General features: G+C 28.2%; 5 protein-coding genes and 1 long non-coding RNA gene across 8 annotated transcripts; 4 read left to right on the top strand and 2 right to left on the bottom strand.

Moving 5' to 3' along the window:
* Window positions 1–9,799: 9,799 nt before the first annotated feature.
* Window positions 9,800–13,581, top strand: LOC119681522. The gene is made up of 2 exons (XM_038094743.1): window positions 9,800–13,005; window positions 13,494–13,581. The coding sequence occupies exon 1, from the start codon at window positions 9,884–9,886 to the stop codon at window positions 12,860–12,862; it is 2,979 nt and encodes a 992-aa protein (XP_037950671.1). The 5' UTR covers window positions 9,800–9,883; the 3' UTR covers window positions 12,863–13,005; window positions 13,494–13,581.
* Window positions 13,582–29,318: 15,737 nt separating this feature from the next.
* Window positions 29,319–29,827, top strand: LOC119686291. Its single transcript, XR_005252908.1, has 3 exons — window positions 29,319–29,436; window positions 29,550–29,621; window positions 29,775–29,827. It is a non-coding gene; the product is annotated as an uncharacterized LOC119686291 (long non-coding RNA).
* Window positions 29,828–30,074: 247 nt separating this feature from the next.
* On the top strand, window positions 30,075–32,449 carry LOC119686290. 2 transcript variants are annotated; one of them, XM_038100843.1, is made up of 6 exons: window positions 30,075–30,115; window positions 31,125–31,317; window positions 31,389–31,516; window positions 31,594–31,869; window positions 32,014–32,203; window positions 32,270–32,449. In XM_038100843.1, exons 1-4 carry the CDS (start codon window positions 30,101–30,103, stop codon window positions 31,861–31,863), a joined length of 606 nt encoding a protein of 201 aa, XP_037956771.1. In that variant the 5' UTR covers window positions 30,075–30,100; the 3' UTR covers window positions 31,864–31,869; window positions 32,014–32,203; window positions 32,270–32,449. The 2 variants fall into 2 exon arrangements, with proteins under 2 accessions (XP_037956771.1, XP_037956770.1); XM_038100842.1 differs by having other exon boundaries at window positions 31,594–32,203.
* Window positions 32,450–43,579: 11,130 nt separating this feature from the next.
* On the top strand, window positions 43,580–49,993 carry LOC119683015 (homeobox protein DLX-2). The gene is made up of 3 exons (XM_038096608.1): window positions 43,580–43,906; window positions 48,511–48,659; window positions 48,721–49,993. The coding sequence occupies exons 1-3, from the start codon at window positions 43,654–43,656 to the stop codon at window positions 49,540–49,542; spliced, it is 1,224 nt and encodes a 407-aa protein (XP_037952536.1). The 5' UTR covers window positions 43,580–43,653; the 3' UTR covers window positions 49,543–49,993.
* Window positions 49,994–50,489: 496 nt separating this feature from the next.
* Window positions 50,490–54,483, bottom strand: LOC119682162 (alpha-1,3-mannosyl-glycoprotein 2-beta-N-acetylglucosaminyltransferase-like). Of its 2 annotated transcripts, none has more exons than XM_038095525.1 (9): window positions 54,091–54,483; window positions 53,604–53,877; window positions 52,715–53,501; window positions 52,358–52,638; window positions 52,148–52,297; window positions 51,141–51,245; window positions 50,991–51,081; window positions 50,736–50,906; window positions 50,490–50,676 (listed from the first exon to the last, which is right to left on the bottom strand). In XM_038095525.1, exons 3-9 carry the CDS (start codon window positions 53,255–53,257, stop codon window positions 50,563–50,565), a joined length of 1,455 nt encoding a protein of 484 aa, XP_037951453.1. In that variant the 5' UTR covers window positions 53,258–53,501; window positions 53,604–53,877; window positions 54,091–54,483; the 3' UTR covers window positions 50,490–50,562. The 2 variants fall into 2 exon arrangements, with proteins under 2 accessions (XP_037951453.1, XP_037951454.1); XM_038095526.1 differs by lacking the exon at window positions 54,091–54,483 and adding an exon at window positions 53,998–54,016.
* Window positions 54,484–56,124: 1,641 nt separating this feature from the next.
* Window positions 56,125–59,727, bottom strand: LOC119674074. Its single transcript, XM_038085198.1, has 6 exons — window positions 59,710–59,727; window positions 59,408–59,659; window positions 59,116–59,324; window positions 58,285–58,515; window positions 56,614–56,915; window positions 56,125–56,557 (listed from the first exon to the last, which is right to left on the bottom strand). The coding sequence occupies exons 1-6, from the start codon at window positions 59,725–59,727 to the stop codon at window positions 56,310–56,312; spliced, it is 1,260 nt and encodes a 419-aa protein (XP_037941126.1). The 3' UTR covers window positions 56,125–56,309.
* Between the last annotated feature and the right edge of the window lie 1,721 nt (window positions 59,728–61,448).

Raw genomic sequence — 61,448 nt, 5'->3', positions numbered from 1 at the left:
TATGTATCGTCTGTGATATCGTCAGTAATTTCCTTACTGCAGTTAGATCTCAACACATTCAGTAAAATACAATCTACATAAGTTGAATATTGGAGACAGAATTGAAACGGGACGTGGCGCTAAGCGACAAAGATGCTCTAAAAATCTACGCTTTTTTAAAGATATTGTCAAAATAAAAATATCTATCATGTTAGCCAATTTTTGGCAAAGCCAAGTCTATAAGAGGAATATAATACTTCATTTATAAAGTATATAAGAATAAGAAATTGTTTATTCTTCTTCTTCTACTTCTTCTTGTTACTTCTGATTTTATTCTTATAAATATAGTAATAGATATTTTAGTCATACTAAATCTAAATTGTAAGAGTCCAGAATACACAGTAGAAAAAATAAAGAGCAGGATTCAACCATATATATTTTATACTTTATTTGAATATATCATTTTTAATAAAATATGATATATCCGATTTTTTTTGCACGTTTAATATTACTAGAAAATTATTCTATTTGAGAGTTGGTATTTTACTATGTCTTTGTTTTTCAAATCATTTTATTAGTAGTACCATAATATCAGTAATACTAATAAAGAATGCAATTGGGTCTATGAATTCGATGATTTACTGATTGCAGTAGGTATGAATCTTTTGTGGAACCCTTTTAAACTTACCCTTAAAATATTGCTTTTAAAAAAAGATTTCTCATTCCATTTGATTCCTTTTGAGTTACACAAATAACGCCTCTACAAAGTCGTTTTGGTTGGAGTAAAATTACACCTTGTTTCTTTATATAAATTTTATTTATATTTTTTTTTTGTGAAGTTGTTAAAGCATACTGTTTATTATTTGCCTAAGGGGTCCATAAATTCAAGGTTTACATCAAATCAGATACATAATAAACATATCTTTAAAGTAATGTAAATTGTAGCACGAGACTGCTATTATCCGTTCTAGTGCACAGAAGAGCAAAGGAAATAATACGCTTTTCGACAACTAGCAGCAAACAGCCAGTCAGGTTTTACAGGTGACTGCGACAGAAGCATAAGAAGAATATAGTATGAATAAATTTAAAGTGGAACGACAACAGATGTCCTTCACGAGGCCAAAATACTAAAACTGATTCTATGCGAACACTACTAAACACTAAATTCTGAATTTTGTTGCTTTACCTGTTGATGGTCTGTTCTCATGACCCAGTTTCGTTTGCATGAAATGCCACAGACTTAAAACTGCTCTTTCTACATACATCGAACTACAAAAAATAAGGAAGACATTTATATATTATATTTATTTTCGTGGAATTGTTCAACTTTCAATGTCAGCAATCAATGCAAGGACATCTACGAGAACATAAAAGCGGCGAGTTTAGTAAAAGTTTTGCGTACATTGATTATGAAGTCTTCTTAATAAAGAAAATAAGTTCTTAATCAAGGTTCCAAAAAAGAGCTGTTGGTAACGCAAAATTAAAAATTGATTATAAAAACGATTAATCAAAAGGGTAATATATAAAAATTGAAATATATTTTGAGTATATTTTATACTATTTGAGAAGTAACCTTGTTTGTTGGCTCATGTTTTGTATGTATAAACACTTTTTCAGCTAATAAGTAAAATTCTAAAAAAATGTCTGTAATCATGCGTAGATACGCAAACTAAAACTGTCGGGTCTAACGAATGTTGATCGTGATTTCATTGAGTTTATAAAAAAAACCACTTAAGTTTAATTGCTCATACACTTTACAAGTACTAATATGGTTATAAATTTATAAACATTTTTTGCTCATTATTTTACACAACATTATATTGATATATATCGGATAGGCGGTGCTTTTTAAGTAAAATCCATCTCTTTAACTTTCTTTGTTGAAATTTTTTGTATTCCAAAACTTTATTTAGTACAGTGTATATTGCATGGAAAAGTACAAAAATTGACATTACTTAAAAAAAATTATTTAAGTAATATAGACGCATATTTAAAAGCTTCTTCATCTCCAAGCTTTTAAAATTATTTCACTTAAATTCGATCTCACCAATCTGATATTATTTTGAAAAAGTTCTACTCTACACCACACTTCAGAGGAATATGAGATAAACAAAGACTGGCAGAATAGGGTCGATCTACACCGGGTTCTGATATTCTGCAGCTTTAAATATGCGAAACGTTGTATTAGATGAGGTTACTTTCGAATTGGCTAACATCAAAATGACACTTTCAGGACTTCAACGATGCTAATTGGAAACGATATTGACATAGTTTTAGTCCCATGGAATACTGTACATCACATCTTTACACGACTTGCTTAGGACCTTTTTTCACCGAATCTTATTTCTCCATCTGATCGCTAAGATTCCTAAGAACAATTTTTTTCTAATGTAATGGAAAAGTTACTTAAAACAGCTTACTTTCGTCGTGAAATCGGCATGACCGAGGCTTTATACTAATTAATTATTATTGCTAAATAATTTTAACAAGAAAATAGTAAAAATTATTATATTAATACGTATGTAATATTCAACTTTCTTGAACAATACACTTATTATTTTATATACTATGAATATTTTTTTTATGCAAAATATACTGTATTTTTTAACGACAATGACAAAAAATAATTTAAGCTTTAAATATAGTAACAAGTACATTATACAGTTAATACCGGAAATATTATAATTTTAAGCCTTAATAAGGTCGACACAATTTTTAACAAAATAATACTTTTAATTTCGCGTGCGAAATTCTTGATCTAACCTTATCTATAGTTTTTTTTTATTGATCTAATCATTGGTCTTAAGCTTGAAGCAAGATCTCATATAACTGATCACAATGCCATTCCGCTTAAGGTTACCCAATATGTCAAAATCTCGTAGAGGCTCTCTTGTAAATTGGGAAAAAAATATTTTGAAAAAAACCACCATTTGAAGTAATTACTGTGCAAAAAAGTTGTATGAAATTTTAGACAATATTAAATGTTTTTTGAAGTGCGTTAACAAAATGGGCTTCACACACAAAACTAAATAATATAATAATAATAATATTTTATATTGTATTTTTGAGTTTTTGAATTTTTGAATTTTATTCAAAATTAAGGCGAACGACGCGTGCAAAATGTCGCCTTAATTGTCGACAGATTATAAAGCAGATCAGCTGCTTTGCGTGTGTGCGACCTTGCATTGAATTAAACAAAAAAAAAAAAATAAATTATTAAAAAGTTTAAATAATTTAAAAAAAGTTTGCTTAGCACTAAAACGAAAATTGCTTTCAAATGCCGAAAACAAACATTAACGTTTTGTGCTTAAGTACAATTAAAACGACAGTGGCGGATTTTTGCAAGAAAGTAAACCACATGATATGTTAATTATTCTTCTTCTTCTTTTTCTTCTTCTTTTTCTTCTTCTTTTTCTTCTTCTTTTTGTTTTAACTATTACTATTTTAATATTTATATTAAATATATATATAATTGATATATATTATCTTGCAAACCTTTTTTTCTACTATACATATATTTATAACGCAACGTCTTCATACGTTTGACTTTTATATTTATTATTATTAAATAATAGGCTATGAGTGCACTCTGACCTAAAACAATTCTAGACTATTCACAAAACTAGTAAGTTCCATAGAACATGATCTGATATTTCCTCTTCTTCATGACAGAGTCGACAGGTATCACTTTCTACCGCACCTATAATCTAATCTATATAATGGTTATTAAGTTTACAGTGTCCTGTAAGAAATGCAGTGTTGATTTTAATATCGTTTCTGCTAAGGCCAAGAATAGCATCAACTTCGATGTGTTCAGGATCAATGAATCTTCTTAACTGCCGCATGCCTGTTTGAGCTCTCCAGTGTTCAAGTAAATATTGTTACTCCCATTCACATAATAAGTTATTTGTGAAGCTATTTGTTACTTCGCAGAAGGGCTCTGGGCCAATAAAAGGAGTACATGCTTTTATATAATTGACATATATTATCTTAAGAACGTTTTTTTTCACTATATATATTACGAACCATTTTCATACGTTCGGCCTGGTCTTTACTTATCGTATACAAATATTTTAATTATAATATAATGTCTCAAATATGTACTAAATCATGATTTTGTTTTGCGAGCCATACGAGCATGTTATCGTGACTTTATTGGCATTGATATCATTAGGAATTGGCTCTGTCAGTAATCACTGATGGTCTCGTGTCTCACGATAACTCACATAAAATTACAAAATAATTTATACACAACCGTTAGAAATGATTTTACCAATTCATTTACATATGTGAAATTACATATAACATAATAAAAATTAGATTCATGTTTCAATATAAAGTCTTTATTTGATCGCAGAATACTAATTTCAATAGCTTGCTTGTATATTCTATAATTTATTTCGTATCTAATAATTTCGTTACTTTTAGATACTGTAAATTATAAATAGGTTTTTAATTAATAAATGAGCAAGAAGTGCTTTTGAGTTTCACTAAAAATTTGCAGTATGGGATTTTCAGAGGTAATGTAACCTAATATGAATCGTAATATTTTAAGCAATAACATATATGTATTTACTCATGTCTTGTATGCATTAGTCTATAATTCGTCTCTTACAATTTTTTTTTAACCTCTAGAAAATGAGAAAGACCTTACAGAGCTAACCACACCCATAATCACTATTTTTCTAGCACCGTCACTTTTAATTGCACTTATAAAGTGAGCTATCTGCGGAAAAATGCCTATTCATAGCATAAAACATATAATTTTGGCATGTAATTGGCACTTTTAGCTCAACAATCCGCTACTGCTCTACTACAAATAGATTTTGTTGAGATAAAAGATACAATTAATATAACTGAATTTTGTGCGTTGGTTACGTTAGATTTGCAATTTTAATTGTGTGTTTGTTGAGTTTTTTCCCTCCAAGCAGTTGTGGTTAAAATAATGTTTTAAATAAATATATATATGTAGATATCCTATTATATTTATATTGTGCAGAGAAGTGCGCACCGCAGTGTTATTAATTGTCTATTTATTTTTATTGTTTTTCGTATATTTTTGATTAACCGCGAACCTGCCTCAAGATTTTATTTGTTAAATTCTACTTCCTTCTCGGTTTGCATCTTGAAATCTTAAAATTTTATTTGTAATTTAACTTGAATGAATTGTGATTGACACGCCTTTTATAGCAGCAGCAGCAGCTCATGCTATACAATATATATAGTATATGTATTTTTTTTTTCGTATCGTATCAATGAGATACAATATAATTTAAATGCTTTTTTCTGTAATTTCTTGTCAGTATGTTACTGTGTCTTTAGTTGCAAGGTTAATGCTATTTAAATATCAATTTTATTTTCAATAGGTTTTTGTACAATTGTTTTTTCTTTTTTTTTTTAAATATATTTTTGGCAAATTCAATTATTTTATTTCAATTGTTCGACAATTGCTGGCGAATTGAAACTCAAACAAATGCAAAATTTTGATTAAATGAGAAGACCTTATATTTTGTCTAATATGTTATAATGTGGTTTGGAAACTATACATATTATAAAATGCAGAAGATTGATTTTTAAGAAACATACATTCTATTCATAATTTCCTCAAATAAGCCAAACGATTATTCTTTTACGTAAAAAGAATATGTAATGCGGTTACGTCAAGGTTGTAATTGGATTCAAAACGCCTTGTTAGAAAATAATTAGAAAACTGCAAGAACTTACGTTAGTCATGCTAAGAATAAACAAGCCTAACTACAAAAATGTACATTTAACAAAATTTAAATGCAATAATAAATCAATATTGCAAGAATATATTTTAAAATTTCAAAAATGTTAGCCGAGTGTCCATTGGCTTTAATCGTAAAAAGCAGCAAATTTATATAAATGTGAACTATTCACTAACTCTGTAACAGTTTTATAAGATTTCCTTTTAAAATGAAATTCTGTTATATTCGTAACATCAATAACCTTAGATTAGTCTATTTCAGCTAACAATGCAAAGCAAAATGTCTTACCCTCTTAATTGAAAGTTCAGTAAATTAATTTTAATATAAAACCAAATTTGTTTTTAAAACAGTCTGGCTTAATTGAGGTATAACGACAGCATTCAGTATTCCAGTATTCCGATGTTAAGTGTTATTGGTATCAGGGGACGATAAACAGTTCATTCTGTTACAGCTCCATTTTCAACTATTTTCTCTATAAGAAGAAGAGTTAAAGATGGGTGTAGTAACCAAAATCTTATATTATTTATTCGTGGTAAAGCTATATCTGGTGGGTTCTTATGTGTACTGCTTTAAGATTTCAAATGTCTATCAAAATTGTCATATAATATTTTTAATAATATGCTATATATTACATTTATAATATACTGTATATATGTATTATTATGTACCTAATCCATGTATGATATTTATTATAATATTAATACTATAACATTTTTATAATAATAATCAAACATTTTATTATTAAAATAACATTAATATTAATATTATAACATTATTATAATAATAATTTAATAATTTATTATTAAATTAATGTTAATATTAATATTTTACTATTATTACAATAACAATTTAATAATCTATTATTAAAATTTATTAATAATTTTATTAATTTTAATATATTAATATTAATTTTATTAATATTACGAGTACATAACTTGCTCGTAATAATAATTGAAGAGAGTAGAGAAGTTTTAAATTTAATTTAATTTTAAATTAAGTCAAAAAAAATGGTAAAATTATTATTATAATAATGATTTAATAATTTATTATTAAATTAATGTTAATATTAATATTTTGCTATTATTACAATAACAATTTAATAATTTATTATTAAAATTAATTCAATATTAATATTAATATTATTAATATTATTATTAATATTACGAATATATTACCTGCTCGAAATAATAATTGAAGATAGTAGAGGAGTTTTAAATTTATGTTAATTTTAAATTAACTCCAAAAAAAATTATAATATTAATATATTTCATATACATATATAATATTTATAATATATTTTACTTTTATTATTACTACAACAATTTTACTATAATTTAATATTAAAATTAATTTAATATTATTATTAATTTAATTAATATTATGATATAATAATAATGTTAATTGTATATACATATGTACAATATTTATTATAATATTAATACATATTATAATATTACTATAATAATAATTTGAAATTTTATTATTAAATTAATGTTAATATTAATATTTTACTTTTATTATTACTATAACTATTTCACTATAATTTATTATTAAAATTAATTTAATATTAATATTAATATTAATTTTATGATATTATTATAATATTAATTTTATAATTTGTTTTTTTTTTAATTAATTTAAAATTAACATAAATTTAAAACTTCTCTACTCTCTTCAATTATTATTTCGAGCAAGTAATGTACTCGTAATATTAATAATACCGGAACCGGATAAATTTTGATTAGTATGTGAAATGCATAGGTCAAACTTCAAGTGCAACTGAAATGACAGTAAGTGAGTATAAACAAAAATTCTAGTTGAAAATGATTTGTTTAATATTAATAATGTTAATATAATGTGTGAAACAAATTGCAAATAAAAAACAGACAAGTAATCAGTGCGTTAGATTGGCTGCCAAGGTTTTTAGTGTGTAAATTACATAAAAACGTCTACAATTTTCATTTATTTTCCTATAAAATTAAATAAAATAAAAATCAAACTTTTTTATTTAATAAAAACACCGATCACCGAAACGCAACGAGAGCAAAAGAGAGCAGCCAACAACAAATACAATGCACGTGCAAAAAAGCTCAAATGAAAAAAAAAAACTGAATTACTCACGCATTGCAGGCAAAAGCTTTTTCATTGCATGCAGAACAACAACATTACACGAAATAAATCTCCACAAAAACAAAAACAACGAAAACAACAAAAGCAAATTTTTATTGCCAATATCGGAAACAGTTAACAACCCTCAGTGTATAGTTGTTGTTGTTGTGCTTGCAGTAGTGGTTTTTTACTTTTTACTACTCAGAACATTAGAGTAATTTGTGTGCGTTTACTTCAATTAAAACAACAACAAGTTTTGTGCAAAAACAAAAACACGTCCGAATCAAATACAAAAATGTAACAAATGTTTGCGCTTACAAAGCAAGCAAGCGTTTGCATATCTCCTTAGGCGGCAACCAAAAACAAAAACAGTGCAGAGCAAACACAAAATTCGAATCAACCGAAAGCAGAGGGTATTTAACCAACCTCAAATCACTTTGCAATTTCAGTCTATCTCCGTGTTGCAGCGTTGCAAGAGCTATAAAAAAGAATCTAAAATATTTTAATAATTAATCAAATTTATTTTTTAAAAAAATATTTTTTAAAAATATTAAAAAAAGTTAAAAATAAATATTAAAATTAATTAAAAATTTGAACTTGAATTTATATTTTTTTTTTGGTGCCTAACTATAAAAGTTGCTTGGTTTCAATATAAATAAACGGAATTACGGAATTAGTTTGATTTAATAAACTTTAATTGAAATGAAATGTGAATCCAAATTACGTGTTCAACATTAAAAGTAAAATATTATCTATCTATTTCCTTATATTGTAATTCCTTTTGCCCAAAAATAAATATTTTATACATTCTTCAACAATTCAACAACAAAAACAAATTGTTACTAGTCACTGGTATTATCTAATAGTGTCAAGCGGGTGCGTGTGAGCGGCCTAGAAAAAACCGTTTAACTATTAAAATGACTGTATGAAAACAAAAAGAAAAAAGAAAAATTAAAATAAAAATATTTATAAAAAAAACAAAAGTTAAAGTTAAAATAAAAATAAAATTATGTGAAAAATTAAAAACAAATTCATATTGCAATTCAAAACACGTTCACTTAGCCAAGTTATTAACAATAATAAAAAACAACAATAAATACAAAAATACAAAACAAAACGCAACTTAAATAAGCAACTTCAATAAAAAAAATATAAAAATCGGAAAACATTACAAAATCACTCGAAAACAGCTGAAAAATTGCTTACCTCATCAAACACTTCCACTTCCAATTCCAAATGTGTGGAGTGATCGGAATCGTAAAACAGCAAAAACGGTACAAGCCACACTGCGCCAGTTAATAGCAACAGCAGGCGGAATCATTAAAATTGCTGGCTTCAAATTGTCTTTAAAGTGTTTCAGTGAACTCCAGATTACCAGAGCGCTCAAAGAACATCCACACTATCAGCGATTTTGCTGGCTGATTTCTTACCTCAACTTTGCCTGACTGTCTGCCAATGTCTGCGGTTGCTTCATCATCCACACGAACCAGTAAGATCAACTCAATGTGATTGGTGAGTGGAGCTGCTAAGGCGCGCACTTGAAATTGAAAGTGAAAGTGAAGTTAACGTACTGCAAACGTTAACAAATCAGCATAAATTACAACATCACAATAAAATCTCAAAAGTATTAAAATAAATTTAAAAAAACATAAAAAAGAGTTCAAAAATATAATATAATAACAACGCTTTGGTGGAGTGCGAGGCTTTTATAAATTCCTATTTCGTTATAATTAAATATAAAAAAGAGTGCAAATAGTGCAAGAAAACCATTTGCCAGCCATCATTAAGCGTCAATTATAAAAATCTTTTAAGTTGAAGTGTACAATATATAATAGTATAAAAATATTCCAGAACAACTGAGTCAATACATTTAAAGTCAAAGATAACAAACACCTAGCACTTCAATAAACTTTAATAATATTAAACAAAAAAGGATTCTTTAATTATATTAAACAGAGTTAATAATTATAAAGTCAGAGACAATAAACAATAAACTCCTATCACTTCAATAGAGTATTATTATATTAAATAATTTAAAAAATTTCTTTCAACTTCCAAGCGTTATAATGAGTGACAATACTGAAACTACTTCAACAACTAATCCAACTCCAACCCCTAACGACATTATGGCACTACCACAATGTAAGGAGGTTCGAGCACAACATGTTAACGGTGGTCATACATTTCTTGTAACAACTGTGGTCACTGAAACGATCACCAAAACTGACATCAGTGCAACTCAGCAATTAACTCCAGTACCAATTAATCCACGTTTGCCAGAATATACAACAATAGCTCAGCAAGCCAGCGCATTACCAGAAACCGAATTACCTGAAACAAATCCGATAAATGCTATTGTGCCACTATCATCGTCCTTGCCATCAAAGCTTTTGCGATTTCATGCCAAACGTTCCGCTCAGGCATTATTACATCAAATTGAACAATCGCAATCGCAATCGCTGGATTCTCAATTTTGTGGTAGTGAAGAAGGTGCTACAATTAGTAGTTTAGAAGGTAATGAACAGCTAGATGAACGCATTACACCTTCTCCGACTCTGTCAATGTCACCTACAGCACCGGCAATGTCACCACCACCACCAAACTCATCACCAGTAGAATTTATAGATGTTGGTATGGGTTCATCTATAGAAGGCTCCGAAGAATCTGAAGAAGATGACGAACTTAAACCTTTGGCTGTTGATAATCATATGCTATATGACGTTGATCTTAGTTCTCCACCACGTGAAGTACGTACATCACCAACTCATGAACTTGCACCAGCTGTTTTGAGCGAAGCTAATTTGGAGAAATTCCATAAACATCAACATCAACAACATCCAAGTAACTATTTCCAAATGGACAACATTTATTTGCATCCCAATTTTAAACATGAACTTGAAAACAACAATAAAGATAACACCAATCCTCTCAATGATGAGACAACAATCACAACCACTAGTGTTGGCACTAACACTACTCCTACAATCGAGCCAAAGCGTGTGCATCGTTCATTCCTTACAATGAAAAAGCCAACAGCTTTACAAATTGATGTGGAGAAAGCTAATTCCATAGTTTCGCAAAGCACTGCTTCCAGTAACACTGAACCAACTGGTGAACATACACCAGTCAACGAAATCGATACATTGGATCCAACATTGATACCAAGCGATGAATTGGCTGCTGAAATCACTGATGCTGTTGAGTTTTACTTCTCCAATGATAGCATATTGAAAGATGCCTTCCTGCTCAAGCATGTTCGTCGCAATAAGGAAGGATTTGTTAGTTTAAAATTAGTGTCGAGTTTCAAACGCGTGCGTCAGTTGACCAAAGAGTGGAAGGTTGTTGGCAATGCTGTGCGTCGCAAATCAAATAAAATAGAACTCAATGATTTGGGCACCAAAGTGCGTCGCCTTGAACCGTTGCCAAATTTCGATGAAACGATGCCATCGCGTACTATTGTTGCTTGCGATTTGCCGCTCGATAAATTGACCATAGAAAAAGTTTCAGATATTTTCTCAAAATGTGGCGAAATTGCACTCATACGTATTTTAAAACCAGGTATGGCCATACCGGTCGATGTAAGGCAGTTTATGAATAAATATCCAGAAATGCAACAAAAAGAATGTGCACTTGTTGAATATTTGGAATCATCATCAGCACGTGATGCTAAACATTTGGAAGGGCCATTCCAGGTTTATGAAATGGTAGCACCGAAGAAGAAAACTGGTAAGAAGGCAGTTATACAGATTGCAGCACCTGTGGCTCGCATGGTTGAAAATTATCGCTATTATAATGATATGAATTACGAGAGAACACGTGGTGGCAGTTTTAGTGGAATATTAGCTCACGACGGTGCCGATATGCGTTTCAAGCTCAAACGTAATAACTCGGATTTCAATCCAAAAACAGCCAGTGATGCCTATCACAACCATAATCAACACTACTATAAAAATCCACAACAACGCCAACAAAGTCCCACGCATCGTGGAAGTTTTAGCAATGATCATGCACATCACTACCAACATTATCAACCACGCGGCAGTATACATCATGAGTCAGCTCATCAGCAGACACATCATGCTGCTTCCTCACCTAGTGGCAACATGAATTTTTTTTCTTATGCGCCACGGCGCTACAGCAATACTTCAACTATATCTGCCAATACAGCTGCTTTAGGTGAAAATAATGCTTCAACAGCGCCTACTAATAGTAACCACAACAACAACAACAACATTATCAATGCTAATAATGGCAGCACAATTGCCCGACGCCTATCAAATGGTTCTGAACACTTTCAACATACTAGTGACAGTTCACGTCGCCCATCAAATTGTTCGGAAAATCAACCGCAAAGACGGGATTCTGATTGCTCTGAAAGCTGTCCTTGTGGACGTCGCGTATCTGATTTTGCACCATCTGAGCTACAACGAAAAACATCACAAAGTTCTATTGGTAGCCTTGAACGTCGTTTCTCTAATAGCTCCATACAATTTGAGCGCTCGTATTCGAACGCAAGTGAGCACGCCAATAATGGAAATAATAATATGTATCCACGTCGAATGTCTAACGATTATAATTATGAGCGTAAGCAATCTTTGGAAACACATACTGGATTGCCATATGAAAATGATGGAAATGTTGGAGGTGGTGGTGGTGGCTATATGATCTTTCCACGTCGTTATTCTAACAACTTTAATATTAACAACAAATTAGCTGCCTATGATAATGCACAATACATAAACGGCAGACGTATATCTACCGATTCTGGTTACGATCGACGTTACTCTTTTGGTTCGGAGTACGAAGGCTCTCCACGTTCGCGTACTGGTAGTTTTTTGAATAATTATAAGCATAGCAATGATTTCGATGGACAACCACGTTCACGTACTGGTAGTTTTTTGGATGGTTCACCACGTTCTCGTTCCGGTTCATTTGCACAACGTAATGCAGAAAACTTAGTACGCACACCTATTGGCCCGGACGGCAGCAAGGGTTTCGGTTCACGAACAAGAAAATTTGGACAAACTGTGTCGCCTGTAAATTAGAATAATAATGAAATTGTGGTTTAGCATGAAGAGGTGCATAAAAAACACTGCCATCGAAATTCAGGAAGATATATTGTGTTATAGTTGTACGCGTAACTTGTTAACTATTTTTAGGACTAAAACTATAAAATGTTTTATTTTTGGTAAGAACGAAATTTGGCTGTACGTAAATTTAATGTAAGACAATTTATGCAAAAATATTAATATATTTATAATTTTTATTTTTTTCTTTGTTTGTTAATATATTTAAAAATTAAACACATTTTTAATAAAATCATTTTAAACATATTTTTTGTCATAAAGTGTATTCTTTTGAATTTCTATTATTTTATTAATTCTTATTAATTAAATTTCTTTGATATATTTCTTTGATTTTTATTTGATTTTCAACAAATTTTTTTAATTATTTTTTATTAATTTTAATTTTTATTTTTATATTTGTGTATTTTTATTTTCTTATTTTTTATTTAATTTAAAATAAACTTCTGTTTTTTTAATTTTCTTTTTTTTTTATTATTTTTTATCTTTATATATCTATTTTAAATTTTAATATTTTAATTTTTTTTTGAAGAATTTTTATTTTTAATTATAAATATTTATTAATTTTTTTTCTTTGTTTTGTTTTAAACAGAATATTAATTTCTTCCGAGAAGCTGTAATGTTTTTATGGTTATCTTAATATTTCATTAAAGATTTAAAAGAAAATATTGCAAAATGGTGTACTATTCTTAAGTAAGTTTGTAGTTATTAAAGATTTTAATATAAATATATAACTTAAATAATTTTTTTGTAAGTATTATTAATAAATTTAAACATTAAAATTTTTTTCTTAAATATTTAAAAAAAAATTAATTTTAATAATAAATGCGCACATAATTATATATGAAATTATATATGAAAAATTTTAAGCTATAAAATATAGGTTGACCTAGGTGGATCCCAATTTTATAGATTTACCATTACTAACCTAGAAGCCCGCTTAAAGAAATAACTTAAGCTGATAAAAAAAAACTATTAGCAACCAATAAATTTTATAATTGTTGGGTTGAGTCTATTAAGTTTGTTTTTATTATAATTGTAATTTGTTATTTTATAATTAAGAATGTTTATTAGTTATTTTTAAACAGTCGTTTTTTATTTTGAATCCATGATAAATGCTACTGAAATATCTAAAAAGTAAGTAGATACAAAATAGTTTCTTCTGCATAAAAATATATCATAGCAACACTTTAGTTATAATTAATATTTATAACAAATAGAAAAGATTAAAATTAATTGTATAATTATATAAATTAAATAAGAGCATAATATACAAAATACAACAATTTCATGAATATATACATTTTTTTAGTTAAGTTAAAAAATTTTTTTTTTTTTTTAATTCAAAATGTACGTAAAAGTGATTATCACAGTTTTAAGTGAACAGCAGTTTTAGATAAATTAAATTATTGCATAAATGAATTTTGCAAATGGAATTAGGTTGACTTCTACGTATAACATTGATAAGAAATTGTGTTAAGGAAACAGAAAAGTGAATGGTTAATGAGTATTATCTGGTTTATTTATATTTCGGCAGTCCCACTGCTCGAATTTAAAAAACCTTAAATAAAATTTATTACACTTATTAAATTTTAAAGTACATAAATAAAAAGAAACTATTTGTGGTGCCTTATACATAAGCATTTCGCGAGAGTTTAATTGTTGATAAATTTTTTATTTATAATAACAACATAAAAACATAAAAAATTTCATTTATTTTATAATATTTTGTGATTTATTACACAAATATTTAAAAAGAAATTATTTTAATATACTGTGTTTTATGTTTAGAATATATTAAAGAAAATTAATTTCAAGACCTTTTAATAATCTATTTATCTAGTAAAATATTGAGAAGTTATATTTTAAATAAATCCATATAAGAAATTGAACTTTAATATATAAACGATTAAGGTCGATATCAAGATTTACAAAAATATCAAATAAACTTTTTTAAACAAAATAAGAAAAATAAAAACCTTATAAAACCTTAATTGCATATAACAATTACTGCAGAATTTTTCATTCTTTAAATATATTAAAATAATTTATTAATAAATAAATAGAATTTTGAATAATAAAATATTTTTATCCAAAAGATAAAATTTGATTTTGAATGAAATTTTTTCATAAAAAGGGTACTGTTTGGTGACCTATAATTTATTTACAAACTTGGTTACAAATATATTTAAGAATATATATATTATTAAAAATATACTTGCAAAAATAATTTATTATAAACTTAATAAAAATTATAGTAAAAAAAATTAAATTTTTTGATAGAAATGTAATATACACAAATCACAGAAATTCACAGAGTATATTTTTAATCTTTGAACATAGTTTAAGAATATTATTAAAATAAATAATAGTAACGATATAATTAAATTATTAAAATAAAAAAACGTCGTTTAAAAATTATATGATTGTTATTACTATATTAACTTTTAAACTTCCAAAGTTATAAGAAGTAACGAAAAATATATTTAATAGCATATATATTTTCTTAATAAAAAATTATTTTATAGTCGAAGGAATTTTACACAAAAAATCCAATATACGAAGAAAAACACATAATATATATATTATATATATGCCACAAAACATAACTACTGCATTCATTACCTTTTCTATATATAGTATATAGTATGGCATATAATTATTTTGTCTGAAAAAACAGAATGCCATCTCTGATTAAAAGCAGATAATACCCTTAGACATATTCTTTGTGGTTATCCGGCTTATATCTGGATCAGGAGAAGATGGCTAGTTGGAGAGCTAATATCCACATTCGAAGTAATAATGTCTCCTCAACAGCTAACATTTCAACTTTCTGACAAAGGACAGATTGTCTTCTCTTTAGTTAGCGGCGATAAACAACAGAAAAGATCAATCATGGTTGTAGTGCTCTACTTCCCGAGAGCCAGTACTTCGTTGATTTTCTATTTTATTATAAACAAATAAATCCATAAAGCTCTATAACTCATAACTCATGCTTATAATAATGGCAAACATTTACGGAAATATATAAATTCAACATAATGCTAAATAATAAATATAAATTTCTAGTTTTAAAATATATTTTAATGCAAATTATATATAGTAAATATCATAAAAGTATAAATATTAAATTTACAAAAAAAAACTTTAAAATAAAGTTTACTAGAATTAATTAACAAAAACTCTTAAAATAAAATTTAGAATGATTAATTCTTTAAAATATGTGACATTCTTAAATAACATAAAGCATTATTAAGAGAATATATTTAACATAAAATATTTTATTAATTATTTAAAAATAAACAATTATTATTTACTTTAAGATATTTCAAACTTAAATTTAACAATTAAGTATTTTGCAATATTTTCTTTTTGTAACAAGTTTAAAACAAAGCTAAGTAATTAATATTAAAATTAAAAAAATTTGGAAAGTATATATTATTTATTAAATTTAGTGTTTTTTAAAATTTTAATTTTTTTTTAAGTTCTGTATTTATGTTAAAAATAAATTGTTATATTTTTTTATTTAAGGTTTTTTATGTATAAAATGTTATCTTGTGAAATAATTATTTTTATTAAGCAATAAAAATTAATGTGTGAATTGCTTGTTTATCCCATATATGGAATTCTATATAAATATCCATATTTGGGAAAAATGTTGGATTAAAACAGGAGAGAATAAAAATATTTTAATTTTTAGCTTTTATCACATACAGATAATATTGTTATAGTAATTTTTATTAAAAATATTTTTATTAAAAACTCAGTTATAAATAAATATTTTTTCTGAAAATAGTTTAAAAAAAATTTTGAACTTTTTAAAAAAATTTTTGATTTTTTGAAAATAAAGTGGGTCAATATTTCATTATTTTTGTATATTTACATAATTTTTTCATAAAGTATGTAGGAAGCTCTACAGTGCTTTAAAAATAATTTAACCACAATAATGTTAAAATGAAAATTTTTTTATTAACCCTCATAATAATTTTTATTATCTACTATATTTTTCTTTATTAAAAAATATAATCAATAAGAAGTTCTGTGAGGTGCCAATTTAAACATTTATTTTTAAAGTTATATATTAGACATAAGTTTAGTTAGTTATAAATATATTTAATATTATTTTAGTTATTAAATAAATAATAATATAATGCGCGCATATTATGTACTTTAGTATATTAAGAAAATAAATTTATTATATATTAATAGTATATACAAATAAAGATTATTTTTTAAATAAATACTGATAGTTTTAATTAAATAATTTAAAGATGAGTAAATAATTTTACATATTTAATATATTATTTGTATATATAGTTTAAAATGAATTAAAAGTTTACTGTATAGAAATCTTAAAAAAACTGGTAAGACAAATATATATATGTATATAAATAAACAAGATTCCGTCTCCTATGGAAACAGTTAAAATTACTTCATCTTTTTTAAAAGTCTATACAATTTGCCTGATCTTCTTTTAATCAATTTAGCGGTTTTTAAATGTGCTGTCAAAGCGAAAGAGCTGTCTTGAAGAATAGAAACTGTATCGGAATACTCAAGCATTCTTAATAAAACCCAATATATCTCACAAGAGACTTACTAAGCCATAAATTTATTGTCCCAAAGTATCACAAAATAGAGCTCTCTCCATATATACAGCACATGTTGTTGTTGTTGTAACCCGCCGGGGCCTGCTTGTGGAGTCCCTTTGGGAGGTGTTGACGAGTGGTGACGAGTGACTCCTGGACGTAGACCCGACCGTGCTTGGAAACCATTTATACAGCACATCATAAATTTAGATAACAAGGTTGGATTTACAATTTAGTCCGAACCTAATACATATAGGATATCACACAGAATGCTAGACTTTACAAATGGAATTTTAATGGTATTTTAAATGGAAGTAGTACCACTAAAAATTGTTCTGACATAATTATATTAGAAAAAAATATTTAAAACAGATAAAGACTCTTTTTAGAATCTACATATTCTAACAAAAGTTATTTTTTTCTGTTTCATGTGTTTGAATGAGAATAAAAGACATAACAACGTATTACTTGTGTCCGGATTGAAGAAATCTGGGCAGCTGTCCCATCTTAAAGTTTGTGCTACTTAACTCCTAGTAAGTACTCCTAGAAGTAGATCAAATAAAAGTGAAGTCGGAATTGTTACCAATCTGGTTATAGTGCATAACCTAATTTACTAATATACACAGAAATCATTAGTTTTTATTGACATTCTTTGCAATTAATGCTTAGAGGAGAAAGAAAAATAACAAGACTCTAACTTATTGTATAAAATCTCCGTATTAACAAGGATTTAAGCTATAACTTAACATCTTACTTAACAAATTAGTATGCACAGAAAGTAGAATATTTCACTAGCAGTAGGAGAAAGTAGGATATTGTAACTAATATATCAAGAGAAGAAAGAAGAATTATCAAACTCCTATATATTATTCATTATCCTTGGCCTTAAAAAAAGAGACGAACTACAACTTATAAAATTTTTTTTCAAAAGAAACCCGAAAAGCTATTACTGAACGGATATTGGGAGTCTTACGAATTTCCCAAAAAAAGAAAAACAAATTTTGTTAAACTGGTGCAGATAAAGTGGTGTTCACACCGACACATTCATTTTGTTGTAACGAGGTTTTAGTGCCTTAACAAAAAAAAATTGTTTGAAAGTGCAAAAAGGATTGCTGCTGGAATGAAAGTAGCTTCGTATAAGAAACAAAAACAAAAAATGCAGAGTTGTATTTAAAATTGTGGGAGTTTAGTAGAAACTAGTAGTCACTATATCTATCTTTTTTACATATAATGGATGCAAATACTGCATTATTGTTACCATTTTTGCATAATATATATATAAACTAATTTTATTCATTTTTAAACGGAGGATTTGTTCGGTGTTACCAGTTTTTTTTTCAAAATCAGTTTCATTTATCGGTCTGAAGAATACTTATTTTTTTGAATCCATCTATCATATCAACTTTCATTACGTAGAGAGTTTTAGGTTTAACTCCCTAGAATAATAAGAGGAACTCTAAGAAAACGCTGAAGACCCTTTAGCAGCCTGTATGAAATTTATCACAGATTAACCCTTATAACTAATCTAATCTAAAAGATCTATTTTTTAATATTTACAAAACTAATATTAATCTAATAAATTACTAAACAGAACATTAATAAAAAGAAATATTAATGAAATATATTTATAATATGTATGTATTAATCATAAGACTGAGATAAATTTTTATGGCTGACATATTAACAATCATTTGATATGAAATCGGCCGACTCAAACAAAAACTATTAAAAACCTAATTAAATATTTGCAAATTCATTCAAAAATCGTTGTAATTATGAAATTAAAATAGTGTTACATAATGTTTTCCCAATTTCAGGTTGTAATTCGCTACACTGCAAAACCAACAAAGAACCCAACATTGGCTATTTCGAACGGGTTAAGTGCAAAAATTCGTTTTTTTTCTGTGTGTCTGCAAGTCTGCAACGTGAAAGTAATTTTTTATTTGCAAAATTTTGAATTTAATCGAAATCGTTTTGCAACTGTCATAAACACCTAGTGCCTCTGAGCCACGTACGTACTTCGCCCCCGATAACGTGACGCATGCCCCCCAGTCAAAATTGTGAATGTGATTTTTTTCAAACCGATATATCGAATCGATATTTCGTACACTCAACGTTTTTAATATTTTTTTAATTTATATTTTATTCAAGGTGTTTTGTTTAAACAATTATGTTCGCATAGCAAAAATGATCACAAACAAAAAAAAAAATAAATTCCCATTTTCTGCACACTTTGCCAATACAAACGCACTTCACCTACCAAAACAACAATTATGGACGCCTACTGTACGGCTAGGCAAACCAATGTGCGTCTCTTAACTCGGCGGCTGCAATTAGATTTGCTTTTGTTTACCGGTTTACTTCGAGCCTAAATGATTTGAATTTTTTTCTATGTTCGAAAATTACACAGTAGACCGACCTGGTAGACACTTAATCAACATAGCAACAACAATTTATACATTCGAGCGGAATTACGGACTTCTTCAAATGCTACACCAGATCGGTGTAGGAACAGAAGAGTTCCTACACTAATAAAAGGCTTAAGTTGAACTAGAAAAGAAAGAAGATGAAAATTGAAAAATTTAAAATATAAATTATAATTTCGGATAGTTTTACAATACTATATATAGTTATTTAACGTGACTTATATATATTTAAGTTTAAGCCTAATCCATGTCAACAGGTTGAATAACTAGAAGTTTTAAAAGAATTATAACTTTTTGGAAAAAGAGTTATTGCTTAACCCTGTCTCCTAGATTTAATACATTACCCAAAATATTTATTAGATTTTTTGATTCTTTACTATTGAAAGAATTAATATGTAAAAAAAGTAGACCATTGATTTTTCATTAGACAACTTTTTCAGATTTAAAGACACGAAATAATTGTTTAAAATAGTATTTAGAAATTTCTTCCTTATCTTTCATACACCGGATTCATAAAACTTTGTCATAACAAACATACGTAAGTCATAGGCGTATCGTCTCATGGAATACATGATCACTCCGATCAAAAGCTGTTTCCATCTTATAATCAACATAAAAAACAAGTACACACTACATCATTCTATCTTTTAACGTAATTTTAAATATTGTTAATAACACGACAAGATCAACTTTTAACATAACTAACCCCAGCTTCCTTGACGAAGTTAAGGAAGAATCATGGTTTTTCTAAGGACATCCTTCAAAATATTTTAAACAATATAATAAACAAACTTAAGTTTGAACTTTATGAGTATCTTATGATATCAAATATAAAATAATATATCAAATATCAGCAAATAATATATTATATAATAGTTTGCGTATAAATTCATTTATAAAAATGCCGATATTTTACTGTATATATCAGAAACGTTATTAATCGAGAGTTTTTGGTTTGAAATCTTTTTTTATGACTAAATCTCCAACAAAATAAAAATAGTTGGTACAACAGTCAAATCTAATGTTGTGTATCAAAAGAAGTGTAACATTGACGAGGTCAACGTATAAAAATCTAAATTTGAAGGGATCAACGTATTTGCACTATAAAAATCAAATTAAAGATATTTATAGGTACCAACACAGAGTGAAGAACATAGATACCCAACTGAAAACAGATCGATCCATCATTGAAGATGTCTTAAAGAAATGCAGACATATATTAAAAGCGACTAATCCAAATTGATCATCATCTGTAAAAATACTTTGGAAGAAATCACTGAAATCCCTTCGATGATTTTTTGCGTACGGTTTGAAAGACTGGTAGCGTCCATGATCGATTAAAAATGTGAGCTCTAAGTGTAAACGCTTTTATTATTTTATATTCTGTTTCTTGGTTTAGCGCTTATTTAAAATATTAATTTGCAATTTAATCGTTAAAAAAATATTATTTTAAATACTGTAGAAAAAAATCATCATTTACTTAATTAATGAAATTAAATATTGGAAATAGTTTGAGGTGCAGAAAAAATACCATTAATCAAATTTTTTGAGATTTGATCTTAATTTGATATAAATAATTAAGTCTCTTATTTTAAATTGCTTGTTTTTTAAGTTCGTTATAGTAAAACTAAAAATAATCTATTTTCCATCAAAGTTACTATTAACTGACAACCATACTTGTATGTACACGCATACATATCTTACAACAAAAAAAATAACCATAACTGGTGCGCTGAAATTGTGGAAATATAGAAAACCTATGACTTATGTCGAATACTAGACATATTTTTTTAAGTTTCATATATATATATATATTTTATAAATGTTTATATATTTTATTTTATGGTTTGTATATTTACTTTTAGGATCTTAAGAATTCTGTAATCGATTCCCAGTTCGATCTATTGGATAGTATTCACAGTTCATTAAACAATTTTCCAGTTTCAGTAAATGGTATCCTGCTCCATATTGTTTAAGGTCTATATGGAAATAATAAAGCAATGATAACTATTAACTTACACGCTAAATAATTTTAAAAATGTTCTTCTAAGTATCCTAGTAGACTCGCTTTGAGCTGTAGTGTAAACTACTTAGGTCTGTCTGTGATCGATATCAAAGTAATGAATAATAGTGGCATATATGTATGTACGTACTGCATTTGCGAGTTTATGGCATGTGTGACGACGTTCGTTCAGTAACGCAATATGAATTAAGTTAATCAAATGAAAAAGAATAACTGAATAGTTGAACTATACTGAATGAAATAAACCTTACATTTTAGTTTTTTGCTTTTATTTCTCTGATACTGCAAAAAAGATTGTAAGTGAACAGAAGAAGTAGAACTTCATCAAAGGTCAGATTAGTTTTCTGTGGAGAAGTTCTTATAAACTACGATGCCAGGAATTTTTACTTTAGTATCCCATTACTAGAAAAATAGCAATTAGAATTAATGCAACTAGAAGTTAGATAGTCATCCATGTCAGCCACATGTTGTTTAAATGATACAGAAAGGGAAGGTGACATGTCAGGCAACCTGTCAGCAAAGTTTCCTGTTGTTGTCGTGTTCTGTTTGTCCTGTTGTCGATAGGAGTTTTAGTACATCTAATATTGAAATAACAAAGAAAATGAATTAATCTCAATTACAGAACCTAAAGTTATATTATTTTGAAATTGTAAAAAGCTATAATTTGTTTGATATGATTTTGACCTAAGAAAAAGTCAACATTTGATCTGCAGTATAAGTACCTACTCTACTCTTATAAACACCTCAATTTACCAAATTATTGATGGTGTAGCGCACAATTTTGAAAAAATGTGTTAATTGCAAAAAGAAAAAAGTCTTAAGCAGCTTAGAAATATTTCAGAAAGGCGTAATGGACATGAACGGCTAAAGGAAAATTGTGCGTATGATGCAAGAAAAAAAATATCTCAAACATTTTTAGCCAAAACAGTGGGTTGGATTGCGAATGCGCATTGTTGCCGCTTTTGCGATAAATGCAGATTTACTTGAAAATCGACTTTTTTTTTTAGACTAAACTAAGTTTACTGAAATATAGGAAATCTATAAAAAAAACGCTATTATAAGTTTATTTAACAGTTATATATATATTTTATGTAAAAAAATATGTGTGACTTTAAGTGGTAATATTAAATACTTAATTTATATTTATAAAGTTTTAGAATTAAATGTGTTAATTAATAAAATGCAATAATTTGCAGATTTATTGCATTTATTAAAATTTTATAGATTTCTTTAATATTATCTAAAATTAAAAGCTTTTAAACATACGAATTAAGCATGTTTAAGGCTACCCTACCTCGAAGTAATACTAACGTAGTCCCGGGGTAGAACAAGGTCTCTAGGAATGAGGGGGAGTGGTTTAGCCCGTGCGAGTCGGGTACTCACCTTCCGGGGCGCCGGATTGTGGTCAGTGCGTAGGCATTCCACTCCTCCTTGCTGTAAAAAAAAAATGTTTAAGGCTTTGTTTTGGTGTTCAACTAGTAAAACATGTTAAAGGGCAATTAAACTTGTTTGGAATTACAATTGTTGATATAAGGGAGGGTGCACTTAAGATTCTGAATATGTTTAAAGTATAATGTGACTTTTAGTTGCAACTAATAGTCATTGTAACTAATAGTCACTCTTTGATTTTGAAAGAATTCTCTTACTTACTTACTTAAAGGGATCGCAAAAATTATCCTTTTCATATTATGATGAAACATGATTTGGAAAGCCTACCTATATTATATTATATTATTTTTGAAATCAACCAATTTAGTTCGTTGAATATTTAAACGAATGAAATGTGTCTAAAATCAATAAGTCTGTTTCATGCGTAAGTCTAAACAGTACTTAAGTAACAAAAAGCGTGTTCGACCGAAAGTAATATGTCGGTGTAAACACCATTTAAGAAAGTGTAGTTAAAGCAAAGTGTTTTCACTGTACATATGTTTACAGTGCGTCTATATAGGCTAGACTTTGGCAAAATTTTTAAGTTCGAATACAATTATGTATTATTTTTTAATTTTGATCTGCGAAAACTCTGTGTATGGTTAATATGAGACTGTTTTAAATTTTTGTAATTAATTATATAAAAAAAATTTTTTAATTTATTATAGATTTCTTATATTATATAAATCTCTATTTTTCAGTTAATTATTTAAAAGGTTATATATAATATTGACTAACCCCACAAAGTATGAATCAAACGTTTTAATTTCAATTGTTCATTTACCTAAATTATTTCTTTCAAATTACTTCCTCGAAATTCGTGTATTAGTATAATTAATATATATATAAAGATATCGGTATGAAAAACAAAATCCATTAAAACAAAAAGATACAATCATACTCTAAATGAGCAAACACAACAGTTCAATAAACAAATTTTATTATTTCATTAAACATTTTTTTTTCTTTAAATTTGTAAGAATTCAAATTCTTATTTTTATATTAAATTACACTTTACTGCGGTTTAATATAATTTTTTTCAAAACAGATTCCAAATATGATAAAATACAACTTAAAAAAAAATAAATAAAATTTTTTTAAAGAAATTTCCGAAAACTTGTTCAGTGCAATTTAAAGGTCATTGTAAGTTGATTTATGAAACAGCAAATTTATAAAATTTATATTCATGCATTAAATAAAATATATATATTTTTTAATATTTATGCATTTAATAAAAAACGTTTACGATATCAACTTACACTTGGTAATTAACATGCAATTTTCTTAAATAAATAAGTTCGTGTGATTGTGAATTGTGATTTCCAATATTCATGCCTGTGATCACAAAGTCATTTCCAAAGATGACATAACAATCAAAAACATGGACGATGTCTCCATTGTTCAATGAACCGCACATGCGCGTCTATATTATAATAATATATATATATTTTTTCCATTTATTTTCTTCACTGTTTGACGTGCATTTCAATTAGAAATGGGCGAGTTGTCACGTTTACCTGAAGTCCAAATTCAATCAAATCTAAAATCAATAGATTTTTAGAGTTACTCCTCCCGTTCATCAAAGACAATTGTCGTCATTCGACAAGAGTTTAATATATTTAAATATCTTTTTAATTGATACATATTGAAAGATTTATAACACCGCATTAAATTACAGGGTATCCAGCTGGATGTGGGCAATATTATTATGAAAAAATTAAGAGAATGTAGAAAGGGCAAAAATCAAGTCATGTTAATTAACCTTAATTATTTCAAAATATAATAGTACGTCTAACAGTTCAATAAAATGGTTTCAGAATTTTTTTTAAAAAAAAATACTTCAGTTATTTTTAATAATTTAAAATTTCTAATACGTCCATCATTATCGCGACCTGTAACTAAGTTAGTTTAGGATGCAACGACGATGTAGACGCTAAAACCCATTTGAGCACAAATAATAGCAAGTTGATAACACAAATAAACATTATTTATATGTCAGCTCAGGAGCACCGCCAGAAAAGGTATACAGACCTAATTGGTTAGCGGACGGATACCGTTAAATTAGCGATGATACACCCATTTAAACCTAAGAAGAAGTCTATAACCTGTCAAGTCTATAGACTTGAAAGATTTTTTAGACCACAAAGATTTTTTAGACCTTCTACTGGCTAATGGGCTCTGACACACAAGATAAAACACAGTTAATTCCTTCTCTTCAGAACTTAATCGCAGCAAAAGTCGTTATAGCAGAGATCAAGTGTAATTGCAATATCATATGATTAAATTTTTATAAAAAAAATTATTGTAAATTATTTGAGTTTCTTGAGTTCATTTCAAATATTCAATACACCGACCTTTATAGCCAGCTATAACTCTAGGTCTTCGATAAAGCTGTCACAACCTACTTTAATATAATCCTGCGTAATTTTCATCTATTCACAAAAAAAAGGGTTTTCTTAAGCACTTAGGTATTGTTTTAGTTAACGCCACTTACAGATCTAAATCAGTTGTAACGCGTTATATCACAGGTATTATTGGATGCTCTATGCTCTGTGTAATATTGGACCCGGACTACGTGTCTAAAACTATAACTTTATCTTCGACTGTTGATTAGCATCGCATGTGTTGAGTAGTAGAACACGTGTACAGGAAAAATATTGCATATAGTTTCTTTTGACCTCATTATAGGCACGGCATATGGTCGTAAGCAAAACGGGTTCATGGGGCACTATATGTGTGTGATCAATACATTATCATATTTTATAAGCTGTGTCCGCCTAAATTTCTGGGGAAAATATTTCCACATATTCAGTTCGGCTTTTGACAATTAAGGGAAGGCAACAGAGAAAATTTCTGCCTATGACTCTAGATTTTGAGTAAGATGCTGATAGTTCTGTAGGATGAAATAATACCTAACTTGTTTTAATTGACTTGGAAGCTAAATATCTTAATCACTTTGAAGGAAGCTTAAAGAAACAGCTGATTGTCTATAAGTCTATAAGTGTTAATATAAATAAGACTGCAACAATTTTTCAGTAACTGCCAATGGATGAAAAATAATTTTAATTAAATTCATTTTTTTGTTTAATAAAAAATAAATTTCTCTTCGACCTTGACCAGAGATATATCTTTGTCTTGGGTTTAAAAGAAGACGTATATTTAAAAAAATGCAAAAACAAAGCGAAGTAGTTTTTTCCCTCATCAAACTGGAGATTTTCTTTTTCTTCTCATATTTCTCCTTCTCTTTGTTATTTCTAATTCTTTTTTTTCTTTATTTCCTTTGCCTTACTTCCGTTTCGAAATTAAACTAAAAAAAAAATTCTTTAAAAAATTTAATTATTTTTGGCAGCGTTTCTTTTCGTTTGGCCTTTTTTCGAGTGCGAATTAATTTGTTTTGTTGTGTTTTTGTTTTTCGTTTTGTTTTTGTTTTTTTTGCAAAGTCATGAACTGTCGATCAAGCACTGCTGAGAGGAAAAGTGCGTAACCTTACATTGAGTGGGAAGCTTTTTTGCTGCTTGTCTGCTCAATTTTTGCACAAAACTTGCTTATTTTTTTTTTCTTTTTTATTATTTGCACTTTTTTGTGATGTTGGTCATTTGTTTTTGTTTTTGAATGTGTTGTTGTTGTTTCCGCAGTATAAACATTTCATTTTGCTTGCAAGTCATGTCATTACTTATTGTGATGAAGTGCCACAACATATATTAATATTTTCACAAATATACAATAAATATTTATAAATATTTATTTATTACTTATTTTACCTATTAATTTATGTTTTAAAATGGTTTAAACAAATAATAACAAAATAATTGACCTTATCACGTAGTTTATTTTAATTCGATTTTGGTGAGAATTTCAATTAAATGTTTTTCCTGCCATGAATCATTTTTAATATTTATATTATTGTTGTTATTATGTTAAAAACTGCTAAATATTATTATTGTTATTGTAAAATTAATTATTATTCAACAATTGCATTGCAAGTCATTTATTGTTTGTTTTGCTTACATTTTATTTTCACTTTTGCTATTATTTATTATTTTTTGCTCCTGACCTTTCCCAATGTAATTTCAATTCGCCTATTCACAAACAGAAATCAAGTTTCTGCAACTTTTTTTCTTTTATAAGCGAAAGCTTTTATGAATTCTGAAATTCGGCGACTAAATCTGTTATTAACATTAGTAGTTAATGTTCGTTAACATAGCAGCGAAATTTAGTTTTAATTTTTATTGTATAATATAATACGAAACAAATTGTTAAAAATCATTTTGTAATAATTGTAATTTACATATAAGACATAAAATTTTCTTATTATTTAAAAAAAATTTTTCTTTGTACTTATTTTTTATTTTCTTATTAACACACAGCAATATTCATAATGTTGTAAACAGAAATATTTTACATAATAGATTTTCTTCCAAGTGTTGCCTATTGCTCAATAGATGGCGCAATGCCCTATTTTTATTATGCTTAAATAAAAACATAGAATTATGCAATTTGTGCAATTTGTAATTTCTAAATTTGAATCAAAACATAGAATTCTGCACAGATATGATAACCATTTTTATTATAATTATTAACTATTTATATAATTAATAATATAATAATTTATTAATTAGTTGTTAAGCAATTTTCTAAGAACTTTTAAAAAAATTAAACCATTAAAAACACAATATTGAACTTTTCATTATTACTAATTGATTTAAAATAAAACATAGAAAATTTGAAGATACCGCGAAATTATTTTAGTAAATTAATTATAAACTATATATCGCACCTTATGAATATGAATATGGATTTAAATGCAAATATGAATATATGTAAATAGTAATATATATAGAACCTTATTAAATACGAATTTTTTTTCAATATTTTCTTCTTTCCGATGTTTCCAATTCATAAAATCGTAGTATTAAAAATTGCAATCAAAACTTACTTTACTGCAAAGTAAAGAGTATTTAACTTTTCTTAATCAATGGTTTTTCCTTCGGTTAATAGAGCGATTAATAAAAATTAAGCAGTTTTTACACTTTTCTGTCACAATAACACACTTGACTGGTTACAGACTGGTTAATATTTTTTTAAAATGTTATCACATACACTATAATATTCAAAATATAAATAAAGACAAAACCCTATAAGAAATGAAAGAAAATCTATTATAATAACATGAAATAATAATTTAACCAATGAAGTTACCAAAAAAAAAAAACTCGAATCACCCTGAAATTAAGAGAGAAGTTCATTGAAGTCATCAAATCCAGCTTTATAAGAGACAAAAGAGATTGAAAGAAATCGATCTGATGGATTAATCTGCTCAGTAAAATGGTAAGCTGCTGAATGTTTGTATTAAGAAGTATTAAAGATAAAATGAGGCCTTATCCATATTGTACCGATCTCGGATGGTCGTAGAGGTGTATACAATTTTTAATTAGCAATGATTATTATAAAAGATAAACTTCAGATTGAAGTCTGAACAAAAGTAAAACTCTAATTAGCGAAGAAGAATGGTATCTCAAACAGACCAGAGTTAGATTTGAACTTATCCGACCTAGATAAGATGATTACTCTATATGAATAAACAAAATCTCAAATTACCCACTATACTAATCGGTTTTTAAACCTAGCCGAGAGTGAAAAGATTTGGGTTAGAATCATTAAGCTTATTTTTATCAAATATGGGCTTCGTAAATAATAGTTAACTAATTATATGACAATAATTTAGTAATTATTTACTAAGTGTTTATATTATCTGATCACATAGTTCACTGGTTAAGATAACTAAATTAAAGTCAACACAAATAATGCAAAATTTAACGTGACAGAGGAAGTCAGAAGTCTGTAATATATATAATAATATGTTGTTCATTATGTAATCAGTTATTCATTGAAGTAATTTTATAATTAAATTTAAAGTATTTGACTTATGTAGAAAATTGTTTGACATATAAATTTGTATTTTAAAATACAAAAATTTTAATACCAGTTATTGATCCACTTTTGCACTTTACTAGCAAAACATCTCTGTATTATGACCTGGATTTCTAAGTTCCTTCGTTCAGTGATATAAAGGTTTGTATAAATATAAAGAAAATTTATAGATATAATATATATATATATAAATTTATGTATTTATAAGTTTTTTGTTTTGATTGTACATTAAAATATATAAAATTTTATTGTAGGTAAATCAAATTCCGCAGATTGAAAATATATACTTTGAAGTTCCTTCAATTCTTTCAATTTAAAGCATTAAGGTAAAGAACTAATAATAAATAAATGTTTGACCCAAGATTTTCATATGGAGAAAATGAATTACCATAGTAACCAAATTTTAAAAATAAATTTCTATACTGAATTTTAAATTTTAATAACAAAAATTTATTAACCACTCTTGTTCCACAATATAGGATCGCCCATTGTGTTGTGACTATATCTACTAAGATTTTATTTTTGTTGCTAAGGCCAGTATATAAGTTTTATTTGCATTAATAAAGTCAAATAATTATTTTTTAAATAGATACTGAGAGTTATATTTATATTTGTTTTCGCTATATATAAGAAATATAATTAAGGTGCACGCGAATCAAGAAATACTGCATCTCTTTGAAAACCTAAGGTAACGTACATATAACTTATATATATATATAAATATATTATTTATATATTATTTTAAGGTGTCCAATTGAAGTACCATAATAGTAATAATATTTATAATATTTGAACAGGAGTTAAAATGATTAATAAAACGGTAAGTTATTTTATTTTAATAATTACAAGATACACGTAATTATTAACATATTTTTATTCTCAACTTATTCTGGATTCACACGTGGCTTTTCTTTATAATTTTAGCTGTCAAAAATTTTTATTTTGCATTGAAAGCAACAACAGTTGACAGCTTAAATTACAACAAAACTGTGTGAATCCAGTTTTAATCAAGTTGATTTTTATATATGATTAGATTCAGCGACAGAAACTCAGAGGCTTTTGCTTAGAGACAAAAGAATAATTATATTAGCCAGCTTTTTGCGAAAACTTTAAACAAAACAGACTATCTATATTATGATTAATGCAAGAGATATTGATACCACCTTATCTAAAAGGTTTGAAGAAATCCAAATGAGAGTGTTGACTCAAGCAAATAAGATGGGTGAATATTTTAATCCGCATGTCACAAAACCTGTAGATATCAGCGTTCCTTAATCCAATCTTATTTTATCTGGTACTTAAACGTATGTCCAATTGGAAATCTATGATTAATATAAGTTTAGATCTAGCGTTGCATGTACAAGGCAATTTCTCTGTGTGGATATCTATACTCCAGTGGCCGAAAAGAGCTGCAATTAACCTGGTATTATGAGCTCAATCCCATACAATGTGGTTTCATGGTATACAAATTAGGTACCAGACCAGGATTTCGACCAATTGTAGAAAGTCTGCTAGTTCCAGAAAGTAGAAATAGGTGCCGCCTTAATGGTCTCTATAAAAATATTTACTGGTACCTTTACTGAGACGTCTCTAAACAGTTCTTTAATTTGCCGTAATTTCGAATGATGAGACTATGGATTGAGTATAAATAGTACGTAGTTGGCAATAATTACTGACTTTAATAGATAAGTCCAATAGTGTCCAGAATTTTATTATGTTAGTCGATATTTAGCAGATGTTACGACTGATGTTTTTTCTTTCTCGCATACTTAGCATACTTTTTCTATATATTCATTTTATAAAAAAGTTTTTTTGTTATAAATTATTAGACTAGAATGATCGAAGTTAAAGCAGTCAGACTTCCTGAAGATAGTACTGTGGAAAAAATGAAGAAAGAAATTGGCTACACAAATAAAACCAAAACTAATTTTCGTTTGGAGTGTTGTGGGCTCATATTAACGGAGTTATATTTTATGGCTGTAATTCTAACAACAGATCATGTTTGGAAAATGTCAAACATACGTAAGATTAAGTTAACTCTATGGAGTTTAATTTTTTACTAAATTTTATCTAACGCTCCCTTTTGAAAACAGAACAGAATATGCGTGAAACTGTTGGATACTCATATGATCGTCCTTTTATTACAAGCAATTATAACTTTGGATTGAGGTTCTTCTATATGTCTTGTACTAGCTTATTAATCTTCGTAATTTCATTTACAGTGAGTATAACTTTTATGTGTATAAATATTTAATATTATTACATATAAAACATATAACTTTTTTCTTCTAATCGCAGAATAAAATAGCATGTCGGTACCTGCTTTTTTACATGACGCTCTATTTTTACCTAACAATGAAACTATTACTCAATATACTACATATATGGCATTGCTTACGTTTGTTGGATATTGATCCACAGCAAATTATCAAGATTGTTGGTATTGGTTTTTTGATAGTCACTTTTAAACTAATTTTAAACTATCGTCTATTGAAATTTTATCATCTCCAAACGAGGTACCTATATTTTTTAAAAATAGTTCGCCCGCATGATTATCAAAATTACTAATATGCAGTAAGTTTAAAGAGAGTTATGTGAAATACATTAGTAAAACAACATTAATCACAAAGATACAAATATATATATTTATATATATATATATATATGAATACTTGAATTATTTTTCAACACCAAATAAATAAAATTTTAAACTTCAAGAACCAACTGCTATCAAGGATGGATTGTCGTTTCACGAATCATCCATATTTGGAATTACCAGAAGAAACAAGATTAATTAAAACACAACAATATTAATTTATATTACTTTGATTTAATTAAATTTGTAACATCAAGTAATACTTTATTTAATACCCAATGGAATCCTTAACACGCCGATTATATATATACAGTATGTTCTCATATTTTTATAAAGAAAATTGTGATCAATTATAATAATGGTTTCATTTTATTTCAGCCACCTTCCCAAGTCGAATGTCTGGTTATATATTCCTTATAAAGCGACAACTCAACGACTAATAAAACCTTTCCTAATAATTATTTTCTATTAGACGCAAACAGAAGATTATATCATTGGTCATGTTTTGATGTTGTGATTTAAATTTATTTTTGCCCAAGATTATATATTTTATTATAATTATATTTAAATTAAACATGATTTACAAGGAAATGCTAATAATGTTGTTTTATTATAATAGGTTCATTAAATTGCAACGAAATATATTTTGTGAAATGAAATATATGGTATTCTGGATTAGTAAAACTCTTCTATATCACCTTATTTATTTGCATATTTGAGAAAAATAAGGACATCGTGTGTTTCCTTCATAGATTTATACCAAGTTCTCTTAAACGCATTACCTCAATAAATTCTAGCAACGAATTCTCTTTAACGAGCCTTATTCTTCATTTGATATAAGCTACCTTACTATCTTCCTTATTCGAGTATAAGTGTTTGACAAGTTTTCAGAACTTGTTCTCGGTATCATTCTCTTCCCCTACAAAACTTAAAGTTTAAACTAAAATGGATTAAACTCTATCCCCTAACAATTTGCCTAGTTGCTTAGCGATAGCGCTAGTAGATTGGCTTAGTACAGTCCATAGGATTTCGGTTAAAGTTCCATATTGGCGTTGGTACATTATCTTAGTAAAGTCTTCTCTTTTTTTTTTCTTACTTAGTAAATGTAAGAAGTTATTTTCTTCCTCATATAGTCTCAATAGTACAAACAGAGCAAAGGAATTCTATGAGTGGAACTTCTAATATGATGTAGAACCTATTGGATACATGCCTAATAGTTTTGGGCTTGGATTTTCAGCTTATTAAACAGAATCATTTTAGTGTCACCAGTTCAGAACTAAGTGTCGTGTTTCCTGTTTTAATATTGGAATATATATTCATTGGTTGTCATATGTTAGTTACATTCAAAGTAAGCTCACGTAACTATAATATAAATTTCTACTTGAAAGGCTTCTGTTTTTTGCCTAATAAAAATAAAGGTCTGTTCCATTATAAGCAATAGATAAAAACGAAGTATATTTAAACACATACGATTGCTATAAAGTTAAAATCTAGATTGCTGTTATTCCTAAAAATTGAAATATTTATAACTTTACATATCTGAATATTATTGTTATTCATAAAGTAAGCAACAGCTCTCAGATCTTCCCTAATTGATGCCAAATAACTTAATTCTTCAATCACATTTCTCTTAACATATTATATTCTTAAATTTTCTACTCTAAAAGCATATATATATATTCAACTTAATATAAATATAATTAGACTGCTTAAATATGACATTTTTGGATTTCGAAATAATCCCGAAACATCGTTTTATGTCCCATAAACAATAAGGAGTCGAAATAAAATTATGATAAATGTCAAATAGAACATGAGCCCACATAATTACTTTCATAACACCAAAGAAAATCATGAGCATAGAAATATCTGAGGAAACTAGAAAATTCACAGCAAGGCAAAGTGTGCCGCAACACATCTGCAGTGGTAAAGAAAAAAGAAGAATGAGCGTCTGAGATTCCAGTGCCGTAGCGCCAAACTTCCTCTGCGGCAGCACCACCTCTAGTCTTGAGCAAGATTAATGCGGTGAAGAAAATCATAAATTAATTAGGAGAAATATAAAAAATTGTGTATGACGAGGTTGTTGGAAGATGTGCAAGCATCAAACACCGGAAAAATGGGAAAATGGAAGAGTGTTGGGTGCGAAATGAAATAAGTGCACACATACCGTGGACACTGATTAGTGACATTTAGCGGCGATTTATCGTTTAAGTGTTGCTATTAAAATATTTATGACATAATTTGAAACACCTTCTAATAGGGGAGGGAAGTTAAGATATCTAAATTTTTGGTATGAAATATTATTTGTAAACCAAATTGGTGTAATGCTCGGAGTTCGGCGCATATACAATGTACTCGTATATTTACGTGATTATTTACAGGTGTCTTTATGAACCTATCATTTTCGTATAATTTAAATCACTTTAACTTATAATTATATTATTGTAAATTAGGAGATAATCAAGTTTAATTAATTAAAAAAATTATTATATAAATAAAAAAAATATTAAATTAATTATAAAATGCTAATTAATTAATTTTTTTCACCACAAGTTCAGCACAAAAATTTTTTAAAAATTAGGAAACTTCTTTCCAGAGAATATAAAATATTGAAATTTATTAATATCAAATTAATTAATCTGAAAAATAAAATGTTTTCATTTTATTATAAAGCAAACATATATTTACTTCCTAAATTTTATTTAAATTCTTTTAGAAACAAGTCCTCGTTTACATATTGGAATTTCGGTGGCAGATTGTAAGAAATTCAACAAGTCAGGATGTGAGTAATTTTCAGGAAATGTTAGGATTCTTAACTGTGGAATTCATAAACTGAATGAAATTTTGATCATGAATAATTGCGATTTAACAAGTTGGAATTTTTAGTTGACGACAATAAGTCGCGACTTAGATAATTGATAGGATTAGTTCACAGGATGAAGACGAAAGTTAGAGCAAAAATCTGTCTAAAGAAAAATGTGGCGCCATTTGAAATATTTTGGTTTTTAGGTTTTAGGGTAAAAAATTTTCATTGAATTAAATTATTAAGATTATAATATTTGGACATTAAGGATTATTAATCCAAATAGTTGAAAAACTACTTTTGAATAGCTATAAGTGAATTGTTACAAGAGGAGTACGAAGAGAATAATGATATATGATTAAAGATTTGATGTATTTTACTAGGATAATGCATTGGAAGACATCACATTAACTTCGGTCATAATTCGTTAATGGAAACTATTGGCAATTATCAACAATATAAGTCAAAGACTTCTTTGAATGATCAAATGAACACTTTAGACCCCATTTTTTCAATGCTACGTTTATTGTTCCTTTTGATTGGTTAGGTTACTAAAATTGTACTAAATTTTTAAGATAACTAAGATTGAATATAAAAGAATATATTGAAAATAGTGAAATTGATTCTAGAGATGAACGTGATCCCCTTTCGTTATTTTTCTCGAAAGCATAAAATTCAAATCAGAACAGATTTAAAGCTACTGTAAATTGAGGTCTATGTAACTTTCGGTATCAACTGTGGTTAAATCTTGCAATTTGTATTTAGAACTTTAAATATTATCAAGTAATTTAGCAGATAGAAAAAAACTAGAGAAAGAGAAACAAAATATATAAAAATTTTATAATATAGTTAATATATTAAATTTAATAATTTTTAGTTTAATCATTTCTAAACTGAATATTTGATTGCAAGTACTTCTTTTTAATAATATTCTGAGCTGCTGCAGCTCATATATATATTCTGAAATACGATATATATGGTACTTAATACACACCATATGAACCAGCGAATCAGAATCACATTTACGAAAATGGACTGAATACTTATAAGCAACACTATCAATTGATATCTATTCCAAACTCCACGATGTAAAGTTTATATTATTTGAATTAAATTATTTATGTGGAAGTGCTTACTACTGTAATATATGGTGTCAATGGTTTTAATTAAATGAATTCCAATAAAAATCCAAAATTAGCAGACAATGTGTGCTTTGGCCCATTGGCAATTAATTTTTGTAATTACTCAAACTTGTCACCCGACATGTGCGTATAATTGCGCAGCACTTTCCCACAAAGTCACATCTCCTCTCTCGGCACCAAGAAAACTAACAGAAAGTAGGAGTTCCAGACTTCAGTCTTTTTCAATTTAATGAGTTCAAACAAATGAAACGCGACGATTTAAATGCATAGTTTAGCGCCTCTGCAGTTCGAAACAATGAGCGAGACTGCATTTTACATGTAGTTTGGCGGTAAATTACTAGGGGGAGATATGGACGTCGTATACTCCCTTCATCATTTTATTACAGCGATCTTACATGCAAAAGGCGAGAATAAAATTGTCACTAATTGGAGTTCGTTTTCCAAACCAAAATGATTGTTGGGATTTGATGTCGTCACGCGCACTTGTTTCACTTCTTCAGAAAACTTGAAATGATGCATTGAAATGAAGGCTTGTGGAAAATATTTGGCCATTGAGAGTTTTCCTGCTGCTGTGCTATGCGATGAGAATGGTGATGTGTTGATCAGTTTCACCCATCTTCAATCTAGTCGTCGGCAATTTAATATCAAACACTATCACAATCAAATTACTCGTAAATGTGATAATTGTACTGGCAGATTTATGGCCCTAAGTGATGAGCATATGTTTTAATTAATTTCCAAGAACGCACTTTGCCAAATTAGATTTATAAAATGCCGCAAAATGTATTTTAGTACTTCCCCGACTAGTCTTTTAAAAAGCATTATTATCATTTGTTCGAAAGGATAAACTTTTCTTAAATATTTTATGTATACTCTTCAAATATTGAAGGCAATAGTTTGTTACATGTTATTTGTGGGGATATTGAGTTATTAATAATAAAGCTGAATACAACAGAAAGACGTACATATCTGAACAATTATTTAAATCATAAATATGTTCTAATTAGTAAAATTTATACAAATGGTAGTTTTCAGGGTATTTCCAAACACATCATGGAAACAGAGCATAAAAATATGGAAGTAAGCTCAACGATTGAATCTTAGTACTAAGATTCCTAAGATGATCCAACTATCGTGGGATCAGCCTATTAACTGTCACGTACAAGGTTAAAGTCACATACAAACTCACTGATTGGAACTTATCAGTGTGGCTTTTGTTTTGGTTGCTCCACCATTGACCAATTATTCACATTGCGACAAATCCTGAAAAAAGCCAAGGCATATAACATCGGCACCCACCACTTTTTTTTGTTGATTGTAAAGCAGCTTTCAATAACCCTTACAAGGGTCGCGTTTAATCCGCAGTGTGTAAACTCTGTATCCCTGCAAGCAATACCCGCAGCTACATCAAGGTAGGAGCTAGTCGCTCCAAAACTTTTCATATCTCTTGCATCAATTTGTATATAAGGCTTCAGACAAGGTGATCCCTTATCATGTGATCACTTGAATTTCGTCATGGAAGTGATCATGCGCTGGGCAGGTGTCCCTCGTAGTCTGCTGCACGTGTCACTTTTTAATATATTTATGATGTTAAAAAAAGGTTCTTTAGTTCAGACTCAGCTTTGACTATAACTAGCCCTGTTTTTTCTACCATATACTTTATGTTAAGCTTAGTTTAATTAAGTACAAAAAAATATCTCATTTAAGAATCGTGGGACCAGCATAAAATAAAATTTATATTTTTTAAAATTATTTAAATTAATTAGTCTATTATTATACGACTATTTTGATCTGCTAAGAACAAACAAAAGTTTATCTTCTCCTCAGTTAACTTAAAAAGAATATGGAAACTTTATGATTTAAGTGGCTTGTTTTGTAAAAATCTAATATGATAATTGGTTGTAATTTATGGGCATGTCTTTCAAAGAATGAGGAACAAAAATATTATGACAACAACTTAAAAGTCATAAATGACGCCTTTTGTGAGTATTTAGTAATTCTGGGAAGATACGTCATATTTCCACGCATCTCTGCAAAATGAGGGTGCAAACCGAAGATGTGATTTGGTGTTAAAAATTGTGTTTTTCTGAATGAATTTTTGGTGAGATTTGCATGGCTGGCTGGCGGATGAGAACGTAGTCATGTGTGCATTGGACAACATGCAACGTGTGTTGCACTTTTGGGACATTAATAACTTCTAAATGAACATTTTCCATAGAAAATCGCACCAGGATGGAAATGTTCTTGAATATTTATTGCAAATTTTGATTTTTATTAAATGTTTGAATATATCAAAAATGTGAGAAACATATTTCATAGATTGAATAAGATATTTCATTTTTAAGATATTATATACCGGTTTATGCAGTTCAAAACATTGCCCTTGCATTCTATAGAGGTCATCCTACAGATAAGTATAAGTTTTCCAATTTTTAAAAAAGTTTTCCGAACCAAATTAATATTATTTTTATTCTAATATTGCTTGAAAAGTAAAAAATAAAGAATATTTTAGAATTATTTAAAACTATTTTAATTTAATTTACAGTAATATTAAATAATATATTAAAAACATTTTATGTTTTTGCTCAGAAAATGGTGCCTATTACACTTAAAAGCTTCTGTAATATATTGGTTTATATTGTTATCACACCATATTTATTACATATTATTTGTATATATATTCTTTAAAAATGCCGATTAAAAATGTACTCACAGAACAGAACATCTCCACAATAGTTTCTTCGCCAGAATCCATTCTCACTCCTTTGTGCAACTATTACTTATAATGGCAATTTCTGCAACTTCAACTTCTTTCAATTTCAATATGATAAAATCTAAAAGAAGAAGAAGAGGAATATTAAAAAACAGAGACTCTATATTAGTATCGAGTGTGTATATTTAGTTAATCGCTAGGTCAAAACTTAAAAACAGTGTGACAGTTGCATCCAGTCATTTTAATGGGAAACTTTCGCACAATTATTCATGTAAGCTATTAAAATCTGGACTATAATATGCTTGAAGTTATTACCGAAGCGAAGGCTTACTTTGAGAACAAAGACAATTCATACTACAAAAAGACATCGATCATTTGCAGAAGAATTAAAAGACACGGTGTGTTAAAGCGTAACTCAGACACATTTGCCTTGTCACTTGCCTAGAAAAGTATATAGAGAAATAAAGCCGACTTTTTTCACAAAAAAAAAATTATTTTTCTTAGATAGACGAATAGTTATTGTATATGTTGTATGGTATATCCGTAGTACCACTGAATACCCCCTGGTTGAAATAGATTCCAACTGAGATATGGTCTAAACAGATTCGAACTAATATTAACTGAACATATTTCTAATATTTCTCTTTCAAAGATGGGATTAAGAAACACTGACATAGGTACATTCAGTGAAATATATTGGCATTTACTTGTGAACCGGATATTTGGATACCGGATATATGAACCGATTTGTGGCATTTATAATGCATTTTATTTATATAATCTTGCGTATAAGGATTTTAATAATTTATATCATATGAATACTATGATTAAATGAATTGAAAAGTTGAAAAATGATTTTTCAATCAAGACTATATGATAGAACAAAAATATAAAACCTTTTTTGTCTTTTCAATTATAAATATAAAATGATTGTTGGAACTTATATTTCTGAAAATTTATGAATATTAATTATTATTGTGTAATATATTTAAAGTCTTATATACAATATTTATACAATATTTCACTTTAAGTCATTAAAATAATTAGTGTTTTTCTATATAGTTGGATCTCAAATTACCCATTAATGTCACACACTCAAATTATTCACGAAAACAAACACCAAACAAATTAATCTTACTACTCTTCCTAAGATTCAAGAAGGTCATTGTACATGGTACACAAAGTCATGCAGGCGAAAAATATATCAGAATCCTTTCCTAAAAATTCACCTTCGTAATTGGAAACCAAAATAGCACTGACACCATGAAGGAGTAGCAGAAATCGTACTGAATTTTTTACCCATAAGTTTATGAAATTTGAATAACTTTTCAAAAAAAAATCCCAATTCTCTTCCCGCCTAAGATTGCTCAATAGCCACAAGATTACCACATAAAAAAAGAAATACAGATGTTTCAAGAAATAAAAAAAATGAAAGAAAAAAAACCCAAGCAAAAGTCGAAGACATCATTTGGGAAGAGGACATATTACGTGGCATAGCGGAGTCTTTACCGAGTAAATTAATGTTTCTTACTCTACAGTGTTTTAGGTTTTGGTCTTTCATACGAATTACAAAAAAGAGGACGTCCACACGAGTCACGTGATTTATGCGCTTTTGGTGACAAACACTTGAAATGTGATGATTTATAATGAAGATGCATGCATTAGTATTAATTAAATTTTGACACGGTTTTGCTCCATTTAATGCCAAATGGGAGTAAGATTTTTTTAAGTTGCAGTTGAATCGAATTCGGTTTCAAAATATAAAAATTGCAGGAATTGGAATTTTAACTGTAATAGTAAAAATTTATTGTGAGAAAAATTATTTACATTTATATTATAAAAATAAATTCGAAATATATCATTAGTTTTAATTCCAATGTATACAATTATTTGTTATTTCATCCATTATTTTTAATATCAAATACTCGCCTTTGCAATCCCAATTGGGATTTTTTAGTTTTCCAAATTTATATTCGCCATTTTTGTTCTTATCCATCTCCAACCGTCATTCCTTGGGAATAGGGAATATTTAAAAAATGTCAGGCAATACGCACAGATTCATTATTTGCAATTAAGAAAATTAAGTTGTCATTTTCATTTGTGAAAATAATGCACTCGGCAAATTTGATCATTAAATTAAATCAACTTGACATATTTGAGGATAAATAAGCTCGACACTCACTGCACGCCTTGTCATATTAGTTGACAAACGGGGCATAATTTACTTTATTACATATCAATGAACATAAATGTACAGATACGCGAAGTAGACAAGGGTAACAATTCTGTATAATTTTTATTAAAATATTCACCTTTCTTAAATATACGAAAGATAAAGATGTACTCAGAATATTGCCATAGATCAACACCCTGAAACATATTTTTGGCTCACTTCCAATTAAAATTCTCTATCAAAAATACTGATTTCTCCATTTTGTTTGCTGTCCTTTTCTAACATTTGAGTAATCTTCAATTGAAAAATTTATAAAATTTTAATTAATTTTAAAAATCAAGTAATTGAAACATTTGAATATTTGCTTTTTATTTGACGATTTTTAATAAATCTATTTTTGTTAAGTTCGTAATATATTTTCAGTTATGGTAAAAAGTTTAGAATTCTTCGGGCAATCTAAAAATATTACTGATCTATTATGATACAGAGAAATTTCAGAATCTATGAGTTTAAGAAGAAAACTATTCCTAATCTTTCCAAATCCTTTTTTCATTAAAAAAGATCTTCACATCTACAGCTGATGATGACATTTTATTAGTAGAGTTGAAAAACTTCAGGTGGTACATAGTAAGGCGTTTTCGATTGGTAAATCTGGGGTAACTTTTTTAATCGAGATTCACCTCAAATACAATTTTAATTTTTGATTGGTAAATCTGTATAGCACTTAAGATTAATGTATAACACTTAATATTAATTTATAACACTCTAGATATTTTGCTAGAGTAGCAAGATTACACTAAAATTAACAGCTGTTTTACATGAGGACTAGTTAATTGTGATTTAATTCGATATATGCACTGTTGACAAATATAAATATCTACTGATACGAATACAAAAATTTTAGATTACTCTAAAAATATTTGATAGAGCAACAGAATTTGACAAATCAAGAGTAAATATAGATTGAATCCAGATTTTCTAATCGAAAACGCCATAAGAGAACTACAAGTGTTTTTTTTGCTTAACGTTTTTTAAATCACATATTAAATCAAATTTATTATAATATAGACTTAATAAAAAATAATTACATTACTCATTTACAATGACAACATACCAAATGGTATAGTATGCCCATGGAGTGCAAATCAATTATGACATTAAATGACTCAATCCTTCATGCAGCTTTTGTAAGGTTTTTGAGGTATAGTCTTTTAATCATTTAATCGACAAAATGGTATAGTATGCCCATGGAGTGCAAATCAATTATGACATTAAATGACAAAATCCTTCATGTAGTTTTTGCAAGTTTTTTGAGGTGTTGTCTTTTAATCATTGAACGCACTCTATATATGACCAATATCGGCTCCAAATGTTTTCCTCAAAGTGATGATTTTGGTTAAAGCTTTAGATATAGAAAAGGAGAAAAAGAAAAAAGGGGGTCGGGGTTATTTAAGATGATATTACTTAATAATATCCGCTAAGGGTTTTATCGAAAATTTTCATTTTCATTATCGAACAAATCAATTTTTCCAATTATATTTTTTAAACAAAGAAAGTTTAATATCGATATAAAATAAAATAATAATTCTTACAATCTCTACATTAAAAGCAAAGAGAATTTGCATTACTCCAGCAAATTGTAATCTTATATAGAAATAAATTTTTTTAGGAGATAATCTTTATACCATTAAGATTTTCTAATAGTAGTCTATTTTAACAATATTACTATACACTTGTGTTTATCATTTGCCTACATGAGAGATAATTCCCCAAATCCTTCTATGGAAAGTTATAATCCGTTAAATCGCCCAACTATAAATCCTGTATTCTTCTCCAAAAAAGAGACGGCGTACTGTCACGCTGTCCCATCTGGCCGGTATAGTCTCGTGAAACTATACAGTCGGTTAATAAACTCTCTATAGACAAAAGGACGAAGTAATCTCCTTTGCTGGGCAGTTGTCTGAAATGTTATGTTAGTCACATTACAATATATATGTATTTGAAAAATAGAGAGGTGTCGAACAGTAGTAAATACTATAGTTTCTAATGATTAAAAAAATAATCACTGTCATCATAACTGACATTAAAATGCAAATTATTTCAAAAATAGAAAAAAATTATAATTATAATTATTCTATATGCATATTCGATAAGTTCTTTTAAATTTTTGCTTAAAATTTTGTATAAATATTTAATTGCAAAATATTTTAAAATTATCAGTAATAATAATATTTTTGTGTGCTAAATCACAACTAAATCAAACTAAATCACAAAAAAAAAATTAATTATGATATTTAACTGGTTCATAATTTCTGTTGTTCAAAAACATTCATTAAGAAAATGTCATTGTGAAAATATATGTATATAGATATATATTCATATATAAATATCTAATAATGAAAATATTTAAAACATCAAATAACTCATGAGATTTCTTAATTGTCCTGCTTGTAGTTCATTAGTTGAAAGAATTATTCATTATCATTGATATACTAATATAACAATTATGAAAGTATTTAAGAAACGTTTTAGCCAACACATGCGAGTACTTAAATCTCTTCGAGCAGAGGAGGCACGCCTACCAAATAAAACACATACGGTTGTGTTTACAAAAGAGGCAGTACGAATTTCACACATGTTTTAAAAATATATTTTAGATTTTGAAGTGGATCGTATCGAGATTGTTGCTATCTCCTTTGCACACACACAACCTATTCGAAAAGAAAAATGTTTTATTGGATTCTCGAAGTATTCACAAGAAACTTTCACAGAACCAAGGATGCTCCACTGATTCAGTGCTTGTTCAGTGCTTAAAGATATTTCAGATTGGTTTGTGCTACTTATGCCGACCGGGAATAAACGTAGTGTTGAATTATAATTCATTTAAATATTAATATTGAATTTATAATTTAAATAAAAAACTTATTGAATATGGAAACACAATCGGTTGTACGACGATTTCCACATAGTTTTTCAATTGAAAATATACTCGCCAAATCGTCTAATAGTGAATATAACGTGAACAATTGCAATAATGCCGAAGGTGTAATCAGAAGCATATTTTCTACTCACCACTCGAATGGTGAACAAAATTTGGAATTACGTGTATCAAGTCCGGAATCTAGCATCAATGATGACAATATTGAGGATTCTAAGAGTGAAGCAGCTTCCGAAGATGAAAGTAGTGAGTTACATGTATTATCATTTTGGATTAAAATGTTATAAATCTTATGTGTAGTGTACGATTTGTGAAGAAGATCCACATTTTTCTCAATTCCATTGTTGACTCAAAAGAATTAAACAGTTTAAAAAAGATTTGAATAGAACCAGTAATAACGTTACCTCAACATATTAACTCCAATATAGGTAGCACTCCGATAATAGCACTCCGATATAACTTTAAACACGTTTCGTATTTGCAGAATGTATAATGAAGTGATTATTTTTTACATTCTAAATTTATTTACCCAAGAATCGTCACTACTCTTGCCTTTATTTAAAAAGATTAGTATGTACAATGTATTTATATTTGACTGCGATCGTTCATTTTCCACTAGTTAAATAAATAATCTTGACGAAGGACTCCCAACAAGATTAGTCTAATGTCATAAAAACCATTAATATCTAATATGACGTGTGAAATTTTTTCTATTTAAGAAATGTTTTATTCAAATTCTTTAATTAATTAATTGATTTAAATCGAATAATAAACAGCAAATACAAATTATATATATATAAATATATAGATACATATAGATATATATAGTTTTAATAGAAGTATTATATCACAACAATAGACTATTAGAACAATAAAAATGTCAGCCTTTAGTCAGTAAAAAATACTGCCTCAGATCTATGCACAAATGGCACATACATATGATCACAATTTTTATGTTACGATTACTAACGGGAACAGTATTCTTCACCGTAATATCCTGTTTTACTGGCAAAGTTAAGTTGTAAAGTCTCATCTTATGAAGATGATAGCGTAGTTCAATATAAGTCTCGTAAGCAATTGTTAGTTTTAGTTTTGTTGAGAAAGTCTAACGCTTTCTACACAAATACGGCCAATCATCATTTGATATCTACTTAAAATATCATACTTCAATTACAATGACATAATCTCAAGTATAGACCTACACATTTTTCAATCCGCAGAATTACAAGTTCGCCGACGGCTGTAGTTTAGAATGACAAGTTATGTAGTAAACTTCAACTCGGTTGTGCCTCTTTCCTCTCCAAAGAGTTGACACTCATAACTGTCGACCAGAAGTTTCGAATACAATCTTCATTATTTGAATTGATCGAAACTATCACAGACTTTAACATCTTAACTTTATTATCAATATGTCTAAATGGAAACGCAGATTAAATTCATTTAGAAACCTAGTTTTCTAAATCCGGTAACTGCTGACTAACTTGTATTTTAGATACAAAAAAATTTTATATATGCGATTTGGTTAGGTTAATTTCGGTTATATCAGCGAACTTTAGGATCCATTTAAGCCTATTAGCACATTGTGTACCGTACAAAAACTAAAAGGTTCAAAAAACACATTGAACCTTTCACTTTGATTATAAAATGCTCTTTAAAAAGCGGTCATTGAGTTGGCCAAGATCCTCAAAAAAGTAAACCTATAACATGTATGCGATTAAAAGCTTATCATAATTACAAGATATGGACTACTTCTTCACACATTTTATAAATGTAAAACATCGCTTTTTGATCCATAGCTTCTTCTGAATCTAATATGTGTGTCGTTGTAATCGTAGTGTTCTAACTTCTGGGAAAATATTGAAATTCCGAAGGGAATAGTAGGTCTCAATTTTTTTATGGTTTTATGGTAAAAATCAAATAAAGGTTTTATAAAGTGTACAAATATATATTATAGTATATAGTATTTATGGTGACGTATATTTTGTCCTTTTTGGTTTAACACTTTTGGTAGTATTAATACTATTACATTCTAGTTGTAACATAATTACATGCATTAAAACTTTTTTTACTTTTTTTAATTAAGTATTTTGTTATCTACGTTTTGTGGAGACCGTGTTTATGTGGACAATCCTCAAACTCTCGACTGTATGACTGTATGACGTTCCAAAGAGAAAATTTGAACAATCTTCTATTTCATTCCTAATAGAATTATCAATCACGTGTTCTATTTACGTTTGCTTACGATGTTTCCGCATATTTCGATATTAATTGTGATATTGTGATATTCCCAATAAACAATTTTATATACAAAGCTTCAAGTTAAAAATTATTGAATTAATTTTGTCATTCTTAATTACTAAACTACAGCAGTTGCTTTTAAATTTAAAATTTAATATTAATTTAAAAATAGATTTAAAATTTTTTAAAATAATTTATACATAAACAAAAATATAATTACGTTTAAAAAATATTTCAATCTGTGCTAATGAGCTTTAGTGAGTGATATATTCTGTCACCCACATAATAATTACACTTAAAGTGAGATTTCACACACGATTTAGCCGATATTTCCTTATGGCAAGAACTGTGATGTGATGCATGTGTCTCTATATATATATATATTTATTATTTTGTTGTATATATATTTTATAATAAAAATACGAGTACAGATAGTTTAAACAAAAAATATTTCCCTATTTTGTAACGTCAATGAGGCAATAACTTAGCTCGTTTGTGACACTAAATTCAGCTGCCCAAGTATCTCGAAATGTTTTGCAAAATGACCAATTAGAATCTTTTGAAGTGAAGAACGTAAGCGTTTCTACAAACCACCAATCAAAATCTGACAAATTTATTAAAAATTTAGATATTTAGAATTTTATTTTTAAATAATTTAGCAAAATGGCTAAATTATTTCTATTTAATGTTAGCCATTTCCATTTCTAGTTTTCTTTCCTTGATGCTGCCAAGTTTTTGTACCGAAAATTAGTTTTTGGCAAACTTAACATTACGATTTGTTTCAATTGTTGTAATTAATTTGATAATTACTTTGACTAAAAGAAAACAATTTTTTTTAATTCGATAATGTTCCTAACAACCTGAATGTCACTACCAATTAGTGAGCAATTATAGAAACCCCATTTGTCTTGCTATTGCAAATTATTTAGATTGTTTGACGGTCACTTTCTAAATGTCTCTCTAAAAGAATGAAGATTAAAAATCTAAGAATACAGCAGATACTAACTCTAAACTTTAGAACGATAGAAGAGTTCTAAGAGTTAGAATAGTGATATAAATTACTAATTTTAACATAAATGGAAACAACTTAGCGCAGATTGTTCAATTTAAAAAATATAAGCAACAGATTACTACCATTTTATACATAGATTTTGATATAATTACTCATTTCTATACTGTTTCAATATTCAAACATTATAAAAGAATTCTGTATTAGTACATCTGCAAGTGAACAAGCTTACAACGTAGAATTTAATGAGAAATACTAAGGGCGACAATTTCAAGATGCCTATACCTCAAAGACTTGTACTCAAAGATAATGTTATATGTTAACTCCACCATTAAGCAAGAGCTCAATAGTCCACCGCTATACATTCAGTTATCACTTATTTGGAACCGTATATATACGGCAAATACTTTGTGGTCAAAACAGACCATCCTCAACTTACTGACATACCTCATTCTCTATAAAAGAGAATTCTCATTCTCTATTCTCTATAAAAAATCCAAGTTCGAAGTGAACAAGAATGTTATTTTTGTTGAATCTTTTTGAATTAACCTTCTTAATGCTCTATCGAATATGGCTACTTTTAAGGACGACAAAGCTTACATAGATGATATAACAAGAAATTACAAGATGTTATAAGAAATGCCCTGAAGAGATATTATGATAACCGCAAAGAATAATTTTTCTGCGGTATTACTTAAAAAATTAACTAAATAAAGAGACATTTCATTTGGCGGAGTATGACTAGAGGTGTCAATAAAGACGTTAAATCTTGTCAAAAACTCTACCTTTAATTTTTTTTTATATCTCATAGATAAACATAATATTGTTTAATTGCAGTCACGTTTGATCTTCGTTATTAATTACTGTATCTTCAATATTATTATTATTTATTTATTATTATATTTAAACACTCAACTTCATATATCGTATTTCAATATCATGTATTTAAAAAAAATCTACTAAAATTAAATCAGTTTTAATTTAATTCATATCAATTTCGAAGGAATCTACTCGATTCTTTCAAGCATGCAGACAGTAGACAATTGCATTTGAATATATATATAATAATATATAAAAAAATAAACAACATCATTAAACAGCGAAGAAGAAAAATAATGGCGGTCAAAGTATCAAAGAGAAATGGCAAATAATAGCACTTTGAAATCCAGAAATTGAACTCACAAAAAATTTATTTAGAAAATTTTTTGTTTAATATTTTCAATGTTTAAACATCATCTCAACTGTAAGTGATCGAACTCGAGTTCTGGAGAGTGCGTGCACGATTCACACGCTCTAAATTCCTCCCCTTCTTTCCAGAGACCTTGTCCTATCCCAGGATAGCGTTAGCTTTACTTTGGGGTTAGTTTTCTATTTGTCATTTAGAACTGCTTTCATTGTGATAATATTCGTCCAGGTTCTGATTTTGTTTCATGGTGGGAAACTGCAATAAAGCATCCAGATATGGGAACAAGTCATATACTTTATTGAATCCTTGTCTTCTAAATGACAACAAGTAACAGATTGTCTTTTTTTGCAACTTCTGATAAAAATTATAATTTTAATTTAACAAAATGAAAAATTACTTAAATTAATTTGCTTTCAGATTCGAATGACGATCGAAAAAAGAGACCTCGCACTGCATTTTCGGCATCACAAATAAAAGCTCTGGAATCGGAGTTTGAACGCGGCAAATATCTTTCTGTCGCCAAGAGAACAGCACTTGCCAAGCAGTTGCACTTGACAGAAACACAGGTTTTTATAATTAAGTTAATTTCAATTAAATCTAATATTAATAATTCAATGAAATATTTAGATAAAAATTTGGTTTCAAAATCGTCGTACAAAATGGAAGCGTAAATACACTGCCGACGTGGAAACATTAGCTTCTCATTATTACGCGCAACTGGGCATTGGTGGCTTGGCGAGGCCTATGGTTGTTGGTGATCGCTTATGGCTATTTAGTCAAACACCAACAGGTCCAACACCCATACAATCAATTATGCTAAATGGTGGTGGTACGACTCAACCTATACCTGCTGCCATGCGACCATATTCAAATCCGAATGGTGCAAGCCCTAATAATTTAATGTCAACTATGCCAGCACATAATGTCAATGTTCTAGAGACTGCACGCAATGCAATACTAGCACGTGGACAACCATTGAACTATACCACGCCCTATAGTACTCTCAGTAAACAGCCATGTATAGGTGCCAACTATATGCAACGAATACCGTCAACTCTTTCAAAACCTTACATAAACAGTAATGAACGATTTGTGGATTATATGATGCCAAATTCAACAGTAAATACACATTATTTTAATGGAACAGATGCCGCATCGGATGCTTATTTTCAACTTAAGTACAATGCTCTGCAAAATTTAACTCTACCGCCTGAACCGGAAGCGAGCAGCACAAACGGATTAGCAGAGTTGGAACGTGTTTTTGGTGATACAAATGCAAATTTTCTAGAGCATAAATTAAGTAATGGAAATAGTTTATCTGGCAAATCTATGGATTACGGACATGCTGGGTTAGCTACAACGCAAAGGAATAAAACTAACAATGAAACAGCGGAAAGTGAATGTAGTGACATTGATTGCGAACAAATCGATGAACCCGATGAACTATAAATAAAATTAAAAGACGTCAATTACATTTCAAGTTATTGATAATTAAATTTTTAAAATTTTATTCAAGGAAGTAAAGTTGTAAAAAACCGATTATTTGTAAATTGATTTTGCCAAATTGGTCTAAATTATGTATGTACTCAATAAATATTTCAAAATTTTGAATAAAGTGGCACAATTATTTCTTATTGCATATACTATTTAACTTTGACTATACAAATTTTATAATTCATGTATATATATAGATAAATAATTACATATTTTACTTTTGTACTAATTACAATTTTTAGGCTTATATTATTGCTAATAGAAAACCATTATATCTCTAAATCAATATAACTTGTTAACTAAGTACAGTACCTTACAATAATGTAAGCAATTATTTACTGCGTATACATAATTTAGAAACATTTTAAATCAAATCACATTAAATTACAATTAATTTGAATTTAATTACAAAATTTGTATAAATAAATTAGTTTTATTATAGCTATGATGATCACACACAAACTTAGGTAAATAATTATAAATATAACTATAATAAATTAATAGAGCGCTAATAATATAATTAATTACTTATTCTATAACTATGTTATTTACACATAATAGCTTTAAATTTATTCTATTCATTAAATTGTAGTTATATTAATATTATATTGTTTAGTAGTTTTGATTTAAATTTCTTTTATTCTTTACGGAAATGCAATAACATTCTCAAATAAATGTTAAAGGTGGTATCTGTTGAATTGTGAACATATAGTACAGATTTGGAATAGTTCTTAAATTAATAGTTTATAATAAAATATGATAATTGGCTAGACAAGTAAAGAAAGTGTTTAGTCAACGAAATATATACACAACAAATAATTTAATATAAAATAATATATTTAAAATAAAATATAAATATAGTTAATATCATATACTAACTAATAATTAAACAAAAGTAAGCACAAGAAAAGAAAACAGTAACTTAAATTATTTAGAACTTCGTAAAAGACTAAACTGTTACATAAGTATGTTTTGTTAGCTCCAAGATAAATCATATCCTTTCCAGTTTGCGTTTGGTGCTAAGTAAACTCGTCTTTTTTGATAATAAAATGAAACTATGCCATGATAGCCAGTGCGAGGAACACCACTCTGTATTATATAGATATTCAAATATAGTAATTTATTTTGTAATTTAATATATTTATTACCTTGAAATCATCCATCAAGCCCAGCATTCTTGTAGTTAGCTTATACTGTGTACTTGTGGTGTACTGAATTCGTACTGGTCCATCTGTTTTAATGAGATTCCTTCTTAGTTCGTCATAAGTAACAATTGGATAAGTATAGATTTTAGATAAAAATATGCGATCATAATTTTCCTAAAATTTCATAATAATTAAAAAAATAAATATAAATATTAGGAAATTGTAATTTTTTAAAAATTACAGTATATATTTACTTACTTTAAGTAGATAACTGAGATTCAGTTTAGTGAATTTTACAAAATCTTCACTGAGCTTAATGTGTTTCAGATATTTGTCAAAAAATAAGCCACTTTAAATATAAAAATATATTAGCTAATTTAATTTAATTAATTAAACCGACAAGCTTACTTGGACACTCCAATTTTACCAAAGGTTTGAGTTCTAGAGATTTCTGGCCTAATACACACGCGATCTTTGCGTTGCTCAGGGTGACGAATCCAGTCATCCCAAAATCTAAAATAATTACAATTTTGTTAAAAAATTATGTTTATAAAAATAATATATATATATATATAAATATTATTTAGTTTAAAGCATAACAATTTTTTTAAATATTTATGTTATGTTATTGGATTTCTTAAGCGAGTTTAGTTTCCTTGCAATGATAACATAACAGATAAAAGTCTGGTACAAATCATTGTAACTGATTATTAGTTTCAGTATTTAGATTTTCATTGCAACCGAAGAGTCATCTATGATACATTATACATCACATTATTGATACATTATTTTTTTTAAGATTCCATATGTATAACAAATTGGTTCATAACAAGTTTTTCCCTTATTTATGCACACAAGAGAAGCAGAGGAACATTATAAAGACACCTATTCATAACATGCCTCTCAACTACAACTATACTCTACATTAGTCTTTCATTCTCTAAATACTCAACGGCACATATCAACTAGAAATATGCTCCAAATATCTCAGTTTAAATTTTAAACTTTATAAGGTCTCAATAGTGACTAAAACAGATGTTCAATATATATAATTCCATTGCTAGAATCTAGTTTTCATTTTTACAGTATTTTCTTATAAATTATAGTCAAAAGCTTTAAGTTTAAATACTTATTGCAATACACAACTGATTAAAAACTACACTGAAATTAGTTCAAGTGTATAAATGTGTTTCTTTGGCATTGCAAATTAAGCTTTTGATATTTTAAAACTTTATATAGTACATACATAAATTCATATATATGTATAAATGCAATATTATCATATCAAAACTAATCAGAAATGTTTTTACACAATATACAATATTCTTGCTGCAGCTAATTATAGCTATTTATATTAATAATTGTTCAATTATAAAATTTTAATATGTTGATAATTATATAAATTACAAACTTACGATTTAGGCCATTTCACTGACAATTCTTGCCATAACTCTTTGGTTAGCATCCAACCAAGACCAGGGAAAAAATCTGTGCGATATAATAATTCAGGTTGTGATGTATCAATAAAATTGGCTTTGCCATTGTCATTCCAAGCTGAAACACACCTATTAAAAACAATAATTAAAATATATTCGAACTGCAGAAAAATAATTAAATTATTTTACCAGAGCGTTGGATCTTGTTTTAATAGTTTGTGTGTGCCAAGGAAATATTCAAAGAAGTCTGGTGCTATATTTAAATCATCTTCGACTATTACAACAAATTCATAACCTTTATGGAATGTTGTGTTCAGTGCCCAACCATAGTGCCGAGCTATTTTATAATAACCTTTGAACTTTTTCTCCTTCGGTGGTACATATATATCAGACTGATCGGGTTGCTCAATGAGTGACACTGTAGATTTAAATGATAATATGACATTTTTGGTTGCTTCATCACCACAATCCTGAAATTATAATATTTAAATATTTTACGAAATCAAAAATTACAAAATAAATATTAAATTAAAATATATTTTTTACCTGTGATACAATAATTGGAAATTGTTCCGCACTCGGTCGATATTGAACTAAATTGTTGAGACATTTGGAGATTGATATACGATTACAGGCAAATACTAGAATCGGTATTACTGGCTCTCCGTTTGGTAAACGCGTTATGGCAGGTTTTGTAGGTAACGCTATTGTTGTTTTTGTGATAGAATTATTATATGCAAGCTGATCGATTCCTTCTTGCATCAGCACATTATTATTACTATTTAGATTTATGTTCTCTCCTGGTGGTTGCAACAATCCTAATGGTTCTTCACCTGATAAAGCTACAATATTAACAGGACCTGGTGTGAGCTGTGGTACATAATATTTTGCTTTTAATATATCCATAAGACGTACTAAATGACTTTCACTCTTTTTATATTCTTTTTGAGCATCAGCTCTTAATTGATTCAGCTGTGATATACGATTTTTGTGCAGTGGAAATTCGATTTGTGAACATAGCAAGAAATACGTAAAAAAAGTCCAAACTATAATAAAACCCACAATAGCAAAAACTTTTTTTGTACGCATTTTAGGTAAACGTTGTGGAAAGGGTGAGATTATTTAATTACGTTGCACTTGTGGATGTAAGTTGAGATTCATAGTATCGTCAGTTAGAGGCGTATTTATATTTTTATTTTATTTGAGCAAAAACATCAATAATTGAGCTTTACTTCGTTGCTTTTAGATGAATTTGAGTAATATGTTAATTATTATTAAGTATATCAATATGTTAACAGATTTTACAGCATAATTCCAGTAATTCATATATATTCTGAAATAAAAAAAACTTTAATATCAAATACATCATTATAATAGAATTATAATTATTAATTTAGAATATAGAACACATTAATTTCTATGCGACATTTAATACCTTCCATTCTGTAATCAATCGCCTAACTGCTACTACTAGATTCATTTAGCTCAATTTTCTTTCATTTTGTTCTATTATAATTAGCCTCACTTTTTGCTCTATTTTATTCACATATTTTCCAGCTCAGCGCTTCTTCGTTGTCAATTGCAGCACCTAAAATATTTAATCACTGGCCCCCAGCTGATGCCAGCGCTGGCTTATTTGGTCCAATTTCAAATGCACACGTTGCTTTTATGCTTAAGTTCGTCTATTATTAATTTCTCTTTGAATTAATCTGCAAAAACAACAACAATTTATTCGTTTGTTTATTATTGTTATTCTTAGTTCTGCCGATCTTAAATTTTTATTATATTATATTTAAGAATAATAACATAAAAATCTTTAAAATAATTACTTTAGTATTCTTCAAATTAACATTAGAAAACATAATTTTATTAAATTATTAATTTAATACACAATTAAAAGTTTAAAGAGATATTACACTTACTGCAAAATTTTACTTTTAATTTTTTCTATACTTATTCTCGCAGCTGTTTCGTTTCTTATGTGCGTCAGCTGTTAGAGAAAATGTTCGGAAGAGCAATATTGACAGGGCTGCCGTGTGCGTCAAAATCAGAATTTTATGGTAGGTTTTGCGAAAAGTTACTTTTTCTTATTGACTACAATAGCGTTTATTCATTTACAGCATATAATTCAGTGCTTACTCTGCGAGATTAATATAGCATTTACACTGGCCTTAAATGACTAATTTGGATCAAATATCACAAATGAAAAGCAAATGACTTATTTCGCAAACAAAATCGCATATGCGAAAATGAGATTATACTGGCACAATTTTGTACAAATGCATTCCAACAAGTTTCAAATGAGTTTCAAATACGTTCCAAATGCCAACAAATATATTGAACATGCCCTAAATAAAAGTATTTCATTGCATTATGACAGTTTGATAAAGCTGTTTTTGACATATTTACAAAAAAAAGGTAAACAAATATTTAATGATTGCATTTCTTTGAAAACGACATACCACGGAAAATAAAGAGTTGGACGTACGTAGTTACAAAATCAATATAAGATTACATAAACACTGTCTCATTTAGCTACTTGTTCATTTTTATAAATAAAGCTGCATTTGTTTACAGCTCAATTGTTTGGTTACTTTTTATACATAAAACATGTGACACATATTTAAAACTTTAGAGATTCCCCTAGGGAAAAATTTATTTTTAAAGGTTGTATTAGACATTTTTTGCTTTAAATGAGCTGATTTATTAATAATAAGTTCATTTATAATAAAGATTTTCGTATGGTAAATCATCCTCATTAGTGACTACAATGATCAAAACCGCCTAAATAAGACAGTGTGAATGTTTTATAAAAAACATGACCTGTAAAGCATGTGAAAAGACTCTGAAAAAGATATCGAATACATATAACCTCAGTAAGTAAAATAAAGACTACGATATTCAGATATTTATCTTAAGTGTTCAGGTATTCTATCGAACTGACAGAAACTGAATATGATTTTTTGTGTGACATTATTCTGGCACTAATAAATTTCATATATATTTTCTTTCTATAATTACAAAGAAATTAATCTGTACAAGCACAATTTAGCATAAATACTAACAATAAATAATAGTCCACTTATGGAAACTATATATTTAAATAATGAACATTATTGCTAGTAACACATGGAATATTTATTTAGTTTGCTTTCTGTTCTCCAATGTATTATCTCTTCTTTTCTTATACTTATTCTATTTCTGATCGACTATTCTTATGCGTTATCTTTAAACATATCTTTATAGGTTTTCAGTGACTCAACTCTCTTTATATATATCTTAGTTATAAGCAAAACTTATCACTGTATACTCTAGTATTCTTGTTATGAGATGCTTTCAGATTCACGCCAAGCCATGTAATTGTTTTTGCAATTAAACCATAATATTTGATTTATTACAATTAAAATTCAGGGTTGTATTTTTACTGTTCGGTTAACCTAACAGTTCTGCTTGAACCTATACAGATTAAGATCTATTCTAACTCTATTCTATTGGTATTTTAAATTATTTGATGCAATACAATTCACTGATATAAGTTTAATATAAAGAAATAGTAATAAAAATCTTTTTAGACTGTATTTATTTATTTATTTTATTTTTGTTTTTTTTTTAATTATATTATTATTGTCATTAATATCGATGGAATATAACTTAGCTGTTAAACTTAGAAGACTAGTAATGCTTACATGTTAGAAAATGTTATATTATTTCTTTTTTATTCAATTCAAGGTTCTTTAGAACCCTCAATTTTGAGTAAAATATTATGATTATACAAATATATATTTCTATATAATTAATATTACTACAATTCATATTTTCTTTTAACACTAATATTAAGAGGAATAATTAAAGTAATTATTAGCTGCCATGCTTAGTTACTAATATTATACAAATGTCTTTGTTAATACAAAAAATACTTTTTTTATTAATAAAGTTAAATTTAATATTTAAATATTTTAAAATGGCAGTTTTAGTATATATATTTAATTTTTAAGAATATATCTGATTTGAATAAGATCTCTTAAAATAACCTGATAAAATTATTGTTTCAAATATTATTGAGATTTACACGGGTTTTCCTTAAAGTGTAAGTATCTTTATATGTTTAAGCTGAATATAAAATTTGTTTATTCAGAAATATTTACAACAGTTTACAAAGTAAAACGGTAACTGGCAGTATGAAGACGAAGTAGGCATTGAAGCCCATTATTTGTGTTCCAGTATTTGCCGGATTTAATTCTTTTTCATCAACAACGAATGCAGGAACTGACATTGGTGCTTGCTCGACGCCTTTAAAACTTTCAACGAAATTGCCGCGACTGTTGCGTGCTAAGCGCTGATTTGCTAATTTCAGTTCACGTAACTTCTCTTCCAACTGGAGTACTTCATCTATAATTTAAAGTTAATTCGATTACTATATTTTGCTATATAATATGTATACTCACTTCTGTTAACGCCTTCGATATCGTTTATTTTTATAAATGTAGCCAAAGAGATTTCATACACTTTATTTGTGTCCATAAGCGTTGTGGCGCTCAGAGCTTCAGAAGTATCACGTCTTCTGCGGCCATAACCAATTTGCCCATTGGAACATTGTGTTCCCAAACATTTATCCAAACATACATTCACTGTGGCACGGAATTGTACATATGAGGAATCCGGAAATTTGAAAGCTTTAAATTTAGCATTCAAAACGTCACCATCAATTGTATTGAAGTTTTCAAAGAGATAAGGATCTACAGTACAGCTGTAAAAGATAATTACAAAATGAATTAGTATATAATAGGATTTGTTAAACAATTAATAGATGTAATTGAAAGTTTGTGTGTAGAGAACACATATCGTAGGGTTAGGTTGGAATCATAATCTTGAGCTCAAATAATAACCCGTTCGGATACCACGGAAATATGTGAAAAATGGGCTTTTACCTGTAGGTAAAATAATGAATAAGATGCAAATTATATGGCTCTTAAGAAGATATTTTTCGGACATTGTCCAACCAATAATCATAATCTTAATTATAGATTATAGGTACTTCTACAGTAGATTTCTGTTCGTATAACTGTATTACTAACTTTAGTGTGACCAGATACTTTGTGAGTCTCATTCAATTATGTATAACCAAAAAATATAGTAAAAAATTTCCGATCACATAATGCCTTAGGTTAGATTACGTTGGAGTGGCGGCGTTGCACACCAAAGCCTATTTGGAGTTTATCCGTAATTGTTATACCACGAATAAAACCGTTGCTTAAACGGAAGAGCAAGAGATCACGTAGACAACAGCAAATGTGTAAAATTGATTATGTCCCTAATTTGGAAGTAATACAAGGGGCCCAAAGATATTATGCCATCTACTTGCCAAAGATGGGCACTAAATGTTAGATGAAATACATTTCCTTCGTCTTTTGCAGAGCCATAGCCAAGACAATAGTCACTATGAGTATCAGCTAAGAGAAATGTAGCCTAAACATCATAGCATGTCTCCCTAATACGCAGTGATTTGTCAGTACCGATACCGTTGTGATGAATAGGTTTAGTTTTAATTAAAGCAGCTGTGTGACTAGTAAGTTTCTTGTCTAAATTGGATAAAGTAAGCCTCGTAAGCTGATAAATATCTTCATTTATCCAGAGTTTTTTTAGCTACCACTATAAATTTTTGGTTGATGGCCAGTTTAGCCGTTGTCCGGGAAGTGAAGTTTAGAGAGCAGTGTGGCTACTTTTCCGTCAACATTACAATTACCCAAAGCGCTTCTGTGTCTAGGTATACATATAATTTGAACACTCATAAACCGAGAAAACGTATTGCAAGAAGACTGACATTCTCGCATTGCTAAGAATGAAATCAAAGCGTCAAGAAGATTATGATATCGTGAATCTTGTTGCTCTGGAATCAAATTGCTGCATATTGCATAATGGTAATCTCAACGTTTTTCTTTCTTACATGATAAAATAACATTGTAACCGTGTTGGGTATATATAACTGAACAGATTCTTTTTATCATAATACACATTTTCAAAACTTTTAATTAATACTGTTTGAATGACGCATAATAATGTTTCAAGTTTTGTTGTCTTTTTAATATTACAACAAAATCATTTAGCACAATACTTACCCTTTAAAAATTATGGTCTCTGATAGGGAGCGAGTGTCAGTTACTTCCAAGTAATTAACACCTAAGCCATAAACTGGCGCTGATTCACGGTCTAAGTTAATTTCCATTGTCAAAGGAGTGCCGGGCACTATAGTTAAATCGCCATTTACTTTATTTCCATTCTGTATCACTCCAATAGCCAACCGCGGCTCAGGTGCATGATTCGTTAATGAAGTGGTGATTTCTAAGTCGCTGTAATTATAAAAATTGTTACTTAATTATGTTAAGTTTTTTTTGATGATATTTGTAAATTTGTTGCTTGTTGTGTCTTTAATTAATGTAATCAATCTATACTAAATATCATGATATAAGTAAAGCAAGAACTTCATGTAACATGTAGCAAAGTCACTGTAGTTTCCTACTTTGATTTTTCCCTTCAAATGATCTTCACAATTAATAGGACAACGCCCAACTAATGTGAAATTATTGCATCAAAAGGAAGTAACATATAAGCCTGCATTATACCGAAGTCCCTAACCAGTAATTATTATTGTACCGAAGATACAAGTATTTATTATCTGCGTTTACGCAGTTGATGTGCTGGGCATATGCTTAAGCACAAAATTCATTAGCAATTACTGTGCAAATGTGGTTATTGGATGGCTCGAATCAATGTGATCTTTAGATGCACACTGGAGTTCTGCAGCACGCTAACCATATACAGAGGCAATTAACTTTTAAAATTTGCATTTTTGATGTCAATCAATTTGTATAAGTAATGATGTGATTTATTTTTGATATGTTGAAACAGATGTAAAAAAAATATTTTTTAAATATCATTGTAATATTTACTCTGGCTCTTGAAATCCAGCAGGCAATACATCTCTTCTAACGATTCCATGATGTTGCTGCTGCTGCTGCAGCACGATTCGTGGCTGTTCTCGTGTTGTGGCGTTCAGTAGTACGTTGTAAGTTGGACCGCTGGTAATGCATTTAACACTGACGATTTCCTTACCGTTACCAGTTTCAATTATAATTTTGTGGTAGTAAACTTTTTTACCCTAAAACCAAAAGGAAACAAATTTTAAAATTTTAAAACTGCTTGTACAGGCCAACTACGCCCATAGTGCATGCCAGCACTTACCGTTAATTGATTAACCATGCGCGTTACGCCACATTCATAAAAATCGCTTAACGAAAGCCGAAATTCTGCCAATGAACCGTTTATTTCGGGCTGACAACGTTCGTCTGGATAACCTTTCAATCCCTCAAGGTATATTTGTGGCTTCTCATTATTGCTGTTGCTACTGATGTCTGGCAGACCGATTTCAACACGCATCAAATCTTCAGTGCAGTGCACTTTATGCGCACCTGGAAGGATTAAGAAGAGAAAAACCTTTAATTTAATAAATAACAAAAAAATTTAAAAAATATTAAGACAATCACAGTAACTTCTAAGTGCATTATATCTAATTTGCAAATTAAAATTGATATTCGTATATATTATATTATATTATACTGAAAACTTAAACTTTAGGCATACTTTTTTTTTTGTGCGAAATTACAGACATGGATATAGAAGATATGGAATTTCAACCGGAAATAAAAGCTAACAAGACCAATCAATTTAGCTTTAGTGGATTTTTTTATGGACTTACACAAAAGATAATTTTTATATGGACAATCCTCAAACTACTCATGCTGTCAAAATGATCATCTATGAAATTATGTTCAACCTACGGCCAGCTATATAATGGCAAGTCGTTAAAAATAATCACAAAAGGACTCGATCACATAGAGAAGACTTGAATAATAATGTCAAGATCTCAACAATATATTGAAATTCAAATTTTATCAAAATCTTTATTACAAATTTTTTTATATATACGTAATTATTTTTGGGACCATAAAATGGATTACGCTCTTCATATTTCGTGTGTAGCGTTTTTATTAAATTAATCTTGACTGCATATAGATTTTAGTTTAGAAAAATTTTAAAATATTACTGCATCAACACGTAGAGCTGGACAATTATTTTAAAAAAAGTATTTAATAATAATTTCGCTGCTAAAAGCCAGTGCCAGATTGAACAGGATTCCAAAGTAAATTAGTTGCAAACCGGCTGGCAATTGCTGTGCAGTCTGCTACACCCATTGACTGACTGGATATAACCATTTTTATTATTTTACCATTTATTTTTCCTTACACTCAAACACGTATTCTTGGAGATTTAATTGTTGTGGTTGTGGCATTAGCACATGTTGGAGCAATTTTATTCCAAGTTGTTGTTGTTGTTATCTTCTGCGATGGGAGGGAGTAAGTGCTTATAAAAATTGCACTAGAAATATGTTTTTATTTTTTATTTTTTATTTTTGTGTTTGAGCTTGAGCTTGAGCTTGAGTTTGAGTTTGTATCGATAGACATAGTTTGTATTAACATTTATTCTACAATATTGCTTGGTTTAGTTTTTATAATCTATTTTCAAAGTAGCCAGTAATAGCCAGATATCCAGTTTATAATAATTCAGACATACTCACACACTAATTTAGTTACACAAAGTACAACTCATAAGTGGGTAAGTGCTGCCTGTACATGTAATAACAAAGAAGAAGAATTCATTGCGATTCGAAAGAATTAAGTATGGCATAGATTGTGAGTTAAGATTTTTTCTAAAAGTTATTTTTAAAATCTAGTTTAATAATATTCAGCTTACTTCAGATTATTGCAGTAAGCAAGTTGCACAATTTCGATCCAGCGCAGCATGTCTAAACCTCAAACGTGAAAGTGTGTTTTTTCGGCCTACAAAATTAACGATGCATGTTTTACGTCTACAAGCATTTAAATGTTAATTAATAAATAAAGTTTTAAATTTGTTGTACTTTCTAATAGCAGGTAAAATGGATTTTTGCAAATTTCTATGATTTTTTCCCTAATTATCTTTAATTATAATCAACTTAAATACTAGTACGAGTATGTTGTAGTAAAAAACTATTAATGATTAATTCATTTGGAACTAGGTATAATCAATCTACAAGATTGACTAAGAAAGTATGAAAGTATACTATTTTTACATGATCAACTTGTTTTTATACAACATACTCACTTTTAATAATTCACTTGACTTGCCTGGAGAATCTGTCAAAGTAAGATTTAAGATGCGATGCTTATAAGTTTTTATTCATTAT

The sequence above is a fragment of the Teleopsis dalmanni genome, chromosome 2 (genome assembly GCF_002237135.1).
Source record: "Teleopsis dalmanni isolate 2A chromosome 2, ASM223713v2, whole genome shotgun sequence".
In the NCBI taxonomy this organism is placed as follows: Eukaryota; Metazoa; Arthropoda; class Insecta; order Diptera; family Diopsidae; genus Teleopsis; species Teleopsis dalmanni.
The sequence above is the reverse complement of the archived record's forward strand: the minus strand, read 5'-3'. Positions and strand labels throughout refer to the sequence as shown.

Bases quoted from the DNA above. Each gene is read 5' to 3' on its own strand.
- LOC119681522 (XM_038094743.1), top strand. From the start codon at position 9,884: ATGAGTGACAATACTGAAACTACTTCAACAACTAATCCAACTCCAACC.
- LOC119686290 (XM_038100843.1), top strand. The intron at 31,318-31,388 runs GTAAGATTAAGT...TTTTGAAAACAG, and splicing joins TTGGAAAATGTCAAACATAC to AACAGAATATGCGTGAAACT. The intron at 31,517-31,593 runs GTGAGTATAACT...TTCTAATCGCAG, and splicing joins TCTTCGTAATTTCATTTACA to AATAAAATAGCATGTCGGTA.
- LOC119682162 (XM_038095525.1), bottom strand. From the start codon at position 53,257: ATGCGTACAAAAAAAGTTTTTGCTATTGTGGGTTTTATTATAGTTTGG. The intron at 51,246-52,147 runs GTAAGTTTGTAA...TAATTATTTTAG, and splicing joins TCAGTGAAATGGCCTAAATC to ATTTTGGGATGACTGGATTC. The intron at 50,907-50,990 runs GTAAGTAAATAT...ATGAAATTTTAG, and splicing joins ATCTCAGTTATCTACTTAAA to GAAAATTATGATCGCATATT.
- LOC119674074 (XM_038085198.1), bottom strand. The intron at 59,325-59,407 runs GTAAGTGCTGGC...TTTTGGTTTTAG, and splicing joins GCATGGTTAATCAATTAACG to GGTAAAAAAGTTTACTACCA. The intron at 56,558-56,613 runs GTGAGTATACAT...TTTAAATTATAG, and splicing joins TATCGAAGGCGTTAACAGAA to ATGAAGTACTCCAGTTGGAA.
- LOC119683015 (XM_038096608.1), top strand. From the start codon at position 43,654: ATGGAAACACAATCGGTTGTACGACGATTTCCACATAGTTTTTCAATT. The intron at 43,907-48,510 runs GTGAGTTACATG...ATTTGCTTTCAG, and splicing joins AGCTTCCGAAGATGAAAGTA to ATTCGAATGACGATCGAAAA. The intron at 48,660-48,720 runs GTTTTTATAATT...TGAAATATTTAG, and splicing joins TGCACTTGACAGAAACACAG to ATAAAAATTTGGTTTCAAAA.